Raw genomic sequence first — 72,089 nt, 5'->3', positions numbered from 1 at the left:
AATTTACATTTTCAGAAACCTCGTACTCTCACGAGAAACAAGAACATTGAAATCAGAGTCCAAATGACCCCTCAAATCCTCAATTAAAGGCCTCTTAAACTCAAGCCCTAATTACCCATTTTTCCCAGATTTCTCAGCACTAATTAGGTCTTTAATCATATAAAAACGAGTTATGAAGTCAAGGATGTTACCTCCAAGCGATTTCCCTTTGTTTTCCTAAAATATCTCTCTCAAAAGCTTCAAACCGGGATGAAAATGGTGAAAGAATCCCTCAAATTCGCGAAGGCAACTATTTATATGTTCTGCCCAGCGATTTCCGCATGTGCGGCCCTGGGACTGCATCTGCGGTCTCGCTTCTGCGGATACAACATCGCATCTGCGACTTTCATTAAAATGCCAGCTTTCGCATCTGCGGACCTTTAACCGCAGGAGCAGTTCCGCTTCTGCGAGTCCTTCACCGTATCTGCGGTTCTTGAGAAATTGACACAAAGCCGCTTCTGCAACCCTTTAGCCGCTTCTGCAGCACCGTATCTGCGGTCCCCAAACCACAGATGCAAAAATACTAGAAGACCAGCTACTGCGGCAACTTCAACTCCAAAATTTCCTCTATTAACCATCCGAATTTATCTCGGGGTCCCCGGGACCTCAACCAAAGTCATCGACATATCCTAAACCCCTATTCAAACTTGTACAAATTTTCAAAACACCTCAAACAACATCAAAACAACTAAAACACATCGGATTCAAGTCCAAGTTTCTAAAATCTTCCGAATTCCTCTTTTGATCAAAAACCCAACCAAAACATGTCCGAATGACCTAAAATTTTGCACACACATCCCAAATTACAAAACGGAACTACTGCAACTCTCAAAATTCGATTCCGGCCCTCGAATGAAAATCTCACTATTGAACCGGAAACTTCCAAAATTCAACTTTCGGCATTTCAAGCCTAAATTAGCTACGGACCTCCAAAACATAATCCGAACACGCTCCTAACCTCAAAATCACCCAACGAGCTAACGGAACCATCAGGTTTCCGTTCCGAGGCCATCTCCACACTGTTCCGACTACGATCACTTTTCCAACACTTAAGCGCTCATTTAAGGACTAAGTGTCCCAAAACTCTCCAAAACTCAGAACCGAGCTTCCCGGAAATTCAAAATAGCAAAATAAACTTGGGGAAAACAGTTAATAGGGGATCAGGGCGTTAATTCTTAAGACGACTGACCGGGTCGTCGTATTAGGTCTTGACCTACCTCTCCCTTCTTAGGGAGCTCATCCTCTAAGAATGTGACATCCCGTGATTCAAACTCAGTTACACTCGTACTGTCTTGCTGCCCTATAAACATATAGCCCTTTGAGGTTTCAAAGTATCTTATAAAGATACTTTTCTTTCCCTTCAGGCACAATTTGCCATATTTGTGAGAGGAATCATGTGTATAGGTAGCACAAACCAAAGGTCTTACTACACTTAGGTCGGGTTGTCTTCCAGTCCATAACTCATATGGAGTGGTAGTAATTGATTTTGTAGGCACTCGTTAAGTACAAATGTGGCAGTAAGCAATGCATCACCCCAGTAACTAATTCGAAGGTTAGCTTGTGCCATCATTGACCTAACCATTTCTAGGAGCATTCTATTTCTTTTCTCCGCAACACCATTCTGTTGTGGAATATTTGAGATAGTCAACTGATGAACTATTCTTTTTTCATCACATAAATTATTAAACTGAGTTGATAAATATTCACGACCACAATCAGTTCGAAGAGCTTTTATCTTCTTGTCTAATTGATTTTCCACTAAGCTCATATAGCTTTTGAAGCAACTTATTGCTTCTGATTTGTGGGAAATAAAATAGACATAACTGAAATGGATAAATTCATCGATAAATATGATAAAATAACTTGCTTCATGCCTAGCCCTAACATTTATATCCCATAGATGTCCGAATGGACTAATTGTAAAGGATATTCGGCTCTAGTTGTCTGACTAAAGGTTTTCTTGCAGATTTTCCAGCAAGACAATTTTCACAAGTGGACAATTTCACATGTTCAATGCTGGAAAGCAAACCTTGTTTTTCTAACCTTTGCATTCTTTGTTGGCCAATATGATCAAGTCTAGCATGCCATATGTTTACATCACTATCATATTTATGTGAAGAAACAAACATAGAAAAACTAGCATTATTATTAAATGAATCATAATCCAAATTCATAATAATTAAACCTCTGGTCACATGACCAAAACCAAATAAAGTTGAACCAAAAGTCAACTTGGCAGAATTGCCATGACAAAACAAGTCAAATCCTAACTTAAGCAAAACTAAAACTGAAATAACATTCTGGTGAACTGTTGGTACAAAGAGAATATCGTGTAATATTAGGTATCGACCACCACGCAAGACTAACTTGCATGTACCGATCTCTGCAACAACAATCCTTCAACAACAACTTTATTGTTGTTGCCTACATATATCCACTTTGATCCACGTAGAACTCGCCAAAATTCAACAAAGGCACTACGTTCCCAGGCTTTGTGGTCTGTTGCTCTTGAGTCTACAATCCACAAAGGATTAGATTCAGTTAGAAAAATAGAACTAGAAACACAAAGGTCACTAATTCGAGCATCGTGAAATACCTTTCTAGGAGGCTCAGAGCAATCTCTACCATAGTGACCCTTCTTGTCACAATTATAGCATTTCACTTTATCAACTTTCACACGTTTGGGACGTCTGTTCCTGCCTTTTTCAGTCTTTGCTCTTTTAGCAGGCTGAACTTGAGGTGGCCCTCTCTTCTTTCCCCAGTTCCTTTTCTTTGAATCACTCTTGGTTTTGGAGGTTGTTGCCATGTGTAACTCACCTATTGACTTTGCAGTCTCAAGTCGTTCCTCATATGACTCAAGGTATCTCCGGAGATCTTCCAGAGTTGTGATTCGCTCATTATAGGTCAAATGCATTTTCATATGATTCCAAGAACTAGGTAAAGAGCGTATGACCACTTAGATTTGTTGTTCATCAGTCAACACATGACCAGCATCTTTCAACTCCCCGATTATATTTGTCATTTGCCTCATATGTGTTTTTATTAAATATTCTAGGCGTTTCTTATATGAGTCAAATTTGATCGTTAAGGATCTCAGTCTTGCAGTGGAACAGGTACCAAACCTTTTCCTCAAAGCATTCCAAAGATCCATAGCTCTTTGGTGATCCTTAAACTCCCTTAGAATGTCATCATCTAAGGTGCTCAATAATGTAATACGAGCATTGGAGTTCTTCTTCTTCTTCTTCTTCTTCTTCCAACTGTCATAGGCTTCACACTCACGCCTATGCTGAGCAGTGTTGCCTTCCTCAGGCTCATTCATGACATTATTAATGGCCTCCAGAGCCTCTTGCTCCTCTAGCACATACTGGACTTTCAAGCTCCAGTTTTCATAATTGTCACCGTTGAGTTTCAACCCTTTGTTAAGCTCAGCAACAATATTTTTCGAAGCAGTAGTCATTCTTTAACAAAATAAAAAATAAAATGAAGATCATAAAAAAATTAACGCAAGGCACGATGTTCTACATACATACATATTATGATACTAAGCATCAATTGATTAAGTTAATAAATATATATATTAATTATGGAGTCGAAAGTTCACTATGTTCCCAATCATCGTCCAAGAATTAAAATATTATGAAAATTGACCTATTCAATTATCTAACTAAGTTTCTTGATCATATTTAAGACAACATAATCATCTTACATGATTTTATAATCCCATGTGAATCACAAGTTAACTAATAACTTATATTAGCATGCAAATAAAATTAATGTCAAACTAATTAACATTTATTACATGCTTTATAAATTCACATAAATTTTACTTTATTGTTAAACTAATTAACATATTATACATGTTAAACAAATTAATAAGTATTGTCAGTATTAAACTAATTAATATTAATTTCATGCTAAATAAATTAACATAAAGCATGTGTTAAACTAATTAACTAAAGTAATGTTAAAACAATTAATATTTCAAGCATGTTAAATAAATTAACATATAAATTTAGTGTTAAACAAATTAACATTTTTTTAGTGTGTTAAACAAATTAACAAATAAAAATAATGATAAACAAATTAATATTTCAAGCAATTGGGATAATAAAATAATTATAATTTTCATAAAAGAATATAAATACTAAATTAATATTCTGAAACTTAAGTCCATAAGACTAATTTTAATAATCTGAAATTTATTTAAAAAAATAACATAACTAAATTTAAATTTAATTTAGGCCATTAGCCCAATAATTAAATTAAACAAGACATAAAGTGGGTCATTTGCCCATAGAAGCTCTGCCATCATTAAGAAAAGTAATATTTACCTCCTATAGCAAAGCTTAATACCCTATTTATTTAAAATAAATACCATTTAAAAAATTTATATTCTATGTATACCTTTTATGATTAATAGCAAAATTTCCAATTTTGGTTATCTCCTACACTTAAGTCACTAAACACGCTATGTACCCTATTTCTCTCTCCATTATCAGATTTTTCTCTCTCATAGTTACCATTTTTCATACAACTTCTCAATACACGTCCATCCTCTCTCTATTTTGATACAATATATTTTATTTCTAATTCCCTCTAAACACGCTCAAAATCAGAGAATCCTCCTCACACACACCGCTGCTTCCTCCTTCCCCAATCACTCAAATAAACCCTAATTTCCTCTAGATTTTACTCATTTGTTTCTATAATTAGTGTGGTAAGTATTTAATTTTTTTGATTTTTGCTATTTTTGCTCATTCTCAACATCTCTACTCACCAATTTTTCTCTAATCAATAGTATCCAAGCGTATTCTCACAATGGTTGAGAATATACCCCGCAAGTTGATTACTAGAGGTATACCCACTAAAATTCTCAATTTCGATGGGCCCTCTTTTTCTTGAAAATCACTCAAGGGGAATTGGATGCAGGTTTAGCCAAAAATATGGCATTGGAGAAGAGAACAAAAACTCGACTTGACAATTTCAAAGAAACCCAAGTCGAGAAATCATTGAAGGAAACAAGACCTCCCATTGCGAAAAAGAGGAAAAAAGATAAATCTGAAGCTTCATCTGTCAAGGGGAAGGAGGTTGAAGCAAGTAAAAGCTCGGATACACTAGAAGTAAAGGTAATTTATGATATATTCATCTGTATTTATATGTATAAACATGTTGAATTATCTGTTCAAAAAGGATATTCAATGTATTTTTGTACTTATAGAAATCAATGATACATATATGTATATGTATTCTGATGTATTCTTATAGTTGTAGTTATAAGGATTTTCAAAGTTCTCATCACTGTTTTATTCTAATTGCAATGACTTTATTTGTTGTATGCTTATGTATTATATTAGTACATATATTTCTATCACTGATATCTTACTCCAGTTTATTTTAACAGTCTGTATTTAGTTGTATTCATGTCAGTTATACTATGAAATATGTGTTGTATACAGTTGTATTTACATGTATTTATTCTTGTTAAATGCAGGGAATTAAGCTGTTTGTAAAACAATAGCCTATATTTGCACCGCATATCAGTGTATATACTAACACCGACATAGTCTCCAAGCTAAAAGAAAATCTTACTCCAGAGCAGTACAAACAACTGGGTAATACTTGTTTTGGAAATTTCCTTCAAATTAAGCGTTGTGAAGTCCAACATCAACTCTTCAGATGCTTCATGGCTCTCCAGTTAGAAGGAACTCTTGACAATGTATTTGCAATACACGTCAATGGTACTTCTTGATCTTTCTCAATAAGGGAGTTTGCGCTTGTGACTGGCCTCAAATGTGTTGGTAACGATGCTGATTTTGAGTTCAATGAAAAGGTTCCTAACCGGCTTATTGAGACTTACTTTGGAGGTGTCAATCTTGTCAAGAAGAAAGATTTGATGGAATGCTTTGCTGACAAGAATTGGGGTCACGACAACGATGGGGATGCCTTGAAGATAGTTGTGTTATATTTCATATGCTCCTTCATTTTTTCATCCGAGAAGATCAGCACAACCGTCCCAAGGCTACATTTTGACTTGTAGAGAGTGGGCACTATTCTGAATATCCATGGGGTTTAAAAGCATTTGAAAGCCTGACAAAATCTATTAGCAAGAAGATGGATGCTCAGAAGAAGTACTATAGGATAGCTGGGATGCCCCTAGCTATGCAAGTGTGGTTTTATGAGTGTTGTTCAAATGTTGATCCCAAAATTGCACTCCGAGTTGATAACATATTCCCCAGAATACTCAATTGGAGAAACCACCGGAAATCAGCCAAACTTTGCTTATCTGATGAACGACATGTTCAATGACAAGGCAAACATGGTAATTTACAATTTGTATCGTGTCTAGTTTACATTTTACTAATAATTAATGCTATAGACATTTGCATACAATTATTGATGCATACAACTACATACAGTTGAATATAGTTGTTGTTGCCTTCATTATTACTGTTGCATACAGTTGCATATAACTTACTAATCATTACTGCTACCTTCATTTGAATACAAGTTACAGTTTAATTCCAGATTTGCATACATCCATTGTAGTAAGACTTTGATTGTATTTCGTTTTTCAGATTATTTACAAGGACATCCATCCAACCGATATAGAGCTTGTCATTATTCAGATTCCTCCAGTAGGCGTTGCTGTTGAGAACAGTCCTACTCCTACTCATTAAGACAAGTCGGCAGAGGATTCAGATGACTTTTCTCCTACACCTGATCTTCAGTGTAAGAAGAAATATGTTGCAAGTGTTGGTCCATCTTCATCACTGCCCCATAAAAAGCGCAAGGAACAGATTATTCATACCTCAAATACAGAGAATCAATCCAAGATTCCTCCTATTGGTGTATCTGAAATTGCACAAAATGTTTTGCATCACAATCAGTTGACAGATTCCAAAAATGATGAAGTATCTTCTTTGAGGAAAGACCTAAAGACATTCAAAGAATACGTGAATTTTTTATCCACACATTACACATTACAGTTTAGTGCTTAACATTCGTATATTTTTGGCGCAATTTTCTAATTATTTTTGTCTTGCTAAGGTTGTCGGCGAGTTCAAGTCTCTGAGATCATTGATCAATGATAACTTTAAGATGCTTTCTGACCATCTTAATGGCAATCAGAAAAAATAGAGCTTACACCAGAGAAAGAAAACCACAGGGAGACGTGATGATGGTATTGAATTGTCATATGATGCTAACTTGCAAGATATTCCAAAAGGTCACAGACAGACTGATACAGTTGTCGGGGATAATGTTGAGGTTTAGCATTTTTTAACATCTTTAGCATATGTTTATATCTCCCGTTTTCTCTTATTTGGATTAATCATATATAAAATAATTTTGTAACATTGTGAAATACAAGTATATACAGAATAATTCATTATTTTTAATTATCTTGATCCTATATGCATTTGTATTTTCCTGACTTTATTTCTACATAATTATTGTACTCTTCTCATGTTGTATCTACGTGTATTCATATACTCCCTCCGTTTTAATTTATGTGAACATATTTCCTTTTTAGTCCGTGCCAAAAAGAATGACCTCTTTCTTTATTTGGAAATAATTTACCTTTACACAATGATTTATAGCCACACAAAATATATGTGCCTCATTTTACACCACAAGATTAAAAGTCTTCTCTCTTTTCTTAAACTCCGTGCCGAGTCAAATGGGTTCACATAAATTGAAATGGAGGGAGTATGTATTATAACATGATATTTGTATACATTTAAGCTGTATTTTACTGTATTCAGATGTGTTTTAAATGGCATCATTGTTCTTAAATAACTGCTGTAATTTACTATATTTAGATGTATTTTAAGAGATGTATATCAGTACTATGTATCTAATTGCCTCATTAGTCTTGAATAACAACATGTATTTAAATATATTCAGATGTATTTTAATATTACTATGTAGTTGTAAATTAAAGATGTATTTAACTGAATCTGTATGATATATTTAATTGCCTTAGTATTTTTGAATAACTGTTGTATTTAACTATATTCAGCTGTATTTTAATGTATCTAGATGTATTATTCTTGAATCTGTGTGATGTATTTAACTGATTTTTCACTTATCATATTCAGTTTCGGTAATGTATTTACATGTATTTAACTGTATTCATACAATCAGTTACTACACTAACAATGATGCATACGTCTAACAGAATATAGTGTTTAATGCTATTTGTTTGGAGTCAAGAGTGGAGGGGAATACTACATCAGAGGTGTCGTGCAACATACCACCTATAGGCCAAGAAGGTGTATCTACAGATTTCTATGTATCTCAATTTGAGCTGGACAACAAGTTTCTTCCCAGTCAAATTCCAGAAACTAGAATTGTGATACACAACAGTGCAAAAAAAGTTGAATCAACCCCAGTACCATCTCATAGGAATCAGCGACCAAGTAGATGGTATTCTTCTCCTTACAAGTCTAACTTCGACTCCGCAGGTTAGTATTTTATAAACTAATGATCTATTTCTCCTTGGTTTTTATAATTAAAAGTCTCTATTGATGAATTCACTAAACAACAGGTACCTCAGTAAAGTTGACTCCCATTTTTGAAAAAAGACACCCCTTTAAGGATGATTCAATAACTGGGCCACATCCTACATTAATCATTTAGGAATACGACAAATGAGGTTCGTGATGGTCTTCTCGCTAGACATGAACAGAAGTGAGTTTTCCCCCGTATGTCTATTACGTATTTATATTTTTAAAAATAGATATAATATTTTTTTATATCATACTAGTAGAAGTAATTTGGAAGACCATTATAAGAAGAACAAGTCAACACTTCATATACCATTGGATTTTGGAGTTGATCAAGTCAATTCAAAAAATTGGTTTTACCTTCCGTTTGACGATAAACTATGGGATGACAATGTAAGTTTTACCCCTTCCAACTCCACTATAATTGATTTCTTAATATTGGTTGTCTAATTGTATAATTCACAAATTGAGCTCACACAAATTTGTCTTACGTTACTTTTAATTTGTATTCAATTGTACTCAGATGTAATTTTATATCTGCTGTATTTAGTTGTATTCAGATGTATTTTAACATTACTCGGTGGTTGTAAATAACAAATATATTTAACTGAATCTGTATGATGTATTTAATGGCATTATTATTCTTAAATAACTGATGTATTTTACTGTATTCAGATGTATTTTAAAAGTTCTAATTAACTGTAACCAACAGATGTATCTCAGTACTATGTATCTAATTTCCTCATTAGTCTTGAATAACAACATGTATTTAAATATATTTAGATGTATTTTAAAATTATTCTGTAGTTGTAAATAACAACTGTACTTAACTGAATCTGTATGATGTATTTAATGGCCTCATTATGTTTGAATAACTGTTGTATTCAACTGTATTCAGTTGTATTTTAATGTATTCAGATGTATTATTCTTGAATCTGGAACTGAGTTTTCACTTATAATATTCAGTTTTTTTTATTTGATTCATTGCACTAACACTATGTAATTAAATTTGTGTATACCATATTGGCGTCATATTCTACTATCTGAGAAAGAAGGGAAAGTACAACAAAATAAGCAACTTCAAGTATACAACTGTTGATTGTATATTCAAGACAAGAATCGCAGAAATCTTCGACAGGTATGCTGATACATATAGTAATACAAATGTATCCAAAGAAAAGGATATGGTATGTGAGTACATAAGGGGCTACATATTGCTAGCTAATGTACCTTGGCATACTGTTGACAATGTCTTGATACCAGTCAACTTGAAGGACAAACTACACTGGATATTGGTTGTTGTCTCATTCAAGGAGAGATGTATCAAAGTGTATGACTCGTACAGATCTGCAGGTCATGATGCCTATGTAGCTTCTGAGATAGATAAGCTAGCTAGGCTTGTACCTCTATATCTATCAATCAGTGGCTTTTACAGAGATAGTCAAGGCATAGATTGGTCTACTTACTCAGCATACACTGATAAGTCACATACTGATCCCTTTGAAGTTGTTTTCATATCAAATTTGTCTCAATAAAAAGCTGGGAGCATGTATGTATTCAGTCATCATTCTTGTATCATTTTAAAACTCTAATTGTATGAATTATTTTTAATTGTTTCAATCAACATTTTTCAGGGATTGTGGGGTGCATGTTGCGGCATACGCAGAGTTTCTGAGCACTCTTGGTGAGATTCCACAAACAACATTTGATTCTAATCTACTCCATCAAAGATATGGTGGTCTCCTCTGGGACTATGGTATGCGGAAGATTGATGCTGATGCCATAAGTGAGAATGAAGCACCCTCCAAGATTGCTAGGCAAATCACGGAGTCAGATTCAAAGTTACAAATAGTGTTAGAGTAGCTCTAGGTGAATGTAGTTTTGGAATGTTGTTTTAGGTGAATACTGTTTTTTAGAATATCTTTTTGACTGAAGATGGTATTCAGTTAGAAAAAACCAATGTTTAATGACTTTATCTACAGTGTTCATGTATGACAATTGCAACTTTTCAATCTATGTTTCATTATTTTATTCATAAGCATCCATGCTTAATCTACAGTTTCTACTCATATGTATCTTACAGGATGTATTCATACGTATTAAACAGGGCGTATAAAGGTGTATTAATATCCAGTCACTTGGCTTATCAAATCATTGAAAGTCAGTAACTGTATGCTTCAGGTTTATCAAAGTCAACTGTAAATGTTGCTGTAAATGCATCTTGGCAACTATAAATACTACTAATACATTGAAATACATATGAATACAGCAATCGTATGCTTCAGGTTTTTACATATGTACTCAACTTGATGTATTTATTTTACTTACTCAGATTATATGTATTTATTAAATTTGTTATTTTATAGCTTAGTATATAGTTGTATTCCGATGTATATTTCGCAGATCAAGGCTAACACTACTAATAATGAATCATTATTCTTGTACAAATGAATACTGAAATCTCTGAATAATGAAATTGTTATCTCGCAATTTCTGTACAAATGAATAATGTTATTTTAAATGGCATCACTGTTCTTAAATAACTGTTATATTTAACTGTATTCATATGTATTTTAATGTATTCAGATGTATTCTTCTTAAATCTGGAACTGAGTTTTCACTTATCATATTCAGTTTCTTTTTCTTAATTTGATACTTACAGATACTTACTCAGGTTAAGTGTATTTATTGAAACCCATGTATTCGAATGTATTCAACACAATACTACAACTAAATGTATCCAGAATCTATTGATGAAAGGTATTTCAAAATTTATTACTTCGCAATGTCATCAAAACTAATACATGTTAGAGTGTTAACTAAATCTGACGTGGTGCATTTCTACACGTTCGCTTGTTATGTCCTGTGTGCCCACATATGCTACATGAATGTTGATTTTTAGGCTACATCAATTCACTGAAAGGTTTATCGCGCTTCTTCTTTGGCCTCTAGGAGGTCTTTTCTATTTGGATGGTAATACAACTTCCTCTACAACATGTGCTGGTATATTCCAGTCATTTCTGTCCGGTAGCGGGATCACAGACACATCGTATGTCATTACAACAAAATTTGATTTGTAATAGTTAGAGCAAAATTTTTTTGGCATTAGAAACTTGCTCTTCAATACAGCCCAAGCATGTGGGCATGGTAATTCATCAACTTGGAACCTCCCACAAACGCATTTTCTCTCTAATAGGCAGACGGTGTAATGACTTCCTCCATCGTTAACCGTATGTAAGTATTCATTCGATGGTACCACCTACATTTAAACATAGACCTATAAGTTCTGAGCATATACAAATGAATTTCTTTATGTATAATGCTGATTTATTCAGTTAAATACAACTATAATGTTTGAATACAGAAGAATACATCATATATGTAGACCGACAGACTATAAACTATAATTACGTCTTAGCTTATGAATACAATGACATACATCAAACATCTGCTTAAATTTAGGTAGCTAAAAAGAAAATACATCTAAATACATTTAAATACATGTTGTTATTCAAGACTAATGAGGCAATTAGATACATAGTACTAATATACATATGTTAGTTACAATTACTTAAAACTTTTAAAATACATCTGAATACAGTAAAATACAACAGTTATTTAAGAATAATGATGCCATTTAAAATAACATTATAAGGCTACTACATGACAATACAACTGAATACATATATCTAAAAAAATCTGTATAAGTTATTTCAGAAAACAATTAAGCCATCTAAAGAAATAACTTATATATTATGCAATAACATTAAAATGAAACTTACAGTCATGCGTGTAGACATTGCCTCATTCAAAGTCAGCATCTCCTGGTATTTTTTTCCAAGCGTTGTGTATGTTTGTGTAGCTTCTTTGCGGTTACTGCAATTCAAACGTCCAAACATCTTCCTAACTTCTTCGATGAAGTCGTATATTGGCAATTCCCTTGCTGACACTAGTGCGACATTGATTGACTCAGCAATATTTGACGTCATGGTCCATCCCCTGTTAACAGGTGCATACAACCTAGTCCACTTTTCGTATCCAGCTAACTCCAAGTATTCTTTCACCCTAATATCTACATTCTCCACTTTCTCTATCAGACTGTCAAATTCAGCTTGTGTGTATGCTTTCGCCATCGAAAAGTATATCTCGCTCAACTTTGCATAGCTCTTTTTGAATTTCTTATATACGCTGTTCCATAAATGCTATATACAGGCAAAATGCGGTACATCTGGATGCACTCTCGATACAGATTTAATGATACTCTCATTTCTTTCTAAAACGATGCACATGTTTTCCCTGTCACCGTATGCTATCTTGAATTGCTCAAAGAACCACGTCCAAACAGCATTGTTCTCTGAATCAATAACACCATATGCTAGTGGCAATATATGACCTGTAAAGACAATTGAATACTTATTTTTAAAACATGTATTCTGGTCTTTAAAATATTAACAGAATTTATTATAATTCACGTACTCATCTGCACCATCCAACGTGCTTGCCGAGACAAATGTCCCGGTGTAGTAAGATTTTAGGTGACTTTCATCCACAATTACAATGGGTCTACAATGATCAAACCCCTTTATAAAGGCATACAAAGATATATACACATACATGAACTCATTGTTTGGCGATTTTACTATTCTGATGTGCAAACCTGGATATGTCATATCCATTGTATATAAGTATCCTGGTAATTTTTTGTATGAATCAGCCGGTTCATCTCTCAAAAAATTCACTGCCTTTTCTTTAGCCTGTCACGCCAACATGTAGCTAACATCTATACCTAAATCTGATTTCACATCATCAATAATATCCTTTGGGGTGTATTTCCTCTTATGATTAGTAAGTTTAGGCCTAATCATACCACCTATAAGGCTGCTACTTGCCTGTCGTTGCTCATACACCTTGTCCTTAAGCGGACATGTATGGTTATCAATGAACTCTCTCACTTTGAATAGTTCTGATTTGTTAATGCTCGAAGCCTTAAACCTCCATTCACAATCTTCTGACATACATAATAATGCATAGCTGCAAAGAATTTATCATTATACATATGATTAGCATAACTGTTTACCAAAAAATGCACTCATATACACATGAATACATTCTGTCATCTATATATATATAAAAATTATTATACAACTGAATACAATTATAGTTATATGCATTTAAATACAATGAATACAATTATAGTTATATGCATACACTTAAATACAAATAGTAAACAAAATAGGAAAATAATTAGAGCCTCTGTAATGTAATTATACCAGTAAAATACATATGAATACATGTATTTAAAGACCTTAAACACACAGACGCTAAACACGTCAGTGAAGATCAAGTGAAAATTCACAAATACGCATAAATACATCAACGTATAACTGACAACTCCAACCAATAATACAATATACAAAAAAATATAATTAAACACACTCAAACCCGACAGCATTAGACCTATCAACCCGGAATTGAAACCTTTGAGATATAGCATAATTCTCCATCACCTCTTTCAATGTAGCATTATCCTTATATACTTGTCCAGCCATAACCTCCCTTTGATTAGTTTTTAAAATTATCAAATCCTTGTCCAGTTCGAACACCCCAATTGCTTGTCCTGAATTGACAAAATCTAGAGCAAGTGCATCATCTGTATCGGAATCATACCTTTGAACTGATTCGTCTATTTGCACAATGTCGCCTTGATTTAAACTACCTCCGGATACAAGTTCTTTTTCAATAGTTGTTATGCACAAAGGATACATCCCGAATTCTCTGTTCTCTTTCTTCAACTCTACATACACCCTATAACCCATATCATTGTGTATTTCTATTAGCGCGCAATTTCCTTCTACTTTGTATTGAATTTTAATGGACTTTGAGCTCAAATCTTGTCACGACCCAAAATCCCCGAACCCGATCGTGATGGCACCTATCGTGAAGATAAGGCCCGTCGGACTGAAACAGAACACCCTTTTTAAACAGTTAATCATCGTAACAGTAATAACATATAATATAATATTCATAACTAGCGGAATTTAATGATAATAACAGCAAGAACCATCCCAACACAGCCCAAACCGGGTGTTACAAGTCATGAACTACTACAGAATCTGCTATAGGTCTACAAGTATGGAATCCGATACAACAGTCTGAAGAAAACATAAAAGATAGAGTATAAGAGAGACAAGGGGCTGCGGGCGTCAACAACAACCTCGTAACTCCAAATCACTGCCTAGCATGGACGGAATCAGCGCTCAGGTGTGGACTCTGCTATACCTGAATCTGCACACACGGTGCAGAGAGTAATGTGAGTTCATCATACTCAGTGAGTAATAACTATAAATAATGGCTGAAAGTATGAAAACACGTAAAGGCACAAAGCAATTCCGGTAATTTAACAGGTAAATAACAAGTAGAAATCCGCCCCTCGGGCACAATGTCAATCTCTCAGCATAGTATCAGCCCCTTGGGCTCACTCTCAGTACAGTAGCAGCCCCTCGGGCTCAGTAACAGCCCCGCGGGCTACCTCACAATCACTCATATCAGCCCCTCGGGCATAGTATCAATCGCTCAGCATAATGGGTACCCGCGCTCACTGTGGGTGTGTAGACTCCGGAGGGGCCCCTTACGGCCCAAGCGCTATATCAAGCCACCTCGTGGTATCATCACTCGGCACTCGGCCTCACATCACTCGAGCCACCTCGTGGCATATAAAGTATCTCAGGCCCTCGGCCTCATATCACTCAGCATATCCTCACACATGGCCCTCAGCCTCACTCAGTCCAAAAATCATCACAAGCCCTTTGGGCATTAGTAAAACAGTAGTTCTCAGCCCAAAACATGATGTAGAAATATCATTAAAGTTTCAAATCTGAGTAAAAGTGGCTGAGTTTGTAAAACAGTAGATATCAACAGGACTGAGATCAAATAATAAGTCAAGTAGTGAGGAAACAGTAATAAAAATCCCCGAAGGGTTCAAATAATTGGCATGAAGCCCAAATATGGCAATCAGCCCAAGTCATGATGATAACAAATGAATTTCAGTCAAATATTCGGTAAAATCATCAATCGGGATGGACCAAGTCACAATCCTCAGTAGTGAAAGACCCCACGCTCATCATCCAGCGCGTATCTTGCCTCAATATAGCATTACGATGTGCAAATCCGGGGTTTCAAACCCTCAGGACATCATTTACAACCATTACTCACCTCGAATTGGCTAATTCTCTAGCTCGCGGCGCCTTTGCCCCTCAAATCGGCCTTCACACGCGTCGAATCTAACCAAAATCAGAGTGAATACATCACAATATGCTAAGGGAACAATACCCAATCAAAAACAATCGAAAAATATCAAGAATCACGAAGTTGGAAAAAACTCGAGCCCCGGGCTCACATCTCGAAACTCAGAAATTTTTACGTCATCGGGTTCCTTATCTCGCCACGAGTCTATACATACAAAAATCTCTCAAATCGGAACAAAAATGGCCCCTCAAATCCCAAATTTAGAATTTCAATTTCAAGCTTTAATTTCTTACAATTTGGCTATATTTTCATGAATTTCGAAAATGATTTCACAATATAATCATGTATTTAGTTCATAGGACTTACCTCCAATCACTTCCCATCAAAACCCCTTCAATTCCCGTTCAAAAGCTCTCAAGGTTGCTCAAAATGGAGGAACAATGGGTTGGGTTCGCGGATGAAATGTTTTAACATTCTTCCCAGATCACTGTAGCTCTTTTCATGCGATCGCATTAGAGCCCATGCGATCGCATAACACAAATATTTTGCCCCCAGATTTAGCCCTATGCGATCGCATAGGCCTCTCTGCGATCGCATAGCACAAGGTCTTTACCCTGTGCGATTGCATGCCTTCCACCACGATCGCATAGCACAACCAAACAACCCCTCGAATTCCTTCTATGCGATCGCATGACACCCTCTGCGATTGCATAGAACAAAAATACTCTGCAATTTTTCTACTGCATTTTACAACTCCAAACTTCCCGTTAACCATACGAAATCACCCCGAGGCCCCCGGGACCTCAACCAAACGCACCAACATATCTTAAAACATCATCCAAACTTGCTCCAATCATCAAAACACCTCAACTAACACTAAAATCATCGAATTACATCAAATTCAAGCCTAAGTTCTTTTAAAACTTCTAAAACACGCATTTGATCAAAAACTCGACCAAAACACCTCCGAATGATCTGAAATTTTGGACACACATCCAAAATCACCTAATGAAGCCACTGCAACTCTCGGAATTCCATTCCGACTCTCAGATCAAAATCTTATCTATCAACTGGAAATCGCCAAAATACTAACTTCGCCAATTCAAGCCTAATTCTACTTCGGACCACCAAAATCAATTTCGATCACACTCCTAAGCCACATATCATCCCCCAAAGCTAACCGAATCACCGAAAATCACATCCGAGCCCTTTAACTAAATAGTCAACACCCGGTTGATTTTTTCCAAAACAAGCCTCCCTTAAAGAGACTAAGTGTCTCATTTCCTATCAAAACCAATCTGATTTAACTCTAACACACCGAATACCGACAACGAAACATGAAGAAGCATAAAATGGGGGAAACGGGGCAGTAACTCACATGACGACGGGTCAGGTCGTCACATTCTCCCCAACTTAAACAAACGCTCATCCTCGAGCGGGTCAGGAAACATACCTGGGGCCTCAAACAGGTGAGGATATCTTCTCCGCATCTCCCGCTCGATCTCCCAAGTAGCCTCCTCCATGGGCCGACCTCTCCACTGCACCTTCACCGAAGCGATATCCTTTGATCTCAATCTCCGAACCTGACGACCCAAAATAGCCGTTGGCTCCACATCGTAGGTCAAATCATCATCCAACTGGACCATGCTGAAGTCTAAAACATGAGATGGGTCCCTAACATACTCCCGGATCATAGAAACATGGAATATCGGATGAACGCTCGATAAGCTGGGTGGCAAGGCAAGCTCATAAGCTACCTCCCCAATCCTCTGAAGCACCTCAAAAGGCCCAATGAACCGAGGACCTAACTTACCTTTCTTCCCAAACCTCATAACACCCTTCATGGGCGAAACCTTCAGCAAGACCTTCTCACCGACCATGTAGGACACATCTCGAACCTTCTGGTCTGCATGACTCTTCTGACGCGACTGCGCTGTACGAAGCCTCTCCTGAATCACCTTCGCCATCTCTAAGGCATCCTGAACCAAATCTGTCCCCAATAGTCTAGCCTTGCCGGGCTCGAACCAACCAATCGGAGATCTACACCGCCTCTCATACAAAGCCTCATATGGAACCATCTGAATACTCGACTGGTAGTTGTTGTTGTAAGCAAACTCTGCAAGTGGTAGAAACTTATCCCATAAACCTCCAAAGTCAATAACACAAGCACGCAACATGTCCTCCAATATCTGAATAGTGCGCTCGGACTGTCCGTCCGTCTGAGGATGAAACACTGTGCTCAACTCTACCTGAGTACCCAACTCTCTCTACACGGCTCTCCAAAACTATGAAGTAAACTGAGTACCTCTATCTGAGATGATGGAGACCGGAACTCCATGCAACCGAACAATCTCCCGAATATAAATCCCTGCCAACTACTCTGAAGAATAGGTAGTACACACAGGAATAAAGTGCGCAGACTTGGTCAGCCAATCCACAATCACCCAAATAACATCGAACTTCTTCAAAGTCCAAGGAAGTCCAACCATGAAGTCCATAGTGATTATCTCCCACTTCCACTCGGGAATAACCATCTACTGAAGCAAGTCACCCGATCTCTGATGCTCATATTTCACCTGCTGACAGTTGAGACACCGAGCTACAAACCCCATGATATCTTTCTTCATTCTTTTCCACCAATAGTGCTTCCTCAAATCCTGATACATCTTCGCAACACCTGGATGAATGGAATACCGCGAGCTATGTGCCTCTTCCAGAATCAACGCTCTAAGCCCATCCACATTGGGCACACAAATCCGGCCCTGCATTCTCATCACACCATCATCACCGATGGTCACATCTCTGGCATCACCATGCTGAACTCTGTCCTTAAGGACAATCAAATGTGGATCATCATACTGGCGCTCTTTGATGCGATCATATAAGGAAGACCGAGAAACCATACAAGCCAACACCCGACTGGGCTCCGAAATATCCAATCTCATAAACCGATTGGCCAAGGCCTGAACGTCAACTGCAAGGGGTCTCTCCCCAACTGGAATATACGCCAAACTCCCCATACTTACTGCCTTTCGGCTCAAAGCATCGGCCACTACATTGGCCTTTCTCGGATGATACAGAATAGTGATATCATAATCCTTAAGCAACTCCAACCATCTCCGCTGCCTCAAATTAAGATCCTTTTGCTTGAACAAATGCTGAAGACTGCGATGATCAATGAACACTTCACAAGATACGCCATACAAGTAATGCCTCCAAATATTTAATGCATGAACTATGGTAGCCAACTCCAAATCGTGGACGGGGTAGTTCTTCTCATGGGGCTTCAACTGACGAAAAGCATAAGCAATAACTCTACCCTCCTGCATCAACACACAACCAATCCCAACTCTCGAAGCATCACATTACACAGTATATGAACCTGAAGCTGATGGCAAAACCAACACTGGAGTTGTGGTCAAGGCTATCTTGAGCTTCTGAAAGCTCTCCTCACACTCGTCTAACCATACAAATGGAGCACCCTTCTGAGTCAACTTGGTCATGGGCAATGCAATGGATGAAAATCCCTAAACAAACTGGCGATAATAGCCTGCCAACCCAAGAAAACTATGAATCTCTGTGGCTGAAGACGGTCTGGGCCAACTCTGAACTGCCTCTATCTTCTTCGAATCAACCTGTATACCTTCACTGGACACCACGTGCCCCAAGAAAGCCACTGAACTGAGCCAAAACTCACACTTGGAGAATTTTGCATAAAGCTTCTCCTCCCTCAATCTCTACAACACAACACTCATATGCTCCGTGTGCTCCTCCTGACTACGCAAGTATACCAGAATATCATCAATGAATACTATAACGAATGAATCAAGATGAGGCCGGAACACACTGTTCATCAAATGCATGAATGCTGCTGGGGCATTGGTTAGCCCGAAGGACATAACAAGAAACTCATAATGCCCATATCTAGTCTTGAAAGTAGTCTTCATAATATCTGAATCCATGATCTTCAATTGGTGATAGCCTGAACGAAGATCAATCTTGGAGAATACCCTTGCCCCCTAAAGCTGGTCAAATAAATCATCAATGCGAGACAAATGATACTTGTTCTTAATTGTTACTTTGTTCAATTGCCTATAATCGATGCACATTCTCATTGTGCCGTCCTTCTTCTTTACAAATAAAACCGGTGCACCCCACGGTGACATACTTGGCCGAATGAACCCCTTATCTAGGAGTTCTTGAAGCTGTTCTTTCAATTCTTTCAACTCTGCTGGTGCCATACGATATGGCGGGATAGAAATGGGCTGAGTGCCCGGCACCAGGTCAATACCAAAATCAATGTCCCTGTCCGGTGGCATGCCCGACAGGTCTGGAGGAAAAACATCGAGAAAATCCCTCACAACCCAGAGAAAATCAATACTAGGAGTCTCATCTCCAACATCCCTCACAAACGCTAGATATGAAAGGCAACCCTTCCCAACCATACGCTGGGCCTTCAAGAAAGAGATCACTCTACTATGGATATAATCAGTCACACCACGCCACTCGATCCGCGATACACCCGGCATAGCCAAAGTGACTGTCTTAGCATGACAGTCTAGAATGGAACGACATGGAGATAGCCAACCCATGCCCAAATGACATCGAAATCCACCATGCTCAATAGAAATAGATCCACTCGAGTCTCCAGACCCCCAATAGTCACCACATATGACCGGTACACACGGTCTACAACAATAGTATCGCCCATTGGGGTAGATACATGAACAGGTAAAGCAAGAAACTCACGGTGCATACCCAAATAACGAGCAAAGTATGATGACACATAAGAAAAGGTGGAACCGGGATCAAATAATACAGAGGTATCTCTGTGGCAGACTGAAACAATACCTGTAAGACATCATCTGAAGCAATAGCATCTGGCCTGCCAGGAAGTGCATAGAAACAGGCCTGACCGCCCCTTGATCGACCTCCCCCCGGGGAGACCCCTAGCCGCATGACCTCCACCCCTCGTTGGATGGGCGGGTGGTGAAGTAATTGGAGCAGAAGTCGAGGGCTGACCCCTCTGTTGGGACGAACTAGCAACACGACGAGGGCACTGCCTCCACACATGCCCAAACTCTCCATACTCAAAACAACTCCCAGGTGCTGGAGAAGGGGACGGAAGGGAACCCCTCGCACCGGAATGACCAGCTGATGCACTCGGCATAGAAGAACCCTGAGCTGACGGGGCACGAGATGAACTCTGGGCAGGAAGGGCACTGAGTGATGACTGGCCCCACTGAGATCCATGATGACCATGACCCGAAGATGCCCCGCGATACTCTGGGCGGGCTGACTGAGCATGCCTGAAAGAACGGCCCCTACCATGCTGAGACTGGCCCCTCGAAGAAGCACCACTATAACTGCCAGATCCTCGAGGCCTCTTGTCCTCCCTCTCCTCTCGATCCTGACGGCGAACCGTCTCAATCTCACGAGCAATATCGACCACCTCCTCGAACGTAGCACCCAACACCCTCTCTCAGGTCATAAGAATACGGAGGTGATAGTTAAGGCCATCAACAAATCTCCTGATCCTCGCACGATATGTCGGAACCATCCAAATGCCATGACGAGCCAACTCAGAAAACCTCGACTCCTACTGTGACACGGTCATATCCCCCTGTCGCAACCACTCAAATTGTCTACGCATCTCCTCTCTATGGGACTGTGGCACATACTTCTCCAATAAGAGAGTGGAGAATTGCTGCCAAGTAAGGGGCGCTGCTCCAACCGGCCTACGCTTCTCATACGCCTCCCACCATGTGAAGGCAGCCCCAGTAAACTGAAAGGTGGTAAATGCTACACCACTAGTCTCAAGAATCCCTGTTGTACGGAGCATCCGCTGACACTTATCAAGAAAACCCTGGGCATCCTCGCCCTCGACACCACTGAATGACGGAGGCTGGAGTCTACCAAACCTCTCAAGACGACGCTGCTCATCATTCGGCATAACTGGCACAACAAACTCCTGAGTTGGTGCAACCAGCTGAGCTGGAGGTGCCCCCGGTGTCTGTAGTCCCTGCATTACCTGCTCAAGTGTGCGAGCAGCGGGGGTCTGATTGCCTCCCCCGGCCTGTGAAGTAGTTGTTGTTGTAGTGGCTGGAACTGCCTGAGCCAGGCTAGTGTAAACTGATAAGATCTATGCCAAGGCCTCCTGAAGATCCGGAACCACGATAGGCACAGCTGGTGCCTGAATTGGTGCTGCTGAAGTATCCATAGCTATAGCCTGATCCGGAGCCGGGGCAGCTGGTGGGTCAACAGGTGCTGCCTTCGCTGCTCTGCCTCTGCCACGTCCACGGCCTCTGGTGGCCTTAGTGGGTGGCACTGGTGGTCGTCCACCTCGTCCGGTAGCTCGCGTCCTCACCATCTGTGAGAGAATGGAATATCAGAAGTTTAGTACTCGGACCAACAAGTTCGCACAACAAGAGTTTCAAGAATATGAAGTCTTCCTAAAGGTTCTGCAGCCTCTCGAGGATAAATACAGACGTCTCTGTACCGATCCATGAGACTCTACTAAACCTACTCATGACTCGTGAGACCTAAGTAACCTAGGCTCTGATACCAACTTGTCACGATCCAAAATCCCCGAACCCGGTCGTGATGGCGCCTCTCGTGAAGACAAGGCCAGCCGGACCGAAACAGAACACCCTTTTAAATAGTTAATCATCGTAACAGTAATAACATATAATATAATATTCATAACTAGCGGAATTTAACGATAATAACAGCAGGAACTATCCCAACACAATCCAAACCAGGGTTTCACAAGTCATGAGCTACCACAGAATCTGCTATAGGTCTACAAGTACGGAATCTGATACAACAGTCTGAAGAAAACATAAAAAATAGAGGATAAAAGAGACAAAGGGTTGCGGGCGTCAACAACTACCTCGTAACTCCAAATCACTGCCTAGCTTGGACGGAATCAACGCTCAGGTGCGGACTCTGCTATACCTGAATCTGCACACACGGTGTAGAGAGTAATGTGAGTACTCCGACTCAGTGAGTAATAACTATAAATAATGGCTGAAAGTATGAAAACACGTAAAGGCACAAAGCAATTCCATATAAAGCAGTAAAAATCACTTAAAGCAGTAAATCAGTGAAGAAATCCAATGATATTCCTTTTAAAACAAGTAAAATCGGTAATTTAACAGGTAAATAACAAGTAGAAATCCGCCCCTCGGGCATAGTGTCAATCTCTCAGCATAGTATCAGCCCCTCGGGCTCACTCTCAGTATAGTAGCAGCCCCTCGGGCTCAGTATCAGCCCCGCGGGCTACCTCACAATCACTCATATCATCCCCTCGGGCATAGTATCAATCGCTCAGCATAATGGGTACCCGCGCTCAGTGTGGGTGTGCAGACTCCGGAGGGGCCCCTTACGGCCCAAGCTCTATATCAAGCCACCTTGTGGCATCATCACTCGGCACTCGGCCTCACATCACTTGAGCCACCTCGTGGCATATAAAGTATCTCAGGCCCTCGGCCTCATATCACTCAACATATCCTCACATATGGCCCTCGGCCTCACTCAGTCCAAAAATCATCACAAGCCCCTTGGGCATTAGTAAAACAGTAGTTCTCAGCCCAAAACATGATGTAGAAATATCATTAAAGTTTCAAATCTAAGTAAAAGTGGCTGAGTTTGTAAAACAGTAGATATCAACAGGACTGAGTTCAAATAATAAGTCAAGTAGTGAGGAAACAATGATAAAAATCCCCGAAGGGTTCAAATAATTGGCATGAAGCCCAAATATGGCAATCAACCCAAGTCATGATGATAACAAATGAATTTCAGTCAAATATTCGGTAAAATCATCAATCGGGATGGACCAAGTCACAATCCTCAGTAGTGAAAGACCCCACGCTCATCATCCAGCGCGTATTTTGCCTCAATATAGCACTACGATGTGCAAATCCGGGGTTTCAAACCCTCAGAACATCATTTACAACCATTACTCACCTCGTACTCGCTAATTCTCTAGCTCGCGATGCCTTTGCCCTTCAAATCGGCCTCTGCGTGCGTCGAATCTAACCAAAATCAGAGCAAATACATCACAATATGCTAAGGGAACAATAACCAATCGAAAACAATCGAAAAATATTAAGAATCACGAAGTTGGCAAAAATCTGAGCCTTGGGTCCACGTCTCGAAACTCAGAAATTTTTACGTCATCGGGTTCCTTATCTCGCCACGAGTCTATACATACAAAAATCTCTCAAATCAGACCACAAATGGCCCCTCAAATCCCAAATTTAGAATTTCAATATCAAGCCCTAATTTCTTACAATTTGGCTATATTTTCATGAATTTCGAAAATGATTTCACAATATAATCATGTATTTAGTTCATAGGACTTACCTCCAATCACTTCCCGTCAAAACCCCTTCAATTTCCGTTCAAAAGCTCTCAATGTTTCTCAAAAATGGAGGAAAAATGGGTTGGGTTCGTGGATGAAATGTTTTAACATTCTGCCCAGATCACTGTAGCTCCTACTATGCGATCGCATTAGAGGCCATGCAATCGCATAGCACAAATATTCTGCCCCCAGACTTAGCCCTATGTGATCGCATAGGCCTCTCTGCGATCGCATAGCACAAGGTCTTTACCCTGTGCGATCGCATGCCTTCCACCGCGATCGCATAGCATAACCAAACAGCCCCTCGAATTCCTTCTATGCGATCGCATGACACCCTCTGCGATCGCATAGAACAAAAATACTCTGCAATTTTTCTGCTGCATTTTACAACTCCAAACTTCCCGTTAACCATACGAAATCGCCCCGAGGCCCCCGGGACCTCAACCAAACGCACCAACATATCTTAAAACATCATCCAAACTTGCTCCAATCATCAAAATACCTCAACTAACACTAAAATCATCGAATTACATCAAATTCAAGCCTAAGTTCTTTTAAAACTTCTAAAACACGCATTTGATCAAAAACCGGACTAAAACACCTCCGAATGATCTGAAATTTTCACACACATCCAAAATCACCTAACGAAGCCACTGCAACTCTCAGAATTCCATTCCGACTCTCGGATCAAAATCTTACCTATCAACCGGAAATCGCCAAAATACTAACTTCGCCAATTCAAGCCAAATTCTACTCCGGACCTCCAAAATCAATTCCGATCACACTCCTAAGCCATATATCATCCCCCGAAGCTAATCGAATCACCGAAAATCACATCCGAGCCCTCTAACTAAATAATCAACACCCGAATGACTTTTTCCAAAACAAGCCTCCCTTAAAGAGACTAAGTGTCTCATTTCCTATCAAAACCAATCCGATTTAACTCTAACACACCGAATACCGACTACGAAACATGAAGAAGCATAAAATGGGGAAAACGGCGCGGTAACTCACATGACGACGGGTCGGGTCGTCCCATTTCTATGCCTAGTTGATTAGAGAGTGATGCAACCAAGTCATTATACGACGCATACTCCTTAATTAGTATTCCCTCAATTGAATAATTGACGTAATTGCTCTCAATGTTCCACTTGCCATATGTATAATGGAATTATACCGTATTTTGTATACAATTGTATCAATCGCACTGTTTCTTGGTTGAAAAGAGAACTGGGTACAGAAAAATGGGAGAATTGAAAATTCAGATGTTGCTCTGGTTTTCGATATTTTTCTTGTTGAATCGTGAATGGAAGAATACAGATTATGGGCAATAATTTGTGTTAGTTGAGTTAAATTAGGAGAATATCAAGTGAATTGATTTCCTTTCCGTTTTAAACAAGTTCAGCCTTCCATATTTTACGCGAAATACGTTACTGTATTCATGATAAGGACGCGTGAATACATCTGAATACATCTCAAGCTTAGCTGGAATTCCAAAATTCACGCCTATTTTTGCTATTGTATTAATGAATACAATAGCTTAAATACATCAAATACATCTTATAACCACATAAAAGGTATCTATAATCCATAATATAGCAAAAGATATTTGTAAATGACTAATTACACCTAAAAGATAGTACTTTATGAAAAATTCTCTTAAGAAAAGGAAGAAGCCCAAGCTTCAGCTATTAGCTTTAGCATAACGTGGTCCATAAGCCCATTTTCAAAGATCTGCCAACATCTTAAAATTAGCTCATGTATCTTTAACCATCAACCTTGCAATTTTAAATGGGCCTTCAACCCAATTATTTAATTTTGTCCACTTTGAAAGATAAGCTGGTAGCAACGTTAAAGCCCTAATTCCAAAAAGAAAATAGAGAAAATTCTCCTTCTCCTTTCCTTAAACTTTTTAGCCGTTAGCCATGTTTTCCAGATGACTTCTTCAGAAAGTTTCGAATTAGAGAAAGAGATAAACTCTAATTTATCTTCATCTCTTTTGTAATGACCCGACCGGTCGTTTTGAGCTCTAGCGCGTCGTTCAGCAATTTGAGGCCCTGAGTAGCTTCACTTCAGGTATTATGACTTGTACGCATGGTCGGAACTGAATTCCGGGAAGTCCGGAGTTGATTTGGAAAGAGAATTCTCATTTCGGAAGCTTTAAGTTGAAAGAATTGACTAAGATTGAATTTTTGAGTAAACAACATCGGAATTGGGATTTGAAGGTTCCAACAGGTTCGTATGATGATTCCGGACTTGGGCGTATGTCCGGATTGGATTTTGGATGACCCGGAAGCGTTTTGACGCCTATTGTGGAAGTTGACATTTTTGAAAGAATCTCATAAGTTTGGCTTGAAGTGCATTTCAGTGTTATCGATGTCCGTTTGGGATTCCGAGTCTGGGAATAGCTCCGTATGATGATTCTAGTATTGGAAGCGCGATCAAAAGTGGATTTGGAGGTCCGTAGGTCATTTTGGAGTCATTTGGCCAAAGTTAGAAATTTGAAGATTTTAGGAAGTTTGACCGGAAGTGGTGTAAGCACGTGATTTTTGCTTCACGGACAATCGCTCCAAAAGAAAATAAAAAAAAAAAAAAAACAGTGGCAAAAGGCTTCGCTGTACGATTTTTCGATCTTTCCGTGACATGTGTTGTTAGTCATTTGTGGATCTGTCCATTTTTGCATTTAATCATTAACGAACAAAAATACAAAATATGCATGTTAGGATGATTAAACCATAATTCGGTCAGTAAAAGAAAATTCAAAATATATATATATGTGTGCATCGTTCGTTCTAGGCTTTTAGTTAACTTATTTAAATAATTTTTGTGATAATTGTGTTAAAATGTTGCATTGTTGTTTAGTTTTAATTTCGTTATTTTTATTATTTATTATTTTTATTTTTATTTTTGTTTTAAAAGAAAAAATGAAATTAGAAAAACAAAAGAGAAGAAAATCGGATTGGGCCCCAAAATGAGGCCCAAAGCCAAGGCAAGACCCAGTCCAAACCAGGCCTGCCAAGGCACGCCCCAAAACGACGCCGTATAGGGCGTTCGATCTAAGCCGTCCGTCCAGGCCAATCCAACGGTTCAGAATCCCTTTCAACAACCCGTGTTCAAACCCGACCCAATAACCAATCCGACCCAACCCCTCACTTAAACCAAACGACCTCGTTTAACTACCAAACGACCACGTCCCCTTTCTCAACATCAGATCTAAGCCGTTGAGATCATATGATCCAACGGCTCAGATCCAATCAACCCCCCCATATATAAACTCAGCCCTTTACCCCGCACCCCCTATCCGAACCCCCCCTTCAGTCATCTCCTTCCCCAACCCCTTCTCATCCTCGAACCCTAGCAGCCGCCCCAGTATCCCTCGCCATTAAAGCCGGCGGCACGAACGCCGGTGGCCACCCCCTGAACACCCTAAGACCCCCTCACTCCCCTGAACACGAATCCACTAACCACGAACCTCGAATCATCTCCTATCGTCTCGAATCTGGATTTGAAGATTCGAGACAAAACTCGATCTACACCAAACCACCCCATCTTCATACCAGACACTCTCCTAACCTTCCTCGTGACCAAACCAAACTTGGTTTGGTCCGAATCTACCCACAACTCCCAAAAATCCAGATCTGGAAATCCAGACTTTTGAAACACATGCACCTGGGGAACCCGGCCAGTTTTGACATAGGTTTGAGGTCTAATAGACCTTAACCAAGGTGTTCTCATGTGAGAACACCCTGATTAAAGTTTGTTCGGCCTCAAAAGTTCGAAGTCAAGTTTGATTTGGGTCTGTTTGGCTTAAACGTTTTGGTAAGTTTTCCGTTCTTTTGTTTTATTTCCAAATAAGTTGTCAGCATGTCTCTTTGTGTGTGTTTGTTATTTTTTTTTTTTTTTTGTTATTTTTCATCCAGATTTCTTTCATCTCTGTTAAAGACCTTTTATTTGGTCGTTTGTCTTCTATTTGTATTCTGAATGTACTCTGTGATGAACCTGTTCGATTAGATTGGTCGTCAAATGAATAAACTTATATAGGTTCCCAGTTATTGAACACGGAATTGTCTGATGCCCTTTAGATCCCTAAACGTATTGTTTATGTGAGCGATTGATTATTATCTGTTATAATTAGTATAGTCGACTCGATAAATATCGTCGGTTAGCTTTCTATAACTAATAAATCGAATGAGCTAATAAGGCCTCATGACTAACTGAGTTTTGTCACTGACTGTATGCCCCAGCATTGTTTGAAATGGTTTGTTTGCACTATAAAACTGACTGAAAAGGTTCAGACTAGGCAGTCCTGAGTTCGAGCTCTCATCAGTGCAAAAATGCCCTAATGCTGCAATAGGCAAGGGCAGTAATAATCAAGGTTAACGGGGGTAATCTGGGGTGTTAAAAAGAACAGAAGTAATTAGTTTAAGTGAGCTGACAAGTAGGGTACTAACTTAGGATTAAACTAATACCAATGGGGAACAAGACACAAGGGTATGGGGGCTCAAAATGAATAAACAAATGAGCCCATAATTCTGGATTAAACAAAAACCAGGCGTGGGGAATAAAGGGAGCTGACACCAAGCATGCTTAGCATGGGCTAAAAGGGTATGGGCCTTCTGCCAATTGGCAGGCAGGGCAGCTCAGCTGTAATGGTGCATTTGGCCTATAAATAGGCCATTTGATAACTAAAACGAAGAAAAAAGGTTTAAGGGTCTTAGGCTGGATTTTTAGCTTTCAGAGAGAAAAAAAAAACAAAAGGCTGGACATTTTTTCAGTCTTGAGAGAAAGAAAGAAACATAAAGTCTTGGAATATTGTAACCAAACACTGTCTGAAAATTACATAAGAGTTTATGTTGGTTTAGCTGGTCTTGGCCAATTACTGTTGTTTGCCTGTTTGAGCCACTTGTAGTTATTGAATTGTTGGGGTGTTTACATTGAATACTCTGCTGTCTCTGTTGGTTCCTACTCTGTTTTCCTGGGATTATTTGTCTGTTGCTCGACCAACGTGTGAATTTCATCTTTGTGGCTATTTGGTTGTTGCTGTGTTGTGCTGTATTATCTGCTGCTGCTGTGCTTGCTGTGTACTACTCAGCTGAACATTTTCCTTCCTCTTTTGTTCCTCTATACCAGGTACACAACTAATACTGTCAATGTAATCTGAAGTTGAGTATGAATACAAAGAGAAGAGTTGGAGATCATTTATTTTATGTATAGTCTGTACACTGAATGATCCGGGATGTATGATAGCTTGTATTTTGTTCGGATACTGGGTAGCTTTAACACATAGCAACTGTAAATGTAGGGTAATTTGACATCCAATTGTATATGCAGGCTGGTAGATAAAAGTATACCCAATGCAGTAGGTTGTATCTTAGATTTAGTTTAATGGTGTAGTATAATTCTTTAATGTATGCCAAGCATGAAAACTGTACACTACTAGTTAAGTTCTTTACCTTCTGATAAATTGCCTCATATAACTGGTAAACCATGCTTTAAGACAAAAAAAAAACATAGAGCTTACAATCTCAACCTCATGAAGGTTGAGCCCAAGTCGAGCGAGCCAAGCAGGCTCTCATCGAAAAACAGTGGCCCAGGCCCAACCGCTACTGCGTGGGTTGGGTTTGGGCCCTTAATATTTGCTCGGCTAACTGTGTACGTGGCCGCGCTTCTGATTTTGCGCAAGCACTCGGAATTCTGTTATAGGTAACTTGCAAGCATGTAATTAATTAGGACTATATACTGTTTTCAATTGATAAGGACAAACGCGATAAGAAACGTAGTTGCTATAGGATAACCTTTGAAAATAAGAACGAGATGAGCCTCGATGGAAATAGACACAACGTGCAAATGCGGGGCCCTTGTTAAATGTATATTGTTGGAGCATTTAGTTTCCAGGACGGGTTGCTTAGCAAATCTCACAATCCTCCTAAAATAACAACACGTTAGTCTCTTTAGGATACGCTTTAATAAACCTTACCTCCTTAAACTCGGGTGCACATTGATGTGACCCAAATCCAAATCTCAACGGAGTCAAAGTGTGTCGACAACCACGGGTACATTGATTGTGACGCGGTTCGAGATACATTTTCACAACGTTGCAATTCTTGATAAAAACAGTAAATGATAAAAGCGGTTAAAAGTTAAATTTTGCACATAGGTTCACACTTGTATAAAATCAGGTAAATAAGCCGAATATAACAGTTGAGCGACCGTGCTAGAACCACGGAACTCGGGAATGCCTAACACCTTCTCCCGGGTTAACAGAATTCCTTATCCGGATTTCTGGTACGCAGACTGTAATATAGAGTCATTATTTTCCTCGATTCGGGATTAAAATTGGTGACTTGGGACACCCTAAATCTCCCAAGTGGCGACTCTGAAATAAATAAACTCATCCCGTTTCGATTGTCCTTTAATTGGAAAAACTCCCATGCCCCCCCCCGGGGCGCGTAAAAAGGAGGTGTGACAGCTCTGGCGACTCTGCTGGGGATCTATAAACCCAGAACCACTGGTTCAGGGTTAAGAATTCGAGCTTAGAATAATTGTTATTATTTGGCTTTATTTATTATCTATTATTTGGTTTTATTATATGTTTTAGCCTAAATGTGCTACATGCTGCTTTTACCGCTTTGATATTACTTGGACTGTATATATAAACTGTGCCGAAACCCTTCTCTTCTCTCTTGAGGAGCGCACGCTGGCCGTGGCTTCTTTCTGTTAGTGTCATATGCCAAAATAGAACGAGGATTCGGAGGAGTTGCAAAGTCGGATGGCCTTTTGGTTACCGGTACACAGCTCCCATCCTCGGCTCGAGTTGTCCGCTCGGGTAAGCCAGGTCTAGAACAAGCACCTAGGTTTTACAGCTTAGCATAACATAACTTCATGCCGGATCCCTAGTAGGAACGCTTATTTGCATCATGTGCATTTGACTTAGGGGACTCAGCACAGGGGCTGGGTCCGTCTAGGACAGGCAACCTGAGAATAAAGACCATCCTGCTACATCCTGTTTGCTTTATGCATTTACTTGTTTCAAGGCTTGCATGCTGACCGGTTTCTGAATATCGGGAATGTTTGGAAAAGGAAGAGGAATAACGGTTAAGGGGTTACTTATTTATTCTTGAAAAGTCACAAAAATGGTCAAAGCTCCGCCAGAATTTTGGAAAATGTGTGTCTTATTAATTTGTTTTAAAAGAAAAAGAAAAAAAAAAGGGGTGTCCCCAAAATTCGATTTATGCCCGAACTACGTCAGTTTGATTCTCGCATGGTGCGGGATACGTAGGCAACCCCCATCGGGCTCAACTTGTTCTTTCAAAATAGAGATATAAACCAAATAACGAGAGTTTTGAGGTAACATCGTGCTTTCAAAAACAACCAAGATTTCGTTTTTCTAGAAAAAAAAAGTGTCGATTTGTGTATTTGAGTCTAATGAGTCTGGATCTTTGCTTAATCACCCCAACAAACATGCAGAATGAGCATGAGTCCAAGTTTGCCGATGACAGTTAGAAGCAAAATTCCCCTGGAGGTGCGATTATGGTGGGAGGATTTAGAAAGGCCAGAGCAAGACAAGGTCAAACTGCATCTGGGGGGTTTGGTTGATTTGTTGAAAGTTAGGCCTCGGTGCGACATCATAAAGGCTTTGGTGACATTCTGGGATCCGGCCCACAACGTGTTCCGTTTCTCAGATTTTGAACTCACCCCAACCTTAGAGGAAGTGGCGGGTTACATGGACGTCACTGAAGGTTTGAGACACAAATACCTGATCGCTCCAAGGGCTGTGAATTCACACAAATTCATGGATCTGTTGAAGATAAGCAAAGGAGTCCCATACGCTGAACTGGATAAAGGTTTTTCTACCCTACAATTCATATACCAGAGGTACGGGAGCATAGGAGGATTCAATGAGCCAGAAAGTGGTGTTTGCAGCAGGGGAAATCTGGTAAAATGGAATGAGCATAGGCGGTTCGCTTTTATGGTGGCATTTTTGGGCCTTGTGGTGTTTCCCCGAAAAGATAGAAATATCGACCTAAAGGTGGCTGGAATCGTCAGAATCCTGATTACCAACGATAAAAGCATCCTTGCTCCCATGATAATGTCAGAAATATACCGAGCCCTCACGGCTTGTAAGGCTGGAGCAGACTTTTTCGAAGGGTGCAACTTGTTGTTACAGATGTGGATGATCGAACACTTGTGTCACCACCCTCAGTATATGCGTTACATGTCTACAAATGTGGGCTGCATCGAGGGTTATAGCCTAAGGGTTTCAGGTTTCCGATCACCGGGAGGGTTTGAAGAATGGATATCCTATCTCCGGATCATCACCGCAGACCAAATAAACTGGACTTTGGGTTGGCTTTCTGTGGAAGAAATCATATACATGCCCGCCACTGGTCCTCACTTCCTCTTGATGGGACTCAGGGGTATTCAACCTTATGCCCCTTACAGGGTAATGAGGCAGTTGGGAAGATGTCAAGTACTACACCCGGACGAAGATCTCAGCACTTATGCAGTCGAGGTCAGCAGTGACGGCCAATTTCCTGAAAAGACAGTTCGTTGCATATGGAGTGAATGCCAGTACTTAACGGCGAATACCCGAGTAAATGATTTGTCTAGGGGTGAAGTCTCGCCGGCCTATATCACTTGGCAGAACAAGAAGAACATCGTAAAACGGCCAACCAAACGGCCTCACCTCCAAAATTTTGTTGAGTCATCGCAAGAACAATGGGACTGGCTTGCAAAAGAGGAAGGTTACCTGGTTGAAATTAGGAAGCTGAAGCGACAAATGGAAAGGATGGTATTCGAAAACAACGTACAAATCGCCCAAGAGCAGGCTGAAAAAGACAAGTTAGCCCAAGAAAACCAAACCCTGAAGGCCCGGCTTCGCCAAGCCAGTAAGAATAACATCGACCGACAGAGGCGTTGCTCCGATGAAAGATTGATAGCCAGTTTGAGAAATCAGGTCATCCAGAGCCAGGTGGCATTAGACCTATCAGAGGCCTGCATAGCAAGGATGAGAGCCAAATGGGCAGAAGGTACAATGGCCCGGAGAAAGCGCCTACAGCAAGTCATGAGGAATTGTGAACTGAGCGTCAAAGCAGCAAAGGAAACAAATTCCGCTTTGCAGGAGCGGATCTTCAAGCAAACGCAAGATTCCCAGGCCGACCGGAGACGCTATTACAATGCAATGACAAGGATGGAAAGGCAAATGGATATATTCCAGGATCAGCTCGCCGCCAATGCACAAACGCTAATGTTGAAGAACCGACAGATAAGGCAATTGTTCGCAGAAAGAGACAACATTCGGGCAAGAATTGACAAAGTCGGGCATTACATCTACCTAAAATGTTTGGCATGCGAGCAGACACCTCGGGAAAACCTCATTGCTTCCATCATGGGCTGCGTCCATCGGATTATGAACGAGTTGAAGGGCTTGCAAAGAGACCTTACACCTAGGGCCGCGAAAGGGCCGAAAGATGCCTCGTGGGTCCCTAAGTTGGAAAATTAGTTGTTGATCGAGTCCTGGTTATTTTGTTTGTTGTTTCCCCAATGTTGTTTTCTTTTCCTCAAACCAAGTTTAAAACCCTGGAGTCTGTACTGTTGCTATTTTGTTGAAGTAATGTGTAATAGCAAATTTTGATAATGAAATTAAGTGACTCCGGAAGAATTTCTATGTGTCTTTACTTTGGGGCAGAACTACGCATGGTCTGATTCACGCGGGGACGTGATACGTAGGCAATCCCCATAAGATTCGACCGCTTTTAATAAATAAAGAAAAGAAAATGTAAATAAAATAAAACGCGGGGTTTCGCAGAATACTCTAAAAAGAGACGAATGAACAAACCGGGATGACGCATGTGGTTTGAAGCAAAGCATGTAGAAACGGTTAACTGCCTAGGTGCATTGCATCCTCTATGTGTTATGATCAAATCTGTTAAGCTCTAACACTAACAAAGTTTGTTGTTGTCTGATATCCAGACAGTTAGTTGTTAAAGAATTCTGGCAACACATTCATACCAAACCAGATCCAAAGGACCGGTAGCAACAAGCATGACCACTTCTGAGAATAGTAATGAGGAAGAAAGGCCGATGAGCCAGTTGCTAAAAGAGGCAATGGAAAAGATTGAGAGGATGGGACTGGAGATGCATGCAATGCAGCTAGCCCTGGCCAAAACGCAAAAGAGCCCTGAGACACTGGGACACGTACCGGAGTACCCTCACTCTGGCCCTTCCACAAGCCGCCCAAACCCCCTCTATCATCAAGAGAGAAGCCCTCATGATTCCCAAGCTCCACCACCCCACCAACCTCTCCCAACATCCAATATTCCCATTTTTGTGGGACCTGCATCAGCCCCTTTGCAGCGAACGACCAGTGAGCCATTGTTTCAGGCTCACGATACACAGTACTATCCCCCTGAGCCTACATTCCACGCACCGGAACCACAGGTTTACAATCCCCATTTGGAAGTACCGGCAGAGGTTGAGAAGCCTGTTAAGGCCCCAGAACAGGATGAAGTGTTAAGAAAGTTCAAAAGCCTGGAGCAATCCTTCAGAAACTTGCACGGGCTGGGCAATCAAGTCAGCGTGGCATACAAAGATCTGTGCCCTTTCCCAGATGTCCAACTCCCGGCTGGGTTCAAGATGCCCAAGTTTGATTTATATGAAGGGCACGGTGATCCCATGGCACATTTGCGGGGATTCTGTAGCAAAATGAGAGGGGCAGGAGGCAAGGATGAGCTTTTGATAGCTTACTTCGGCCAAAGTCTGAGCGGATCTGCACTGGAATGGTATACCAGGCAGGATTTCAGCAGGTGGTACACGTGGGATGATCTGGCACAGGCTTTTGCAGGTCATTTCCAGTACAATCTAGAGATAGTCCCTGACCGTCTCACGTTATTGAGAACTGGGAAGAAACCCGGGGAAAGTTTTCGCGAGTTCGGATTCCGCTGGAGAGAACAAGCAGCTAGAGTCGATCCTCCCATGAGAGAGGGAGAAATGGTAGACTACTTTTTGCAGACATTGGATCCAACCTACTTTGGTCACTTGGTGACAACGGTTGGAAAATCTTTCAACGAGGTGGTCAAAATAGGGGTCATGATAGAAGAAGGTTTGAGGTCGGACAAGATCTTAAACTATTCGGCACTTAAGGCCACAACCCAGGCTATTCAAAGCGGCACGGGAGGTGCGCTAAGAAGAAAGAAAGAAGAGGTTGCCACGATCGAGGCAGGCAGTTGGTCCAGGGCTGGCAGGCCGCACTACAACCAACCCAGGCCTCACAGGTCAAACTACCCATACAACCCACCACAAAATTTCTATCCACCTCGAGAACCACATTGTTCCGTACACCAAGCCCAGGTATACACTCAGCCTCCGGTTCGCCCACAATGGCGCGCACCGGCTCCCCAGAACATATATGCACCACCACAAAACACTTACCCTCCACCAAGGGCATATAGAAATCCTTCAGGGGCAGGTTTCCGGGGAAATCCAGATGCCAGAAATGACAGGTTGCGGAAGCAAAGAACCTTCACCGAACTGGGAGAAACCTACACCGCTGTGTTCCACAAGCTGCGGCAATTGGGTTTGGTTAGTCCCGTCCATACCCGGGAACCAAATCCCCCGCCTCAGAATTTGGACCGTTCAATCAGTTGTGAATATTGTTCAGGGATGCTCGGGCACGATACCGAAAAGTGTTGGAAGTTAAGGCATGCCATACAGGATCTTATTGACACCAATAAGATCGAGGTCCAGACACCGGAGGCTCCTAACATCAACCAAAACCCGCTGCCAGCGCACCACGAAGCTCACATGATTGAGTTGGTGTGTGAGGGAGGTGAATTAAGAAAACCCTCACAAACAGTGATGATGATCCAAGCTGCCCCAAAAGAAGTCTTAACCAGTGGAGGAACAAATGTACAGTCGCAGGGAGAAGGCGTCAAGCCGGTAGTATTATGGGGGAAGAACCCGTCCGTCATAGCAAGCAAACCCGAGCCAAGCAAGTTGGTAATACCAGGGATCCTGCCCACACCGGCGGTCGTGTTGAAAGGGGTATGTAGAGAACGGGTAACCATAAAGCCGGTGGTCCAACTGCCAATGCTTGACAGCAGGGCTGTCCCCTGGAAATATGAAAAAGCAGTGGTAACGTACCAAGGAAAACAGGTGGAAGAAGTCAGTTGTGAAGCGCAAGGGCTGACTCGATCAGGTCGATGTTTTGCTCCGATGGAGTTAAGGAAAACCAACCCAGTGGCAACCAAGAAGCCAGTGTCAGAAGAAGAGGCCGAAGACTTCCTGAGGAAGATGAAAGTGCAAGACTATTCTGTGGTTGAGCAGCTGAGAAAAACACCTGCCCAGATCTCACTATTGTCATTACTCCTCCATTCCGAGGAACATCGCCGAGCCCTGTTAAAGATATTGAACGAGGCTCATGTACCCAGTGAGATTTCTGTAAACCACCTGGAAACCATTGCTAGCAAGATTTTCGAGGTGAACAGAGTGACATTCTCAGATGATGACCTGCCGGTGGAAGGTACAGAGCACAACAAAGCTCTATACCTAGCTGTCAAATGTGAAGACTCGGTGGTAACCCGAGTATTAGTGGATAACGGCTCAAGCGCCAATATTTGTCCATTATCCACCCTGGACCAGTTAAAGATTGACCGTGGAAGAATCCGGGAGAATAGCATCTGTGTCCGAGGGTTTGACGGAAACGGAACAGCCACTGTGGGGGATGTTGTACTTGAACTAACCATTGGCCCGGTCCTGTTTACCATGGAATTCCAGGTATTGGACGCCACGGTATCTTACAATTTGCTGTTAGGACGACCTTGGATTCATGCAGCTAAAGCGGTGCCTTCCACCCTACATCAGGCAGTGAAGTTCGAGTGGGAAAGACAAGAGGTCGTGTTGCACGGTGAGGATACAACATGCACCATGGGCGGAACCATTGTGCCTTTCATAGAGACCACTGATGACAAGGGTCCTTGGGTCTACCAGATTCTCGATACAGGGTCGGCCAACAAAATCTCTGAAGGAGAAATCATCCCGCACCCTAGGGTAGCTGCCGCAACAGTCATGATGGTATCGGAGATGCTGGGTAATGGGTTTGTGCCGGGAAAAGGCCTGGGAGTTGAACTTCAAGGGATAGTCCAACCTGTCTCCCTTCCTAAGAATCTGGAAACTTTCGGGTTGGGGTTCAAACCAACCCCAGCAGACAGGAAGCAAGCGCGAAAAATGAAGAAGAGGGTCTGGTTTCTGCCTAAACCAGTACCACGCCTCTCGAGGTCTTTTGTTAAAGCTAGTGCCAAGGGGTCAGCGATCCCAAAGATTCAAGGACCTTTGATCGGCATAAATGAAGACCTGAATCAGAGTTTTGAGAGACTATTCGCGGATGTCAGTATGGTGGAAGCTGGAGAGGGTTCCAGCAGGGCAGAGATACAATTTGTGGGGCCTGAGGCCAAGACCAACAATTGGACGGTTACTCCTCTTCCTGTCCGAGGGGAGTCTTGGTAGTAGGCTTTGATTAATGTTTTGTTTGTTTGTTTGTTTGATCGGATTATCCAAGGGTGTAATCCCAATTTTACTTTCGTTTTGTAAAAGTGTGAACCCTTTTTATCCTGCGAATTTAATAAAGTTCTTTTCTTTTGTCCCGTTTTAATTTCTTGTTTTGTTCTTTTTCTTTCTGAACAGTTCTCTTTTTACTGGTCCTAATGACATGGCATGCACAGCGGATCTTCGACCTAGTCTAATAAATCAATCTGAATCTGACTCAACAATGCAAGAGGTCGTTTGTGATAATGAATCCGAATGTGACGAAGGAGAAGCCTTCGAAGAAATAAATCGAGAACTGTGCCAATTTGAAGAGAAACCCAAGCCTAACCTAAATGACACTGAGGCTGTGAACCTAGGAGACGCTGATATCATCCAAGAGACCAAAATTAGCATCCACATTGAGCCAAATGTCAAAGCAGAATTGATCGAAACTCTCAGGGAATTCAAAGATGTTTTTGCATGGTCATATGATGATATGCCTGGATTGAGCACCAACTTAGTGGTTCACAAATTGCCCACTGACCCGGCATACCATCCGGTCAAGCAAAAACTAAGGAAATTTAAAACAGAAATGAGTGTAAAGATCAAAGAAGAAGTGATTAAGCAGTTGCAATCGAAGGTCATTCGGGTCACTCGGTATCCCGAGTGGCTGGCCAATGTGGTACCAGTCCCAAAGAAGGACGGAAAAATCAGGGTGTGCGTCGACTACCGCAACCTCAACAAAGCGAGTCCCAAGGACAATTTCCCGTTACCCAACATTCATATCTTGATCGATAACTGCGCTGGGCGCGAGATCGGATCCTTTGTGGATTGCTATGCGGGATATCATCAGATCCTAATGGACGAAGAGGATGCTGAGAAGACAGCGTTTATTACGCCATGGGGAACCTACTGCTATCGGGTAATGCCGTTCGGTTTAAAGAACGCTGGGGCAACGTACATGCGAGCAATGACTGCTGTGTTTCATGACATGATACACAAAGAAATAGAGGTGTACGTCGATGATGTGATCATCAAATCTTGGCGTCAGGAGGACCATGTGGCAGACCTAAGGAGATTTTTCCAAAGACTCCGGAGGTATGATATCAAGCTTAACCCGGCCAAATGCGCATTCGGGGTTCCATCAGGAAAGTTGCTAGGATTCATCGTCAGTCGACGGGGGATTGAGTTAGACCCATCCAAAATTGAATCCATCCGAGATTTGCCACCGCCAAGGAACAAAACAGAGGTAATGAGTTTGCTGGGTAGACTCAATTACATCAGCAGGTTCATCGCTCAACTCACAGCAACTTGTGAGCCCATATTTCGGCTACTGAGAAAGGATGCTGCAGAAGGTTGGACGACAGAGTGTCAAGAGGCTTTCGACCAAATCAAAGGGTATCTGTCTAATCCACCCGTGTTGGTCCCACCTAAGCCCGGGAAACCCCTAATCCTTTACCTGACAGTCTTGGAAAATTCATTTGGTTGTGTACTGGGGCAACATGATGACACAGGAAGGAAGGAGCAGGCCATCTACTATCTTAGCAAGAAATTCACAGTGCATGAGGTCAAGTACACTCAACTCGAGAAAACATGCTGCGCCCTGACTTGGGTAGCTCAGAAGTTGAAGCACTACCTGTCTTCATATACTACTTATCTCATATCCCGCTTGGACCCATTGAAGTATATCTTTCAGAAACCTATGCCCACGGGAAGGTTGGCAAAGTGGCAAATTCTGCTCACAGAGTTTGATATCATCTACGTAACAAGGACGGCCATGAAAGCCCAGGCACTGGCAGACCATTTGGCAGAGAATCCCGTCGACGAAAAATACGAGCCTTTAAGAACGTATTTTCCTGACGAAGAGGTGATGCATACAAATGAGTTGGAATTACCCGAGGAACCGGGTTGGAAGCTTTTCTTTGATGGAGCGGCAAATGCAAAAGGGGTGGGAATAGGGGCAGTACTCATCTCTGAAACAGGACGGCATTATCCTGTTACGGCCCAACTGCGCTTCTATTGCACTAACAATATGGCCGAATATGAGGCTTGCATTCTGGGTCTGCGCTTGGCTGCTGACATGGATGTCCAAGACGTCTTGGTCTTGGGAGACTCGGACCTCTTGGTACATCAAATTCAGGGTGAATGGGAAACACGAGATCTAAAGCTCATACCATACCGACAATGCTTGCATGATCTGAGCAAGCAATTTCGATCGGTGAAGTTCAAACACATCCCGAGAGTTCACAATGAGGTTGCAGATGCCTTAGCCACCTTAGCATCAATGCTGCACCACCCTGACAAAATGTATGTTGATCCTCTGCATATCCAAGTCCGTGATCAGCACGCCTACTGCAATACCATAGAAGAAGAAGCAGATGGCGAACCCTGGTTTCATGATATCAAGGAATATCTCAGAATGGGGATATATCCAGAACATGCCTCTGGAGACCAAAAAAGAGCCCTTCGGCGTTTGTCGAATGGTTTCTTCCTCAGTGGAGGAGTATTGTACAAAAGAACCCCGGATTTGGGATTGTTGAGATGCATAGATGCCGGGCAGGCAACGACGGTTATGGCGGAAGTACATGCCGGAGTTTGTGGGCCACACATGAGCGGATATATATTGGCAAGAAAGATCCTTCGAACAGGGTGTTATTGGCTAACCATGGAACACGACTGTATCACTTTCGTAAGGAAATGCCATCAGTGCCAGATACATGGAGATTTGATTCATTCTCCGCCAACAGAGTTACATACGATGTCAGCACCCTGGCCGTTTGTAGCATGGGGCATGGATGTCATTGGGCCCATCGAGCCAGCAGCGTCCAACGGTCATAGGTTCATTCTAGTGACCATTGATTACTTCACCAAATGGGTTGAGGCTAAAACCTTCAAATCAGTAACTAAGAAAGCAGTGGTGGACTTTGTTCACTCCCATATCATCTGCAGATTTGGGATCCCAAAAGTGATCATCACGGATAACGGTGCGAATCTTAATAGCAGCTTGATGAGAGAGGTATGCCAACAATTCAAGATTACACACCGCAATTCCACCCCATATCGTCCTAAGGCAAATGGAGCAGTCGAAGCAGCCAATAAGAATATCAAGAAGATACTGCGAAAAATGGTGGAAGGGTCCAGACAGTGGCACGAGAAATTACCCTTTGCTTTATTGGGGTACCGCACTACCGTCCGGACCTCCATAGGCACAACTCCTTACTTGTTGGTATACGGAACTGAGGCCGTGATACCAGCGGAGGTCGAAATTCCGTCTCTCCGAATTGTCACTGAAGCCGGGATTGATGATGATGAATGGGTAAAAGCTCGATTGGAACAGTTGAGCCTGATAGATGAGAAAAGATTGGCAGCAGTGTGCCATGGTCAACTGTATCAGAAGAGAATGGCAAGAGCATATAACAAGAAGGTGCGCCCCAGGAAGTTTGAGGTAGGGCAGCAGGTGTTAAAGAAGATCCTCCCACATCAGGTCGAAGCAAAAGGCAAATTCGCCCCAAATTGGCAAGGGCCTTATATCGTGACCAGAGTATTGTCCAACGGCGCTCTGTGTTTGACAGATATCGAAGGTAGATGTGTCGACATGGCTATCAATTCAGATGCAGTCAAGAGATATTATGCGTAATTTCTTTAATTATGGCAATTTTTGGTTTATTTGTTTGTATTTGGCATTTGATGGATAATGAGATGACGGAGGCAATTCTTTCTTCTATCCAAACACTGTTTAACCCTTGCTTCCCCCTTTGAGCCTTAAGTAATTCTTTCATACCCCTCTTTTGGAATCACTAATGGAAAGGACATGAAAAAAAAGAAGATGAAATCATAAAGAAATACAAAACCGTGGGAACTACGTTTGACCTGATTCCTCAAAGAGGATACGTAGGCGCCTCACGGCTCGGTCATAGTATGCATCATAATAAATATAGGATGCATAATGTACATAGTGTGCATAATAGACACAGCGTGCGTAATGCACGTAGCACAACATAAAAGTAAAAAATAAATAAATTCCCCAAGCAAGAAAACTGGGGCAGAAGTTATGTTTTAAGTTCCAACAAAGGTTTGATTCCAAAAGTTGTAGCACATCACCCTCCAAGTTGTTTTCATTTTTTTAGCCTTCCTTCAATCCCACACCAAAACCAACATCGACATCCAAAAGACCTCCCGATCAATGTTCGAGAGATGCCAAATCCGGCAAATAAGGCCGAGAATGATACACCGATCCCCAGCAAAGAAAAGGATCGTAAGACTGGGAATGAGTTGATAGTCAAAAGAATCTCCAGAAGAGAGGATCATATCTACAACACCCCGATTCCTCGAAAAGAAATAAAATGAGAGAGTCTCATCGGTGAAAACCTTCACAGGCACCGAGAGGCGATGTAAGATGAGGGAAATGAAATGAGAGAGTCTTATTGGTGAAAACCTTCACAGGCACCATAAGGCGCCGGGAGATGAGAGAAAAGAGAGAGTCTCATTAGTGAAAACCCCTCGAAGGGCACTATGAGGCGACAAGATAGAGCAGCGAAACCTACCACATTCGCAACAAGATGAACATCCATTTATCATCCCCAGCAAGTCAGCCCGTCGGACAAATCAATTGATACAAATAGACTGGGTCGGGAATCTATGGTGCATGTCATGATCACGGGGACCAGTTGTGTCATCCAGATAAGTTCTTTTGATTGTCTCCTCCCACAAAAGATTGGTTCAGAAAGATTTTCTCTTTTCCATATCTTTATTTTCTTTTCCTAAAAAAGTGTTCTTTAAAGGATTTTTCAAAGCTTACTACCAGAAACCGAAGGGAAATTCACCCAATGCAGGGTAATACAAACAGTCTTAAAAGGCCGGCCCCAGGCGATGCAGGGATTGTGCTCGGAAATGTTGGAAGAAGTAAGCTCCAAAGGGAGTGGTTTCGGGAGTTAGAAGCAGACTCCCACATCATGTGTTTTAAAAGAAAGCAGAAAAGGGGATAAATTGAAAACCATATCCCCAGCAGGCTAGAGATCCCCAACAGGCAACTTTGCCTGCCAACCAATTATGGGGACAAAGAGCAAGAAAAGGGGAAGAGAGAAAAATGGCTCGCCAGAAAGGCACCCTCTACCCCCACGATTAAAACTGACTAAAACCTTTTGTCTTTTGCAGGAGAGCAAAGAATTGATGACGGCAACAAGATGCAATGCCATGGAAGTTACCAAAAACCGGGGCAGAAAATTTTCTGCCGATTGTCGAAAATTTTCTCGGAAGAACGGGGAAACAATTTCAATACATTTAAGTTCTAGGTCGCCCACCAGTATAATGCGGGAATACTCTTAAGTTCTAGGTCGCCCACCAGTATAATGCGGGAATATTTTTAAGTTCTAGGTCGCCCACCAGTATAATGCGGGAATACATTTAAGTTCTAGGTCGCCCACCAGTATAATGCGGGAATACTTTTTCTAGGTCGCCCACCAGTATAATGCGGGAATACTTTTTTAAGTTCTAGGTCACCCACCAGTATAATGCGGGAATACATTTAAGTTCTAGGTCGCCCACCAGTATAATGCGGGAATACTTTTAAGTTCTAGGTCGCCCACCAGTATAATGCGGGAATATTTTTAAAGTTCTAGGTCGCCCACCAGTATAATGCGGGAATACTTTTAAGTTCTAGGTCGCCCACCAGTATAATGCGGGAATATTTTTAAAGTTCTAGGTCACCCACCAGTATAATGCGGGAATATTTTTAAGTTCTAGGTCGCCCACCAGTATAATGCGGGAATACTTTTAAGTTCTAGGTCACCCACCAGTATAATGCGGGAATACATTTAAGTTCTAGGTCGCCCACCAGTATAATGCGGGAATACTTTTAAGTTCTAGGTCGCCCACCAGTATAATGCGGGAATACATTTAAGTTCTAGGTCGCCCACCAGTATAATGCGGGAATACATTTAAGTTCTAGGTCGCCCACCAGTATAATGCGGGAATACTTTTAAGTTCTAGGTCGCCCACCAGTATAATGCGGGAATACATTTAAGTTCTAGGTCGCCCACCAGTATAATGCGGGAATACTTTTAAGTTCTAGGTCGCCCACCAGTATAATGCGGGAATACATTTAGCTCTAGATTTTGGAATCAGTCACCCCACCTGAAGACGGAAGGGTACAACAGAGATCCCCAAACGGGAAACAATAAAATCCCCAGCACCAAGAAGCAGACAACTGCAGAGGCAAGCGCGCAGTTCGAAAGGAAAGAGGAACGCGTCTCAAAAAAAAAAAAAAAAAAAAAGCAGTTTGAGAACGCTGTGGCATGCCCAACATAACAAATCTGATGAAAAGTCATCCCACTGAAGAAACCATTGAAAGATTTAAAGAAGAAAGTCATATCCCCAGCGGGTCAAGCAAAGTGATGAAAACTGGCATTCAAACGTCAGCAAAGGACCAACATCATCTCCCAAAGTCACAAGATAAAGGCATCAGAGGAAAGCGATAGCCGACAAGAAAGCAAGGCAACAAGAACAAGTCGAAGATGGATGAGATTTCAGGATCCTCAGTTTAGCTTAGCTTCTTGTTTTTCCTTTTAGAGCAGTGTAACAGGGAGATCGGTTGAGCAGTAGCATCCTACAGCAGCATACAACAGCGCACAACAACAGCAAGCAATACAGTCACATGGTAGTCCCAGCTACCAAAATTTCCCGAACTACATTGACCTGATTCCTGTTCAGCCCAGGATATGTAGGAAACCTCTGAAGCAAAGGTTCGGTCAAATCTTTTTCAAAAAAATGCTTCACACGGAGTATTCGGACGGGCAAAAATCGCTCGCTTTATCTTTGCGCGAAAACCCTTCGTGTCTTCGTGCAAAGAGGGGCAGCTGTAAGCACGTGATTTTTGCTTCACGGACAATCGCTCCAAAAGAAAATAAAAATAGTGGCAAAAGGCTGTGGCAAAAGGCTTCGCTGTACGATTTTTCGATCTTTCCGTGACATGTGTTGTTAGTCATTTGTGGATCTGTCCATTTTTGCATTTAATCATTAACGAACAAAAATACAAAATATGCATGTTAGGATGATTAAACCATAATTCGGTCAGTAAAAGAAAATTCAAAATATATATATATGTGTGCATCGTTCGTTCTAGGCTTTTAGTTAACTTATTTAAATAATTTTTGTGATAATTGTGTTAAAATGTTGCATTGTTGTTTAGTTTTAATTTCGTTATTTTTATTATTTATTATTTTTATTTTTATTTTTGTTTTAAAAGAAAAAATGAAATTAGAAAAACAAAAGAGAAGAAAATCGGATTGGGCCCCAAAATGAGGCCCAAAGCCAAGGCAAGACCCAGTCCAAACCAGGCCTGCCAAGGCACGCCCCAAAACGACGCCGTATAGGGCGTTCGATCTAAGCCGTCCGTCCAGGCCAATCCAACGGTTCAGAATCCCTTTCAACAACCCGTGTTCAAACCCGACCCAATAACCAATCCGACCCAACCCCTCACTTAAACCAAACGACCTCGTTTAACTACCAAACGACCCCGTCCCCTTTCTCAACATCAGATCTAAGCCGTTGAGATCATATGATCCAACGGCTCAGATCCAATCAACCCCCCCATATATAAACTCAGCCCTTTACCCCGCACCCCCTATCCGAACCCCCCCTTCAGTCATCTCCTTCCCCAACCCCTTCTCATCCTCGAACCCTAGCAGCCGCCCCAGTATCCCTCGCCATTAAAGCCGGCGGCACGAACGCCGGTGGCCACCCCCTGAACACCCTAAGACCCCCTCACTCCCCTGAACACGAATCCACTAACCACGAACCTCGAATCATCTCCTATCGTCTCGAATCTGGATTTGAAGATTCGAGACAAAACTCGATCTACACCAAACCACCCCATCTTCATGCTAGACACTCTCCTAACCTTCCTCGTGACCAAACCAAACTTGGTTTGGTCCGAATCTACCCACAACTCCCAAAAATCCAGATCTGGAAATCCAGACTTTTGAAACACATGCACCTGGGGAACCCGGCCAGTTTTGACATAGGTTTGAGGTCTAATAGACCTTAACCAAGGTGTTCTCATGTGAGAACACCCTGATTAAAGTTTGTTCGGCCTCAAAAGTTCGAAGTCAAGTTTGATTTGGGTCTGTTTGGCTTAAACGTTTTGGTAAGTTTTCCGTTCTTTTGTTTTATTTCCAAATAAGTTGTCAGCATGTCTCTTTGTGTGTGTATCTCTTTGTGTTTGTTTGTTATTTTGTTATTTTTCATCCAGATTTCTTTCATCTCTGTTAAAGACCTTTTATTTGGTCGTTTGTCTTCTATTTGTATTCTGAATGTACTCTGTGATGAACCTGTTCGATTAGATTGGTCGTCAAATGAATAAACTTATATAGGTTCCCAGTTATTGAACACGGAATTGTCTGATGCCCTTTAGATCCCTAAACGTATTGTTTATGTGAGCGATTGATTATTATCTGTTATAATTAGTATAGTCGACTCGATAAATATCGTCGGTTAGCTTTCTATAACTAATAAATCGAATGAGCTAATAAGGCCTCATGACTAACTGAGTTTTGTCACTGACTGTATGCCCCAGCATTGTTTGAAATGGTTTGTTTGCACTATAAAACTGACTGAAAAGGTTCAGACTAGGCAGTCCTGAGTTCGAGCTCTCATCAGTGCAAAAATGCCCTAATGCTGCAATAGGCAAGGGCAGTAATAATCAAGGTTAACGGGGGTAATCTGGGGTGTTAAAAAGAACAGAAGTAATTAGTTTAAGTGAGCTGACAAGTAGGGTACTAACTTAGGATTAAACTAATACCAATGGGGAACAAGACACAAGGGTATGGGGGCTCAAAATGAATAAACAAATGAGCCCATAATTCTGGATTAAACAAAAACCAGGCGTGGGGAATAAAGGGAGCTGACACCAAGCATGCTTAGCATGGGCTAAAAGGGTATGGGCCTTCTGCCAATTGGCAGGCAGGGCAGCTCAGCTGTAATGGTGCATTTGGCCTATAAATAGGCCATTTGATAACTAAAACGAAGAAAAAAGGTTTAAGGGTCTTAGGCTGGATTTTTAGCTTTCAGAGAGAAAAAAAAAACAAAAGGCTGGACATTTTTTCAGTCTTGAGAGAAAGAAAGAAACATAAAGTCTTGGAATATTGTAACCAAACACTGTCTGAAAATTACATAAGAGTTTATGTTGGTTTAGCTGGTCTTGGCCAATTACTGTTGTTTGCCTGTTTGAGCCACTTGTAGTTATTGAATTGTTGGGGTGTTTACATTGAATACTCTGCTGTCTCTGTTGGTTCCTACTCTGTTTTCCTGGGATTATTTGTCTGTTGCTCGACCAACGTGTGAATTTCATCTTTGTGGCTATTTGGTTGTTGCTGTGTTGTGCTGTATTATCTGCTGCTGCTGTGCTTGCTGTGTACTACTCAGCTGAACATTTTCCTTCCTCTTTTGTTCCTCTATACCAGGTACACAACTAATACTGTCAATGTAATCTGAAGTTGAGTATGAATACAAAGAGAAGAGTTGGAGATCATTTATTTTATGTATAGTCTGTACACTGAATGATCCGGGATGTATGATAGCTTGTATTTTGTTCGGATACTGGGTAGCTTTAACACATAGCAACTGTAAATGTAGGGTAATTTGACATCCAATTGTATATGCAGGCTGGTAGATAAAAGTATACCCAATGCAGTAGGTTGTATCTTAGATTTAGTTTAATGGTGTAGTATAATTCTTTAATGTATGCCAAGCATGAAAACTGTACACTACTAGTTAAGTTCTTTACCTTCTGATAAATTGCCTCATATAACTGGTAAACCATGCTTTAAGACAAAAAAAAAACATAGAGCTTACAATCTCAACCTCATGAAGGTTGAGCCCAAGTCGAGCGAGCCAAGCAGGCTCTCATCGAAAAACAGTGGCCCAGGCCCAACCGCTACTGCGTGGGTTGGGTTTGGGCCCTTAATATTTGCTCGGCTAACTGTGTACGTGGCCGCGCTTCTGATTTTGCGCAAGCACTCGGAATTCTGTTATAGGTAACTTGCAAGCATGTAATTAATTAGGACTATATACTGTTTTCAATTGATAAGGACAAACGCGATAAGAAACGTAGTTGCTATAGGATAACCTTTGAAAATAAGAACGAGATGAGCCTCGATGGAAATAGACACAACGTGCAAATGCGGGGCCCTTGTTAAATGTATATTGTTGGAGCATTTAGTTTCCAGGACGGGTTGCTTAGCAAATCTCACAATCCTCCTAAAATAACAACACGTTAGTCTCTTTAGGATACGCTTTAATAAACCTTACCTCCTTAAACTCGGGTGCACATTGATGTGACCCAAATCCAAATCTCAACGGAGTCAAAGTGTGTCGACAACCACGGGTACATTGATTGTGACGCGGTTCGAGATACATTTTCACAACGTTGCAATTCTTGATAAAAACAGTAAATGATAAAAGCGGTTAAAAGTTAAATTTTGCACATAGGTTCACACTTGTATAAAATCAGGTAAATAAGCCGAATATAACAGTTGAGCGACCGTGCTAGAACCACGGAACTCGGGAATGCCTAACACCTTCTCCCGGGTTAACAGAATTCCTTATCCGGATTTCTGGTACGCAGACTGTAATATAGAGTCATTATTTTCCTCGATTCGGGATTAAAATTGGTGACTTGGGACACCCTAAATCTCCCAAGTGGCGACTCTGAAATAAATAAACTCATCCCGTTTCGATTGTCCTTTAATTGGAAAAACTCCCATGCCCCCCCCCGGGGCGCGTAAAAAGGAGGTGTGACAAGTGGACCTTTTGATATCGGGGTTGGATTCCGAATCCGGAAGTTGGAGTAGGTCCATAATGTCAAATATGACTTGTATGCTAATTTTGAGGCCAATCGGACGAGATTTGATAGGTTTCGACATCGAATGTACAAGTTTGAAATTCTAAAGTTCACTAAGCTTGGATTGGAGGTCGATTCATTATTTTAGCGTTATTTGATATGTTTTGAGGCCTAGAGAAAGTCCGTAATGTGTTTTGGGACTGGTTGGTGTGATTTGACGGGGTCCTGGGAGCCTCGGGTGGATTCCGGATGATCAACAGATCGAAAATGGAATTGGAGGAAGGGCTGAAACAACTGAGCTTCTGGTGTAACCACACCTGCGTAGGAAGCACGGCAGGTGCGGACCCGCAAAAGTGGGGGGGGGGGTGACCCGCAGAAGCGGTTTGGGGCAGCTAGAGGAGGGCCGCAAAAGCGGTATTGGAACCGCACCTGCGGAACCGCAGAAATGGTCAAGTGACCGCAAGTGCGAAAGCGGGCTGGGCAGTGTGTTTGGTTTAAAGGCAGGGTCTCAGCCATTTTCACTTCATTTCCTCCATGGGAGCTGGTCTTGGGGCATTTTTGGAGCTCCATCTTCATCATCCACGTCAAGGTAAGTGATTTCTACTAGTTTTGAGTTAAATACTTGGATTATATATGGATTTGAGCATGAAAATTAGTGAAAATTGTGAGTTTTTGGTGGAAGACCTAGAAATTGATATTTTGGATTTTTACCACAATCTTGGACATGAAATTAAGAGTAAATTATATATTTGAGTCTGTGAGGTTATGAGTAAACTTTATCTTCGAAAAATTTCGGAATCCGGGCACGTGGGCCCAAGGGTGATTTTGTCAACTTTTCGATCGGGGTTAAGAATTGTTATAAATTGGATTATAATGAGTAACTGAACATATATTAATGGTTTTACGTAATTATTGGCTAGTTTTGGAGCGTTGTGCGTCAATTTGATTCTTCGGAAGGGCAAGGAATGCCGGTGATGGAACTTCGGAGCAAGGTGAGTCTCCTTTCCAACTTTGTAAGAGGGAATTGTCCCCATAGGTGAATTAATTGGATATGTGCTTCTATTTGTGGGGGCTACTTACGCACGAGGTAACGAGAGTCCGTGCGTAGCTACTATTATGCTTAAGCCCGGGTAGTTTAGGACCCGAAAGCATGCTTTACTTGCAATATTTGAAATCTGGTTGTCAATTTAAAAATCCTTAAAACATATCAAACATGTAAATGATTTCTAAAAGACTAGTCATCGTTTCTTGATTTTTAAAAGAGAAATTGCCTTTTCTTGGATAATTTGCTCCTTGATGAGTTCTTGATTGACCGTTTGAATGTATTTATATATTGTGGAACGGGCTGAATCCGTCAGTAGATTAAATAGATGCATCTATGGTTCGCGCCATTCGGCCCTCTGGCCGTGCACAGTTTAAATATTGTTAAATCGGGTCGTACATCCTCGACATGATTTGCGCATGCTTGCATTGCTTGCCTTGGGATTTATAGATGTTGATATTTGCTCTCCCTGACTTGAGAATAAATGTATAAATGATGAAAAGGAATTTGGGAATTTCCTATAAAAGACAGAATTGTTTACTTGCTTCATTCTATTGAATTACAATTCTGTTATAAAATTCCTCGATTTATTATATTATGGACGTATCATTATTGGACCACTAGTAAGTGTCGAAGTCGACCTCTCGTCTCTACTTCTTCGAGATTAGACGAGATACTTACTGGGTACACATTGTTTTCGTACTCATGCTACACTTGCTGTGCATTTTTGTTGCACAGGCACATGTATTCCTAGTGACCTACTGGGCATAGCAGCATGGATGATACAGGGACTAGGTGAGCTACATTTCTCGAGGCGACCCGCAGCCAGTATAATCTCTTTCAGCGTATTGTATTTACTTTCTATCCAATTTGTATTCCGGACAGTTATTATACTTTATTCGATTCCTTAGTAATTGCTCATGCACTTGTGACACCGGGTTCTGGGATATATATGGAAGTAGTCAGTATTTTGAAATTGTTAAAGATATCATTATTTATTCAGTGGAATTTATTCTTTATTGTTTAAATGTATAAAAGAAGTGAATTCAGAAATATCTAAAACGAAAAATTACTAGTTATTTAGTGTTGGCTTGCCTGACAATGATGTCCGACGCCATCACGACCCTTAGTGGATTTTGGGTCGTGACATCTTTCATCCGCTACTATGTTATAAGAAGAACCTTTGTTTCTTCTTATTTTCTTGAAAAATTGGAGAAGCTGTATTTCTTCTCCTTGTTTTTATTGTTTGTATGGCTGTTTTGCTGACGCTTCAAGAACAACCCTCGTCCTTTTGACTGTGGCCGGAAGTGGTCGTAGCGGCAGTCGGTGGCAATAGTTGACGCTTCAGAAACAAAAGTTGATATTCAAAAAATGCCAGATTAAACGAAACACGCAATAATGATACTGGAAAATAGAAACATATATATATTTCACAATAAACAACAAAATTTATCTATTATTTTTTCGGACAAAAAAATCAACCTATGGCTCTAATACCAATAAAGAAACACGCAATAATCTAAACACATTAGATAACGCATAAATCGTAAAACGAAAATTTACTTGTTCTTCGTGAAGCGGAAGTGAAAATGGATGAACCGTGGCTGGAATTACTGGTCGGCGGTGATGTTCACGGTGTGTTGGAGCAACCCCCAATTCCACCGTCTAAACCCTAGTCTGATTGTGAGATAGAGAGAGCATAGGAAAAATACTACTCAGAGTCATGTTTTAGTGTACACACTAAGTGTACTTATTTAGGAAATATTAGGGTTAATTAATTACCCTATTGGGCCTTAGAACACCCCTTATGAGTGGACCCAGCAATATATATATATATATATATATAGACACACACATTTCCCCATGATGTGACACATTTCTTTAACAATGAATGGTATTCATTTTGTTGTCATTTTTTTTGTTTTTTATTATTTTTCAATAATCTATATCTATCTATCTATCTATATCTATATCTATATTTATATCTATACTATATTAAAAGCACGAAAACCCTTAGTGAAATATTTTTACCCCTTGTAAATACAATTTATGTTGGATAATTCGTAATTATAATACAAATTGGTATTTCGAGAAAACCAAAATTAAATTGCCCAACAATTTATGTCACTTTAGGTTTTAGCATTATATTTTTCTACCGTAATTAGTGTCATTTTAGATTAGGATTCTTTAACCAGAATTACCGAGCAATTAATGTTAGTCTGGATTTAGTTTCTTTTATCATAATTAAAGCCACTTTTTGGTCTTCTAGAATTCTAAACCAAAAGTAAATAAGGAACAACAATTAATGTCACTAGGTTTAGTATTCTTTTTGTACTTATAATAATTTTCGTAGGTTACAAAGTTAAGTTTTTGTTGTCTAGAATTTTAAATCAAAACGAAATCAGAAGCAGCATTTATTTTTGCTTTAGGCTTGGTATTCTTTTACCAAAATCGAACAAGAAGAATCAATTAATGTTAGTTTAGGTTTAGTCTTCTATTACTAAAATTGCCTAAGGATACACACACAGAAAAAAGATTAGGTTTTCTACAATTTTAAAATCATAACGACCTAAACACTTCTATAAAAGGAGCCAGTATTTCATATTTTTTACCATAAAGTCTTGATAACGTGAACTTGTGTGGAGGTAATTTTTTGTGCTTGTCAGTTTTGATTTTTATTTATGATATCCCATGTACCAATATCAGTTTAAAATTATCTTCAGTAAATAATTGTTTACCCTTTTTCATTGAAGTTTAATTAAAAATCTGTAATGTATGTCTTTATGTTGTGTGTTGCACAAACTTATTGGGTTAAACCTACATGAATAGTCAAGTTTTTATTTTTCTTTATACCTGATTTTTAGGTTTTTTCCTCTTTTCTTAATGCTTTTTGTAACTGAATGAGCGGTACTGATATCTATTTGATCTGAAATAATATTTATTAATGTACGTCTTTCTGTTGTGTGTTGCACAAATTTTTTTGGTTAAACCTACATGAGTAGTCAAGTTTTTATTTTTCTTCCTGGTTTTTAAGTTTCTTCCTCTTTTGTTAATATTTTTTTGTAATTGAATGAGAGGTACTGATATCTATTTGATCTAAATAGTATTTGCTAAATAATTAAATATATAAAAATATAAAAATGTATCATTTATTGAAATAATTAAAAAATAATGACAATTCGTTAAGAACAGATTTTGTCTATAAGTTAGAATATGTTTTTTTATTAAAATTAGGACACAGGATGACATCTTTCTTTTTTCATTGGTCAACGAAGAAAATTGCATCTTGCTGAACTTTAAGTTTTCTTTTTCTCATAAAAGGAAATATTTTATTTTGGTTCTTCATGCTTATAGAATGCGTGAGCCCTATATATTATGACTTATTGCATAGAAGTTCAAACACAGAAGGATTTAATATGCAAAATTTTTGTTGACTTTAAATTTCTATTTTTTAGAGAAATAATTTAATAATTATTTTATCTAATGTGAAAGCTATTTTAAAGGGTGAAATAAATCGATTTCATTGGAAGAAGTTATAACTTAATTATTTTTTAATATTTAGAGATTTAAAATCAACTAAAATTTTAATTATTAAATTTTCCTTAATTATTTGAATTATGTTGAAAGTCCTGATACTTAGGACTTTAAAATCGATTAAATATTAGTTTATATAATTTTTTTCTTCTTTGAATTGTGTTCTTTATTTGAAACCACTTTTTGGTATTAATAATTCTTATTTTTGTGATAGACAATTCAAGACTCCTCTTGTTGATGACCATGCGCATATAGATATGTTTATTTTAGTTTATATAATTTTTTTCTTCTTTGAATTGTGTTCTTTATTTGAAACCACTTTTTTGTATTAATAATTCTTATTTTTGTGATAGACAATTCAAGACTCCTCTTGTTGATGACCATGCGCATATAGATATGTTGGATACGAAGATAGATACGTTGGATATGAAGTCAAATACTCTATAACCTACAGGTAAATAAAATTAAATAATATATACTTTAATAATTTTTTAGAAGAGATATATTACTCCCTCGAGTATAAAATAAATTTGGAAAGAATTACTTCAGCAAATAAAACCAAATGTGACAACTTTCTTAATATTAGTGTAATATATGTTATATTCTTTCATAATAAACTCTATAACTCATCTGTGATTTTAAATCACATGTTGTAATCTTTTATAGCGTGAATATTATTTTAGAGATATAGAATTATTTTTGTAAATTAGGGAATCGCTCCTCCGAGAAGCATGCATGGGGTTTGAACCTATAACCTTCCATGCATTTGGGGATTTCCTGCTCATCAACTTGGCCACCCACGAGGGTATGGTCTGATTATCACTTTTTATATGTATTATGTACCAGTGGCTACATTTTATGAGTAAATGATCAAATAATTCACTTAAAAAGAAATAAGAAAAATAGTTATTTTAGAAAAAGTTAATTAACGTTGAAAAGTTAAATCATTAGAAGTATACAAATAAATATACTTAGAGGAGGAAAAATAACACTTGAAGAGGGAGATAAAAGTACTAAGTAATTAATAAGAGAAGAAAATTTTATCATAATTTATTCACTCATTCGAATAACCTTAACCAAATAAAAAAAAGTATATAATTTAAAAATATTTTATCAAGGATAATCATACATACTATATGATATATATTCACTTAATACTTGGAATAGTATTTTTTTACACCAAGAACGCTCTTTATAAAGAGATATTAGATCAGATATAAAAATATAACATATCATAATTATCTTCGCACAATAAAATATATGTAAATACAAAAATTATATAATTAACCTACCTAAATTCTTATATTTGCAAGTAAAGAGGATATCTAATAACTCTGCACTCAACTATTTTGTCAATAACATTTATTTTTTAATTAAATGAATGTTGCACTATCTTGACGTCAATTGCTATTTCACATAATATTTTTACTCTAAATTTTATACACTTATTTATTGATAGACGTAAAAAATACGTGCAACGCACGTACACTAAATTTAGTATATATACTATATTAAAAGCGGGAAGGCCTTAAGTCAACAGTTAAATTACAAAAATATCCTCCTAAAATAGGAAAATAAATAAATACATTTAATTACCAAAAGTTTGACTATAAAAAATTAGTTAATTTATGAAACAACACAACTCTTAGTAAAATACACTTCTCAAATAAGTTGTTTAGAATTAATATTAAATTTATATTTGTATATTTTAAAATTTTAAAATAGTTAAATTATGAAAGGAGACAATCATAAGTACAAAGAAACTTTTCAAATTACTGTTAAATTTTAATTTTTGTTTTTTTTATGCTTCGAACAAACACAAGTCATACAATATATATTTTTTGGCGAGCCTATTTACCCTTCTTAAAAATTTAATTATCCTACTAATTACTTTTCTAAGAAAAATATAATAATAATAATAATAATATTTAAATGAAAAAAGGAGAAAATTGTTCAGAAGGGTTGTGTATATTAAAATGCTTGACATTAATAATAAAAACCTTGTTTCAACAGTTGCCTTTTAAATAAAGTTCAACCGTTGGCTTTCAAAAAAATTCTACCTTTTGTCTATCCTTCTCTTGCACCAAGAAAGCCACATAAGCTAACTTCACGCTGAAAACAAATAAATGAAGATTATCACTGGAGATTTCTCAACTCTGTGGACAGCCACGAACGATATAACAAAATTAAGAATCTTCTTTATCAACAAATAGCTGGTATTCCATACATTTCATATTTTAGAATTTTTGGACTTATATCAGATTATATGTATAATTGCTTATATCAGATTATATGTATAATTGCTTATATCGCCTAAAATTTTTACTATTTTTTGGTTAGATCTGTAATCAAAGTAAAATATAGAGAAATGTAACTCTCAACATTAGCCGGACAGAAATTACATGTAAATTTGATTATTTTATACATGTTTAAATAAAAACCAATTGTTCTTGAAGTACTGTATCTGTGTTAATAAGTTCTGGAATTGCTCAGTATATATGTTGATGGAAATACTGATGTTATAATTGACATATTGCAAAACCATATACAACACATAAGAATTTATTTACTGCTTTCCTAGAAATATCAAAAAAGACTAATAATGATTATAAATGACTCACCACGATTAAGTCATGCATTGTAGCTATAGATCTGTATAGTTAAAGTTTAAGAATTTCAGAATAGCTGTTTGATTATCCATATTCCCTTGAAGTGAGATTATGTGAATTCCTGTCGGGAAGTAAACACAGAGAAGAACCTAATGGGTCTTATTAGCTGTTCGGGCATTGTTTCCAAAAACATATATATAATGTATTCATGATACATCACTGAAAAGTTTTACTACTAGGTTTCTCTAATGTGTTGTGCTTTCCTTTCTTAAATTTTTCATTTGACATTCTGCGGTGCTATAAATTAATCCTTTTGACCCTTATCTCTTTGCACTGACAAACAAAGTGTAAGATTAACTGGAAATGTGCTAGGGCCACATCTCCTCAGATTAAAAAAGGAACACGAAGGGAAAGATAAGAGCAATTTTCTTCCATTTCGGTCGAATTGGAAATTCTGGAAGGCTGTACCAACGACTTTTACATATGGAAACATCAAACCATTTGAGAGGATCATAAGAGACACTATCAAGATAGTGCATCTCAATAAGGACATGAGGATATAATCAGGTTTACTGTCTTAACTTCACTTATTATTTATTTATCTATTATTACTACCCTTTGTGTGGGTTTTTATGATGTCTAACTCTAGGGAAATGACACCGAAAAATAACAATAATAATACTGCTTCAATATTATTTGTAAGAGGATACACGAATTAACTTGAGTCGTGCTGGGCACTGTCCTAAAAACTATTTCAGCAATGTGAAATGTTTCCCTAGGATTAAACAAGCTCATCTCTAATTTATTTAGAGGATACAGGAATCAGCAAAAATATTAATAATAAATCCAGCAAGTTTGGAATGAGGAAATAAATACAGGTTATAAAAGAAATTGGAACACACAAAAGGCTACACGTAATTGAAAAAAGAGAAGGCTTGTAGTGATGATTACTAATCATTAGCAATCATGAGAGAGCAAAGTATTTGTTGGTGTGTTCGGTTGGTATAGAAAGTGGGTATTTATAGTTGTAGAACTGTGCAAGAAGATGACAAGTGTTCATCTACTTGTCAAAAACATTTCATATAAAGAGACAAGTGTTATGTCTCCTTTACCACTTGTTTATAACTTTGCCATTTGGTCATATATCTTCATGCAAAAGGCCACATGGTAGATATTTATGACCAGTTGTAAAATTAAAAGAACACATGGCTATTTAGAATTTTTAAAATACTCCCACAATCCCCGCATAATTTCAAAATTTACAGGAGAAGGATAAAGGAATGGAAGAATAGACTTGCTGGATTTGCATGGTCCAAATGTAATAGGTTTGGTGTCTTCTGAACTATGAACCAAACTTAGACCAATAAAATTTAACTCACAAAATTACTGGTGAAATATAATATTTCTATGAACCAATATTCTTATTGTAAGTCAGAGATTTTATCAATCACATTTTAACCCCTGGTAATTTTGCTGTTCAACGCGGTTTTGCGCCCAATAGGCCATGCGCGTGCCTGGTTATTCATGAAAGCTCTAGAGACTAGGCCAAAATCTCATAGGAGCGGCCGACTCCACTCTCATATAGGTGAATTCATCAAGGGTATACTGCTTTTAAATACACCATCCATAAGGACTATGGATTTTATTAAGAGTTATAACTCAGCCTCTCAATTAGTAGCCGTCAAGCACTCTCTTTTAGTGCATCAGTGCCAATATCGATTTGTTATTACCCATATGAACCTACTTCATGGGATCTCCAATCACATAGGTTGGGTTACCATCTCTATTGACAACATGTCGGCCTTAACCCCATCTCTTTTGAGGTTTAAAGAATTAATTTTCTCCCCACAGGTTTAGTCAGAGGATCGGCCAAATTAACTTCTGACTTCACATAATCAATGGAAATTATTCCATCTCTCAGCAGCTGCTTTATGACATCATGTCTCAATTTCATATGTCTACTTTTACAATTATAAGAATTATTCTTTGCTATAGCTATTGCCGCTAGGCAATCATAGTGTATAGACACAGGAGGCAATACGCCCTTTATTAAAGAGATATTAGCTAAGAAGTTTCTTAGCCACTCAGCCTCAGAACCAGCTAACTCTAAAGCTACAAACTCTGATTCCATAGTCGATCTAGCAATGATCGTCTGTTTAGCTGATTTCCACGATATTACACCATCACCAAGGGTGAATACATAACCACTAGTGGATTTTGTCTCATCTGAATCAGAGATCCAGTTTGCATCATTGTACCCTTCTAAAATAGAAGGAATCCACTATATAGGATACCATAATTCATGGTTCCTCTCAAATATTTCATTAGTCTATCTAATGCAGACCAATGCTCTTGTTGGGATTATGAGTATATCTACTCAGTCTACACACATCATAAGCTATATCAGGTCTTGTAAAATTCATTAAATGCATCAGACTCCCAATAATCTGAGCATATTTAGACTGAGCAACTGGGTTACCATTATTCTTTTTCAACTGAGAGTTAGAATCAAAATGAGTGCTCATAGATGTGACATTAAAATATTCAAACTTCTTAAGAAGTCTCTCAGCATAATGTTCTTGAGACAACATTATTCCATCTTTACTCCTTATAACTTTAACTCCCAATATTGTATTTACTTCACCCAGATCTTTCATATCAAAATTAGCAGACAAAAATAATTTAATACTTTGCACAATATTTAAACTTGTACCCAATATAAGCATGTCATCAACATATAGACATATTATCACATATTCATTGTCTACCACTTTAGTATAAACACATTTATCCACCTCAACTAAAGAAAAATAGTCTCTCAATAAGACTGGTTCAAATTTCTCATACCACTATTTAGGAGCTTGTTTAAGGTCATAAAGAGATTTAATTAATTTATAAACTTTATTTTCTTGTCCAGGAATGACACAGCCTTCAGGTTGAACCATATAAATTTCTTCTTCTAAATCACCATTCAAAAAAGCAGTTTTGACATACATTTGGTGGACAAAAAGCTTACGGATTGAAGCTAAGGCAATTAAAACTCGAATAGAAGAAATTCTAGTTACTGGTGCAAATGTATCAAAATAATCTATATTTTGTTTTTGAAAAAATCCTTTTGCTACTAACCGAGCTTTATATTTATATAAAGATCCATCAGGATTAAATTTATTTTTGCAAATCCATTTACAATCAATAGGTTTTGCACCAGGAGGTAAGTCAGTTAAAATTCATATATTATTTTTCATAATAGAATTAATTTCAACTTTTATTGCCTCTTTCCAATATTTAGTATCTGAAGAAGATATAACTTCAAAATAATTTGATGGTTCATTATCGACAAGAAAAGTTTGAAAATCATTTCAATAAGAATAATATTCTTTCCTAGGCCTTTTGCTCCTTCTCAGTTCCTCATTAGAGGTAATTTCATTATTTGTTTCAACCGGTGTATGAGAAATTTTATCACATAATGGATAAATATATTCAAAGAACTCAACATTCTTTGTCTCAATTATAGTATTGCAATCAAGCACATCACTTTTTAAAATAAGGAATCTATATGCAGCACTATGTTCAGCAGTTTTAGAACCTATTTTTCTCCTTTTAGGTTCAGGCAAAAGAACTTTAGCAAGACACCCCCATACTTTTAAATATTTCAAGTTAGGTTTATAACACCTCCACAATTCATATGGAGTTTTTCCAGTTCTTTTATGCGGTATTCTATTTTGTAAGTGACATGCAAATAAAATAGCTTCACCCCACAAATTATCAGGAGCATTAGAACTAAATAACATAGAGTTCATAATCTCTTTAGTATTTTATTTTGCCTTTCAGCTACTCCATTTGACTCAGGTGAATAAGACGGAGTTACATCATGAATTATTTCTTCTTTTTCACAAAAATCATTCAAAGACAAATATTCTTGTCACGACCCAATAATCCCTCCAAAGAAGTCGTGATGACACCTAGTCTCTAAACTAGGTAAGCCTAATATTTTCTATAACAATATGAATATTCATTAACTTTAAATTAAATTACAATTCCCAAAACCGGTGGTACTAGTCATAAGCCTTTCTAAGAATAGTTATACAAAATAGATACATCACTATTCCGAAACAAAAGGAACATATGGAATAAGTACAATTGAAGGTGACTCGGAGGCCTGCGAACGTACTACAACAGGTTTACCTTGAGTCTCCACCGCAATGATCCGTACAACCACTAACGATCAATTACCTGGATCTGTACAAAAAAGAATGTACAGAAGAGTAGTATGAGCACACCACGGCGGTGCCCAGTAAGTATCAAGACTAACCTCAGTGGAGTAGTGACGAGGTACAGTCAAGACACTCACTAGTCTAATAACATGTGCAATATAGCATACAAAAATAATAGAAAGCAATTAACAACGATGGCAACATTATTCAACCAGTGACATAAATAGTAGGGCAACAAGAACACCATAATTATTGTTCAACGAATAATGAATACAAGTGTAATCAATTAGTCAAGTCCTTCAAATATAAACCTTTCACTTATAAATCCTCCAAGTAATAATCTCTAAGATATAATACTTTCCAATAAATATGTTTCGAATATATTTCCTTCAAATAAACATCTTTCAAATATATTTCTTTCGAGTAAAGGTCACCTTGTGACGCCTCATTTCACAATCATAAATAATATAACTCTCAGCCCACTTTCATATTTTTACTGCATCTCGTGCCCATATTTCTATCATAGCCGCACGGGCAACTCACATGTCATTAAATAAAATCACAATATTTCCCCCGACACCTTGTACCCACATATTTCTATCTCACATTACGCAACAACGTTCTTAGGTTACTCAGTTCATAGGGTCCATAACCCAATACAATTAAGAATGTTCACGGAGCCTCATTTGCTTAACATGAAGTAGAGTACAACTTCTAAACCCATTTGGAACTCACCAAGAAGGATGAAGTTATTTTTAGAAATCATTTGAATAAAGAAAATACCATGTTTCAAATAGAACACAACATCTAATGGATTATTACTTTTACCAAGGGATTTGATAAATTAACTTAGTAGAAATTCCTTCTTAAGTAAAGTACGACCTCAAACGGTTTAAAGAAAATTTAGTTGAGAAATCAATTGAGTTAAAAATGTAACAACTGTTGAAATTGAAGTATTGAAATATATATATAAATAAAGCAAGGTATTGTAAACACTATGGATTCCAACACAAGGGATCATAGCCGTAAAGGAATCTAAACCGTTAAAACACTTGAATTGATAATAACAATTACAACGGAGACAAAATAATCACGGAAGGAGTACAGCTCAGCACAGAGATAACAACCGGGGATCTACCAGGATACCGTCCTATAGTCCCAAATGTAAATACTCGGGGATCTCTCAGTATCCTCCGTATATGAGCTAGGGATCTCTTGGTATCCCGAGGATCTCTTGGTATCCTCAATATAAGTCCTGAGGATCTCTTGGTATCCTCAATATAAGTGATGGGGATCTCTTGGTATCCTGATGATCTCTTGGTATCCTCAATATAAATGCTAGGGATCCCTTGGTATCCTCAATATAAATGCTAGGGATCTCTTGGTATTCCGAGGATCTCTTGGTATCCTCAATATAAATGTTAGGGATCTCTTGGTATCCTCAATATAAGTGAAGGAGGATCTCCCGGGATATCGTTCCGTAGTCCAAACATAAACACACAGCAGAAACACGAAGGAATACTCAAAAACAATCCAACAATCCCATCACCAGGAAATTCACCACCAAGAGTATGATTACATAGCAACAAGAGAATCACGGAGAAACCAAGAAGTGCAATAACCTTAACAAACAACAAGACATTTAAAGCACGTGATAACCACACCGATAACCACAACAAATAGGACACATAGCATATATATACCTGTCACGACATGGTTTTCCCTCCGTGAACCATCGTGACGACACTTAGTCTCTACAACTAGGTAAGCCTAAATTGCGGAAGAAAACCAAAATTTGCGGAAGTAATACAATTTAAAAATAGAAATAAGGCAATAACAATGTTAAATGTGCCGCTCGGCATACACCATATCTATGTAGATCTCAAAACCAATATCTAAATTCAAGATCCGGAAACCCACGAATCACAAGCTAAGAAAAAGAAATACTACATAGATCTAACTCCAGAATTTTCGTCTAATAAGAACAGAAGTACAGAAGGGCTAAATACTAAAAGCATGAATAGAAAGGGACTTCTCGGTCTGCGGACGCGACATATGTACCTGGAAGTCTATAAGCAGTCGCCTCTCTCAAGGATGGTAGGCCTGAGTAGCGGTACCTGGATCTGCACATGAAAAATATGTGCAGAAGGGGCATGAGTACACCACATCGGTACTCAGTAAGTGCCAAGCCTAACTTCGGTTGGGTAGTGACGAGGAAGGTTAGGGCCCTACTGAGATTAAATAAATATAAAGATGACAGGATAAGATAAGAAGTACAATTGAGAATCTATAGTAAGAATCTACACAGGAAAATAAGAGCACAATAACAGAAACAGAGATGAAGGCAAACCACAAGGAAGTAACCGAGGATCTCACAGTATCCCGAGGATCTCTTAGTACCCTCAATATATGCTAGGGATCTCTTGGTATCCCGAGAATCTCTCGGTATCCTCAATATATGCTAGAGATCTCTTGGTATCCCGAGGATCTCTTGGTATCCTCAATATATGTTAGGGATCTCTTGGTATCCCGATGATCTCTTGGTATCCTCAATATATGCTAGAGATCTCTTTATATCCCGAGGATCTCTTGGTATCCTCAATATACGTGACAGGGATCTCTTGGCATCCCGCACCTCAATCCAGATCATAAATACGTACAGGGGATCTCCCGAGATACCGTCTTGTAGTCCCAAATTAAAAACACATAGAAGCAACACACTAATACTCAATTAAATGCAAATTTTGTACCAAGTAAACAGTTAATTCTAGCCTAACATGCTTCATGTAATGCAATTAAGGTAGTTTAAGCAAATAGGCAATTAAATCAACTAAACATGCTCTTCTAAACTACAACAGGATAAATTCGCAAGTAGAATAAAGTAGGAAAAAGGAACTCAATTGAAATACTTAAAGTAAAACTGAATTTTCAACAATTAGCTCAAGTATGCACGCGTCACCTCACGTACAAGGCATTTCAATTACCAAGTATATCATATCCTAAGGGGGAAGGTCCCCCACACAAGGTTAGACAAGCCACTTACCTCGAACTGACTCAAAGTCAACCCGAAACCACGCTCTTGCCATGAGTACTCGACTCCAAATGGCCAAAATCTATTCAATTCAATTGCATAATGTAAATAACACTTCAAGTAACTGATTCTACAATTAAATTCTAAGCTAATACACGAAATTATGTAAAATGACCAAAATGCCCCTCGGGCCCACATCTCGGAATCGGGTGAAATTTACCTTTTCAAAGACCTCGTACTCTCATGAGTCTATCCATCATAAGAACACTGAAATCGGTGTCCAAATGACCCCTCAAATCCTCAATTAAAGGCCTCTTAAACTCAAGCCCTAATTACCCATTTTTCCCAAATTTCTCATCACTAATTAGGTCTTTAATCACATAAAAACTAGTTATGAAGTCAAGGACATTACCTCCAAGTGATTCCCCTTTGTTTTCCTCAAAAATCTCTCTCAAAAGCTTCAAACCCGGATGAAAATGGTGAAAGAATACCTCAAATTCGCGAAGACAACTATTTATATGTTTTGCCCACCGATTTTCGCATTTGCGGCCCTGGGACCGCATCTGCGGAAACTACGTCCCATCTGCGACTTTCATTAAATGACCAGAAACCGCATCTACAATCACCCTTTCGCAAATGCGCTACTGCTTCTGCGGTATTCCTTCCGCATCTACGGAACCTGAAGAAAGGACCAAAATTTGCTTCTGCGATCTCCTTAGCCGCATCTGCGGTCCCCAAACCGCAGATGCGAAAATACCAGAAGCAGCAAAAAATACAGCAGCTGCAACATTTCCTCAACTTCTCGTTAACCATCCGAAATCATCCCGAGGCCACCAGGACCTCAACCAAAGGCATCCACATATCTTAAAACCTTATTCAAACTTGGACCAATCCTCAAAACACCTAAAACAACATCGAAACCTCGAATTAACCATGGATTTAAGCCTAAGAACTCCAATTTCTCAAAATACGCTTTCGATCAAAAAGTCTATCAAACTCGTTCGAATGACCTGAAATTTCGCACACATATCCCAAATGACAGAACGAAACTGCTGGACTCTCGGAATTCCATTCCGACCCTCGGATCAAAATCTCACTATCGAACCGGAAACTTTCAAAATTCATCTTTCGGCATTTCAAGCCTAAATTATCTACGGACCTCCAAAACACAATCCGAACACGCTCCTAACCCCAAAACCACCCAACGGAGCTAACAGAACCATCAAATTTCCATTCCGAGGCTGTCTTCATACTGTTCCGACTACGGTCAACTTTCCAACACTTAAGCTCTCATTTAGAGACTAAGTATCCCAAAACTTAAAATCGAACATCCCGGCAAATTAAAATAGTAGAAATAGACTCGGGGAAAGCAGTTAATAGGGGATCGGGGCGGAAATTCTTAAGACGACCGGCCGGGTCGTCACATCCTCCTACATTTAAACATTCGTTCGTCCTCGAATGAGCATAGAGACATACTTGACATAGTGAAAAGATGAGGGTAATGACTGCGCATATCCTGCTCGGTCTCCCAGGTCACCTCACCTCCTCGACCGGCTGACCCCGCCATTGGACCTTCATTGATGCAATGTTCTTTGACCTCAGCTTTCTAACCTGCCTGTCCAATATTGCCATTGGCTCCTCAATATAAGATAGATCCTTGTCCAATTGGACTGAACTGAAATCCAACACGTGCGACAGATCGCCGTGATACCTCCGGAGCATCGAAACATGAAATACCGGGTGAACTCCTGCCAAGCTGGGATGTAAGGCAAGTTCATAAGCAACCTCCCCAACACGCCTCAATATCTCAAAAGGGCCAATAAATCTCAGACTCAACTTTGCTTTCTTCCCGAATCTCATAACGCCCTTTATAGGCGAAACCTGAAGTAGAACCCGCTCTCCAACCATATAGGAAACATCACGAACCTTCCAGTCCGCGTAACTCTTATATTGGACTGGGCTGTATGGAGCCTATCCTGAATCACCTTAACCTTCTCCAAAGCATCCTGAACTAAGTCTGGGCCCAATAGTCTACCCTCACCCGGCTCAAACCAACCCACCAGGGATCTACACCGCCTCTCATATAAAGCCTCATACGGTGCCATATGAATGCTGGACTGGTAACTGTTGTTGTAAGCAAACTCCGCCAATGGCAAGAACTGATCCCAAGACCCTCCAAACTCAATCACACACACATGGAGCATATCCTCAAGAATCTGAATAGTGCGCTCGGATTGTCCGTCTGTCTAAGGATGAAATGCTGTACTCAACTCTACCCGAGTACCCAACTTATGCTGAACGGCCCTCCAAAACCGTGATGTAAACTGAGTACCTCTATCCGAAATGATGGAAACTGGAATACCATGCAGACGAACAATCTCCCGGATATAAATCTCCGTCAACCACTCCAAAGAATAAGTAGTACACACAGGAATAAAATGAGCGGACTTGGTCAGTCGATCCACAATCACCCAAATAGCATCAAACTTTCTCAAACTCCGTGGGAGCCCAACTACAAAGTCCATGGTGATCCGCTCCCACTTCCACTCCGGAATTTCGATCTGCTGAAGCGACCCACCCGGTCTCTGGTGCTCATACTTCATATGTTGATAGTTAAGACACGAGCTACGAATCCAACTATATCTTTCTTCATCCGCCTCTACCAATAGTGCTGTCTCAAATCCTGATACATCTTCGCGGCACCCCGATGGATGGAATACTGCGAACTATGAGCCTCTTCTAGAACCATCTCTCGCAGCCCATCAACATTGGGTACACAAATCCAACCCTGCATCCTCAATACCCCATTATCACCAATAGTCACATCTCTGGCATTACCGTGCTGAACCTTGTCCTTGAGGACAAGTAAATGAGGGTCATCATACTGTCGCTACCTGATATGATCAAATAAAGATGACCGAGAAACCACACAAGCTAGAACCTGACTAGGCTCCGAAAAATCCAATATCACAAACTGGCTGGCTAAGGCCTGAACATCCATCGCCATAGGCCTCTCCGATGCTGGTAGATAAGCCAAACTCCCCAAACTCTCTGCCCGGAAACTCAAAGCATCGGCCACCACATTGGCTTTGCCCGGGTGATACAAAATAGTGATATCATAGTCCTTCAGCAACTCCAACCACCTCCTCTGGTGCAAATTTAGATCCTTTTGCTTGAACAAATGCTGCAAGCTCCGATGGTCAGTATAAATCTCACAAGGAACACAGTATGAGTAATGGCATCAAATCTTCAGCGCGAGAACAATGGCAGCTAACTCAAGGTCGTGAATATGGTAGTTCTTCTTATGTATCTTCAACTGTCTAGACGCGTAGGCAATCACCCTACCGTCCTGCATCAACACCGCACCGAGGCCAATCCTCGAGGCATCACAATAGACCGTATAAAACCTTGAACCTGTAGGCAATATCAAAACTGGGGCTGTAGTCAAAGCTGTCTTAAGCTTCTGAAAGCTCGCCTCACACTCCTCCGTCTACTGAAATGGAACACCCTTCTGGGTCAACCTAGTCATAGGGGCTGCAATCGATGAAAACCCCTCCACAAAATGACGGTAGTAGCTAGCCAAACCAAGAAAACTGCAGATCTCAGTAGCTGAGGATGGTCTGGGCCAACTCTGCACAGCCTCTATCTTCTTCGGATCCACCTAAATACCTTCACTCGATACCACGTGGCCTAAGAATGACACTGAATCCAACCAAAACTCACATTTCGAGAACTTAACATATAATTTCTTCTCTCTCAAAGTCTGAAGCACAGTCCTCAGGTGCTGCTCATGATCTTCCCGACTCCAGGAATATACTAGAATATCATCAATAAAGACAATGACGAACGAGTCAAGATATGGCCGGAACACACTGTGCATCAAATGCATAAAAGATGCTGGGGCATTGGTCAGCCCAAATGACATAACAAGGAACTCGTAATAACTATACTGAGTCCTGAAAGCAGTCTTCGGGATATCTGGCTCCCGAATCTTCAACTGATGGTAACCTGAGCGCAAATCAATCTTAGAAAACACCCGTGTGCCCTAAAGCTGGTCAAACATATCACCAATACGAGGCAAAGGATAACGGTTCTTCACTATAACCTTGTTCAACTGGCGGTAATCAATACATATACGCATAGAACCATCCCTTTTCTTCGCAAACAAGACAGGAGCACCCCAAGGTAAAACTCTGGGCCGAATAAAACCCTTATCAAGCAATTCCTACAACTGATCCTTCAACTACTTCAACTCAGGAGGAGCCATACGATACGGAGGAATAGAAATGGGCTGAGTGCCCGGCAACAGATCAATGCCAAAATCAATATCTTTATCAGGCGGCATGCCTGGAAGATCAGCTGGAAACACATCGGGAAAATCCCGTACTACTGGAACAGAATCAACTGAAGGGGTATCAATACTGACATCTCTCACATAAGCTAAATATGCGTCACACCCCTTCTCAAGCATACGCTGAGCTCTAAGGAAAGAAATAACTCTACTGGGAGTGTAATCTAAAGTACCTCTCCACTCAACACGTGGTACACCTAGCATAGCCAACGTCATGGTTTTGGCGTGACAATCAAGAATAACATAATGGGGCGACAACCAGTCCATGCCCAAGATAATATCGAAGTTAACCATACTGAGTAACAATAAATCGGCTCTGGTCTCAAAACCACTAAGATCAACTAAACACGACCGATAAATGCGGTCCATAATGAGAGAATCTCCCATAGGAGTAGAAACATAAACAGGGGAACTCAAAGAATCCCGAGGTACATCCAAATGCAGAGTAAAATAAGAAGACACATAAGAGTAAGTAGAGCCTGGATCGATAGTACTGATGCATCTCTGTGGCAAACCAATATAATACATGTGATGACAGAATCGGAGGCAACAGCCTCAGTACAAGCAGGAAGGGCATAGTATCTAGCTTGGACTCCCCCTCGAGGGCAACCTCTACCTCCCCGACCTCCACCTCTAGCTGGCTGAGCAGGTGGAGTAGCAACTGGAGCTATAATCATAGTCTGTGAACTCTGCGGGGCACGCTGTGGCTGAGAAGTCTATGGAGGTGCACTCCTCCAAAGTATAGGGCAATCCCTCACCATGTGGTGTGTGTCACCACACTCAAAACAAGCTCTGGGAGGACGTGGTGGCTGTGGCTGGCTAGGGCCAGGTCTGCTGGACTGACCTTTGAAATCACCCCGCGCAGGAGGCGCGCTAGAAACCGGAGGTGAATAATAAGGCTCCTGAGGTCTAGGAGGAGCTGGAGCACTACTGGCTGCTGGAAGAGCTGAATGAATAGGGCGACTCATATAACCCCTACCATGACAACCTGCAGCTAGGGTACGGGCACCAGAATAATGGCCCGACTCTCGAGACCTCTTGGCCTCTCTCCTCTCTCTCCCTAGCATGCATACCCCCAATCCTCCTAGCAATGCTCACCACCTGTTGATAAGAAATATCCATCTCCAACTCACGAGCCATTCTAGATCTGATGCTGGGAATAAGGCCCTCAATAAATCGGCGAACTCTCTCGCGAACAGTAGAAACCAAGGCTGGTGCATACCTAGCCAAACTGGTGTAACGAACAACATACTCTGAAATAGTCATAGCACCCTGGCGCAAATGCTCAAACTTTGCGCGCCATGCATTCCTGAGTCTCTGAGGGACATACTCCCTCAGGAACAGATTTGAAAACTGAGCCCAAGTCAGTGAAGCAGCCTCATCTGGACTGTCTAACTCATAGGTGTGCCACCACTCATAGGCGGCTCCTCGAAGCTGGAAGGTAGTGAAAGAAACCCCGCTCGATCCTGAGATACCCATGGTACGGAGAATGCGGTAACACTCATCAAGAAATCCCAGAGCATCCTCCAACGCTAGACCACTAAATATAGGGGGCTTGTACTTCTTGAACCTCTCAAGCCTCAACTGCTCATCCTCGGAAGTCGCTGCCCTGTCCTCGAGCTGAACTGACATTGCAGGCAGCACAAGAATAATCTCAGGGACCTACTCAACATGCACTCGCTGCTTAGGAGTGCAGGTGGCGGGAGTCTGTGCTCCTCCCCCTGCCTGAGATATAGCTGCAGCAAGGGGAAGCAACCCTGCCTAAGCCAAAGTGGTGTACATGCTCATGAACTATGCGAAAGTCTCCTGAAGAGTTGGAGTAGTAGTAGCAATAGGCATGTCAGGTGCCTGGACTCAGGCTGGATCCGCTGGTGGTACCTTGGCGGCAGCTTGCGTAGGTGCCCTGGCTGCACCAAGTGCGCGTCCTCGGCCTCTGACGACTACAGTAGGGGGCGTAGGTGCCTGATCATCTCAAGTAGCATGTGTCATCACCATCTGTGAGAGAATAGAAGACATAAGTTTATAATTGTGATGTCAAAATATCGCACGACAAGAAAGTCAAATGAAGTAGAATTTTCCTAACAGTTACATAGCCTCTCGTAGATAAGTACAGACGTCTCCATACCGATCAGCGAGACTCTAATAATCTGGCTTGTGATCCATGACTCCTATGAACCTAGAGCTCTGATACCAACTTGTCACGACCCCGGTTCACCCTCCATGAACCATCGTGACGGCACCTAGTCTCTACGACTAGGTAAGCCTAAATTGCGGAAGAAAATCAAAATTTGCAGAAGTAATACAAATTAAAAATAGAAATAAGGCAATAACAATGTTAAATGTGGCACTCGGCATACACCATATCTATATAGATCTCAAAACCATATCTAAATTCAAGACCCGGAAATCCACGAATCACAAGCTAAGAAAAAGAAATACTACATAGCTCTAACTCGGGAATTTTTGTCTAATAAGAATAGAAGTACAGAAAGGTTAAATACTAAAAGCATGAATATAAAGGGACTTCTCGGTCTGTGGACGCGGAAAATATACCTCGAAGTCTCTAAGCAGTCGCCTCTCTCAAGGATGGTAGGCTTGAGTAGCAGTACCTGGATCTGCGCAGAAGGGGCATGAGTACACCACAGCGGTACTCAGTAAGTGCCAAGCCTAACCTTGGTTGGGTAGTGACGAGGAAGATTAGGGCCCTACTGAGATTAAATAAATATAAAGATGACAGGATAAGATAAGAAGTAAAATTGAGAATCTATAGTAAGAATCTACACAGGATAATAAGAGTACATTAACGGAAACAGTGATAAAGGCAAATCACAAGGAAGTAACCGGTGATCTCACAGTATCCCGAGGATGTCTTAGTACCCTCAATATATGCCAGGGATCTCTTGGTATCCCGAGAATCTCTCGGTATCCTCAATATATGCTAGGGATCTCTTGGTATCCCAAGAGTCTCTCGGCATTCTCAATATATGCTAGGGATCTCTTGGTATCCCGAGGATCTCTTGGTATCCTCAATATATGCTAGGGATCTCTTGGTATCTCGAGGATCTCTTGGTATCCTTAAGATACGTGCCAGGGATCTCTTGGTATCCCGCACCTCAATCCAGATCAAAAATACGTACTGGGGATCTCCCGGGATGCCGTCCCGTAGTCCTAAATTAAAAACACATAGAAGCAACACTCAATTAAATGCAAATTTCGTACCAAGTAAACAGTTAATTCTAGCCTAACATGCTTCACGTAATGCAATTAAGGCAATTTAAGCAAATAGACAATTAAATCAACTAAACATGCTCTTCTAAACTACAACAGGCTAAATTCGCAAGTAGAATAAAGCAGAAAAAAGGAACTCAATTGAAATACTTAAAGTAAAACCGAATTTTCAACAATTAGCTCAAGTACGCACTCGTCACCTCACGTACAATGCAATTCAATTACCAAGTATATCATGTCCTAAGGGGAAAGGTCCCCCACACAATGTTAGACAAGACACTTACCTCGAACCGGCTCAAAGTCAACCTGAAACCATGCTCTTGCCATGAGTACTCGACTCTAAATGGCCCAAATCTATTCAATTCAATTGCATAATGTAAATAATACTTCAAATAACTGATTCTACAATTAAATTCTAAGCTAATACGTGAAATTATGTAAAATGACCAAAATACCCCTCGGGCCCACATCTCGGAATCGGGTGAAATTTATATTTTCAGAGACCTCGTACTCTCACGAGTCTATCCATCATAAGAACATTGAAATCGGAGTCCAAATGACCCCTCAAATACTTAACTAAAGGCTTCTTAAACTCAAGCCCTAATTACCCATTTTCCCCAAATTTCTCACCACTAATTAGGTCTTTAATCACATAAAAATGAGTTATGAAGTCAAGGACGTTACCTCCAAGTGATTCCCTTTTGTTTTCCTCAAAAGTTTCTCTCAAAAGCTTCAAACCCGGATGAAAATGGTGAGAGAATCCCTCAAATTCGCGAAGACAACTATTTATATGTTCTGCCCACCGATTTCCGCATTTGCGGCCCTGATGCTGTCCTGCTTCTGCGGAAACTACGTTGTATCTGCGACTTTCATTAAATGACCAGAAACCGCATCTGCGATCACCCTTTCGCAGATACGCTACCGCTTCTGCGGTATTCCTTCCGCATCTGCGGAACCTGAAGAAAGGACCAAAATTCGCTTCTGCGATATCCTTAGCCGCTTCTGCGGCACCACATCTATGGTCCCTAAACCGCAGATGCGAAAATACCAGAAGCAGCAAAAAATATAGCAGCTGCAACATTTCCTCAACTTCTCGTTAACCATCCGAAATCACCCCGAGGCCCCCGAGACCTCAACCAAAGGCATCCACATATCCTAAAACCTTATTCAAACTTGTACCAATCCTAAAAACACCTAAAACAACATCGAAACCTCGAGTTAACCATGGATTTAAGCCTAAGAACTCCAAATTTCTCAAAATACGTTGTCGATAAAAAAGTCTATCAAACCTCGTCCGAATGACCTGAAATTTCGCACACACATCCCGAATGACACAACAGAACTGTTGAAACTCTTGGAATTCCATTCTGACCATTGGATCAAAATCTCACTATCGAACCGGAAACTTCCAAAATTCAACTTTCGGCATTTCAAGCCTAAATTAGCTACGGACCTCCAAAACACAATCCGAACATGCTCCTAACCCCAAAATCACCCAACGGAGCTAACAGAACCATCAGATTTCTATTATGAGGCTGTCTTCACACTGTTCCAACTACGGTCAAC

This window comes from Nicotiana sylvestris, chromosome 2 (assembly GCF_000393655.2).
Source record: "Nicotiana sylvestris chromosome 2, ASM39365v2, whole genome shotgun sequence".
NCBI lineage: Eukaryota > Viridiplantae > Streptophyta > Magnoliopsida > Solanales > Solanaceae > Nicotiana > Nicotiana sylvestris.
This window is presented reverse-complemented; position numbering follows the sequence as displayed.